General features: G+C 37.8%; 1 long non-coding RNA gene across 1 annotated transcript; it reads left to right on the top strand.

Annotated features, from left to right (window-relative positions):
- The first annotated feature begins 61233 nt into the window (after window positions 1-61233).
- Window positions 61234-69693, top strand: LOC146992976 (uncharacterized). Its single transcript, XR_015039238.1, has 3 exons — window positions 61234-61287; window positions 66492-66581; window positions 69561-69693. It is a non-coding gene; the product is annotated as an uncharacterized LOC146992976 (long non-coding RNA).
- Window positions 69694-72089: the final 2396 nt, after the last annotated feature.

Here is a 72089-nt window from a genome sequence, read left to right as displayed (position 1 = left end):
TAGAGAAGTGAGTACGAGAAAGTTATGTGTATATAGTTCTTGAAGCAATGACGTCATTTTTAAACAAACCAATAGTAAGCCAGTTTTAAAAAACGATGATTGAGAAAAGGTCAGTTGAAAATCTGGCTGGAAAAAATATGTCAGGAAAATTTACAACCATTAAAAAAAAAAAAAAAAAAAAAAAAAAAAAAAAAAAAAAAAAAACTTTTTGTTAATTTTTATCATGTCTTCTAGACATGATAAAAATTAATGACCCCCCTTTTTTGTTTTCAATGATGTCTCAGCACCATGTTTCTAAAATACACCATGACTCACCATTTCTAAAAATAAAATTCCAAGAAAAGAATGAGTCATAGTTTATTTTTAGAAATGGTAAGACATCATTCAGAGACAAAAGGGTGGTAGTGTTAATTTTTATCATGTCTAAAGACATGATAAAAATTAACAAAAAGTTTTTTTTTTTTCTTTTTTACTTTCCAGATATTTTTCTTCCAGCTCTCACAAAAATTTTTTTTCCACTCGACTTCATCAACCAAACAAGACATTGCAAAATTCTTTCTAGAATGAATTCTCGCTTATCTATTTAAGTCATCCCATTTTCGCTTCAAATCAGTTTGTGCTGCTGAAGAGGTAACATCTCCTAAGGCCAGTAGTCTAATAACCAAGATACTACATTCTACTTTGTTCGAAAAGAAGAAATCTATTGAGTAAGAATGGATTATTCGTTGATTATCAAGAATATTCTTTCTTCTCCCATCCTTGAGAAAGCTATCGACGAATTAAAAGAACGTCAAGGTGCTCTCAACTTAATATGTCCCAACTGGGAAGATGTTTTAAATCACGATCCGCTGTACGAGACACATTGTCAACAAAAAGTTCAATTTTCCAAAGGAACTCGAAAAGATACTGTTCACATCCGAAACATTATTGGTTTACAAAATTGCTATAATGTTCTCGTGGCTGGTTATTGGTATTTGAAACCGGGGGAGAATAATAAAACAGGAACTTCGTTCATGACTCGACTGTGTGCTCCTTTAACTAAAATTGGCGAAAGCATGAAAGAGAATCCGCAACACAAATTTGCGGAGAATTGTCGTTTTTTCATGGACCGGTGTGATCCCGCGTTCTGCTCTGCTTGTAAAGGAGCCCAAGATAAATTTCAAATTCATAGAAATATGTGGTGTATACGAAAGAGTCGGATCTTTAATGGAGAGGGTTTAAAAAATACTTTTCAGTGTTCGATTGAAAATATGTTTGGTACGACGACTTCTTTTCTAGGTATTCTAAACCTTCAAATTTGTAACCGGTACACTTTCGGAGAAAATTCCTACAAGATAGGAGGTTTAGTTCGCGAATTTATCTTATTTAAAGAATCTGTTCTGTTCTCGACCGATCTGGATATTGAAACTCCTCTTTCCCTCCCTGTAGCCGAAGAGATGGAAGAAGGGGAAGAGAAGTGTCCCGAAATTATCGGCATTCCCAATTACTTCAAACCCGTCACTCATTTTTAAATAAGAAGAAAGCATTTAGAAATGGATTTATGGAAAATCCATCGTCGACATTTATTATCCAAAAGACGTTACCGATTTTTTGCCAAGATGGCTCAAAAAGAAATGGATCAACTTCCCTATCTCACCCCTCATAATATGTTTATTCATCGAGGTTTATCGGAATCGCTGTTGAGTAACAGTTTTGTGATTACCGATCATATGCTTTCCAGCATTATACACCGAAAAGATAATATTGATCCTCAGTACAGTCAATATTTGAACAAAATCGTTCCTTGCCGCAATTTTAATCAACCTCTCCTCCTTCAGTTAATAGCCACCTCGATCGCGGAAAAGGTGAAACCGGAACAGAAAGAATTACCGATGGACACAAGAGGACTTCCTAAAGACCCAATAGAGGATCCAAATGCTAGGAAAGTAAGTGTTATTAAGGGGGGTCCAGGAACCTCCACGGAGGATGCACTGAATCAAATGTTTGGCGTAAACAAGTAATTTAAAAAATAATGGACGACCCTGTCAAAATGGTGAAGGCTCAACGAAACGATATGGTCTACAGTGTTCGAAAGTATTTATTATCGATCCAGAATTTACAAACCAAATATAAACTTTTGCAATATTTTGAACAAATAGGGGCTCAACGAGATAATGCCGGTCTGGTGCATGAAGATCGAGGCGATAAAATAAAAGTTGTGAACCTCTATTGAAAAAAAGAAGATGACGCTTTGGATATTTCTTCTCGTCTTTTATCTTTACCTGATCATGATCTACCTGTTTCGAAACGAGTCCCAAACAACTACAACCCCTCCTTGGCAATCCATTTCCTACCACCCTCCTCAGCGGACGACGCTTTATTCGACTTGCATTCACGCAACCGATTGTGACGACGATCAAATATGTTTTCGGGGTGAATGTCTTCCCAAACTCCTTCCCCATGCTACTTGTTCTTCAGCTACGGGAGAGTGGGTTCTGGTGAATCAAAAAGGATTGAAATTCGCGACCTGTTTTTGTAAATACCCTCATCTCGTCACGCAAAAAGAACGCGGGGGGAATTGTGACGTAGACATTGCTTGCGGACCTCACGGCCGATTAGAAAGTTTAGACAAAGATCCTTTGAAAGAAGGTAAATGTGTTTGCGATTTTGGATACAAGCCGCTTTTGCAAGGTTTCGGGTGTGAAGAAATGACCGCTCACGAACGATTAGCATTTTCGAAGGAAGAAGAAAAAAACAACGTATGGGATCCGACCGTATTTTCCGAAAAGTATCTCGCGTCTTTCCAAAAACCTGGTTACTTCCAGCAGCCCTGTTCCTTCGATGCTTTTACAGGTCAGCCTTTAAAACATACTTTTTATCATGCAGAATTTGGAAGTTGTGTGTGTGATCCGAGGTATGGGAATATTGGGGTACGACTCGATCATCCCTATTATTTGAAAAATAACGATAAGGGCTATAATGCTTGCGCGAATATTTTTAAAAGCGAACCCGATTCCCCGATCCATCATGTGAAACTGTTTGCCTATTTCTACATGTTTGATTATTCGCCGGTCGCGTTCATCGAATTTGAAAATTTAGACCCGACTCAATTATCCTATCCTTTCAATTATTACTTGGTCCAATCCAAGAAACACCATCTACAAATCGAAGAAACGTGGCCTTTTGACTACATGCAATATGTTTTTAAGTACCTTCCCTTTACGGTGCATACGCATCACTGCCACGAAGATCCTATTTTTCATGTCAAAACGTGCTACGAAACCATTATTCGACAAAACCAGCTCACGCGTTGCCAGTTGATCGAGCAAGAACTGGATGGAAAATTAAGTCAACACGCGAACGCCTACACGCTCCTGTATCGATATCCCGTATGTCTTTTTTCAGAGGAGGATCGACGCGTTCCCGAAATTTATCAAGGCCATGTCGTTCTCAATCCTTTCCATTTACTGTCGAAAACCCTCCCAAACCTTCTTCGATCGAACGGTATTCAGATGAAACCGAATGAGGAAGGCATGTGGCATGTCACGTTCGCTCGAGCTCCTTATGTAGAAACATATGCGGCGACGTTAGATCCAGCCGTCTTTCCCGATATTAAAGGAGAACCCACGAAAGCGTTGGAAAAAGGTCATTTCTTTTAAAGAGAAAGAGAGAGAAAATCAAAATAAAAGAAAGGGAGACATATAATCAAAATAAAAATGAAACGCGCTCATGAAGAATCCGAAAAGGAAATGGACCATGAAGAGGGGGAGAAGGAGGAAGAAGAACCTACCCATAAACGAATTAAACAGTCGGACGTGTCTCTATTATTAGAGCTTCAAAATAAACACACAGATCCCGGTCAGCAAATGAATCGAGAATTGGAAACGGCTCGCGAAAAATATCTCGTTTCTTATCTACGGAAAGTCATTGAAAAACTGCCCATGAGTAAACACGTTCTAGATTCAACGACCGAAATTCCAGAAGGCTACGAAGGATTTTTAAAAATGTACAGTATCGCTAAAACATGCGTCCATTCGGAAATTCAGTTAAAAAAATTGATGGCGTTTAATTCCATCTTTGACATGTTGAATGGCGTGATCGGGAAAGTCATTCACGATAAATATATCGCTCCATATTTAACGAAACTCGTCACCGATCACGATTTGAATCGGGCTTTTGCCGTATTCCAAGAAACTCTGTAAGCAGACGATACGAACGTATCCACGGAACTCCATTGAGTTTCGTTTTTGATTCAAGACGAATTGTCAAAGAAGGAACCTCTCAAAGTCCCCAATCCTTTGTATAATCGTTTCACGCAGCAAATGTATGTCGTCAGTAAATACGTGACAAGTATATTAATGGCGATCGCAGCGAATCATGCAACTGCATCTACGCCTGACTTTGAAATGATCGGAACACCTAGAAAAGGAGAAAAATAACCAATGAAAAAAAAAAGCTTAGGAATATGAAAAGTCCATTAGTAACAAAACATGACAATGTCAGTTGGAAAAATTTTCTAAGAGCTTAAAAAAAAAAAAAAAAAAAAAACTTTTTGTTAATTTTTATCATGTCTTTAGACATGATAAAAATTAACTCTACCCCCTTTTTCTTTTTTGTTGTGAATGATGTCTCACACTTTCTAAAACTAGATTTCTAAACAAAAGAATGAGTCATATCGTTCTTGGAAATTTATTTTAGAAACATGTTGACACCTGATTCAAACCAAAATAGGGGTGAGGAGTGGTAAAGTTAATTTTTATCATGTCTAAAGACATGATAAAAATTAACAAAACGTTTTTTTTTTTTTTTTTTTTTTTTTAATAGTCAATTCGATGTGGACAAGAAGTTACCCTTTTTTAACCAGAATAAACTTTCACTTAACTATTTAAATCGTCAGTCAGTGCTGTGGCCTGGATCCAAGCTTATACTCCATCATAGGAAAAAACCTTCTTATTTGGGTCCATATTCTTAAAAGAATTTCTTTTTTTGAATGTCTATTCTCCATTCGATAAACCACGCAACCAACACCAGAAACACGATCCATCGAAACTGAAATATATAGAAGAGTTTAGGAAAGAAATGAAATCCATGGAATATAGTTTCGGCCGCTTCATGGTACCGTAAACGCCGATCAAGGTTGACGAGCTGTTTAACCGGTTCAGGAGCGATTAATAATTGTCTGTCTTGATTCACCAGAATCACGGAATGAGCCCAATCCACCTCATTTAAAGAATCCACGTTGAATTTTTCTGCCGAGGGGTAATTGGGATAAACATGTTCCGTTACATATCGTAAATGCGCGTCTAAGAGTTGAGCTGTAAAAATAATATTTTTGGGATACGTCAATAACAATTGACTTCTTAGAAATTCTTCCTGATAAGGAATCCAAGCTGATGAACGAACAAGAATCGTTTCCATCATGATATTATTTCATCTACTCTGTTTTTTTCTTCTTTACCTATTCCAATGTTTCATGTACCGAAATTTACTCGTCTATTATTCGGGACAATCGATCCCTTTTCATTTCAATCTTCTTCAATGGTATCGACAAGTCCATCAAGAAATCACATAATAAAGGAATCATTAGTGGATAAAACAATGTTTGGTTTTAATCTTCGTTCGACTCTCGCCATAACCATTTTAATATGTCTGGTGACAACACTGGTCATCATGGCCCTCATCGTATATCGTCTCTCCTACGGCAGTGTGGCTTTCGTTTACGATGTTGCCGATCCGAATAAAGTCACGACCAAAGGAACGACAGTGAGCGATTTTTGGACCAACAATAAAATGTTGCTCATTGCTCCAACGGTTGTCAATGTGATCAATATACTAATGGTCGGTTTATTACTTTACGTGTAACCGAAAAGAGAATAAAGACTAGATCCAAAAATACATCACGATGGATACAAAGGCTATCACGGTAATTATCTTATTAGGAATTGTATTTGTCTCGTTACTCAATTTCGGCTACCTGGCAACAGCTATTTACAGTGATGCGACACCCAAAACAGGAGCCGAACATTTTAATCAACGCAACTGGATGTTTTACGGAAATATAATGCTACATATTATTGCTCTGATGCTAGGTGGAGGCATTTTTATGAAAAAGTAATGATTTAATTAAAAAAAATATGACAAGACCTACCCAAGATGAATCCAAAATCTTTCAGAGAAATACTTTCATACATAACGATGAGTCACTCGTATTCATAAACACGTTCAAGGTGATGGACGGGCGTAACTTCAATCCAAGAAGAAATATACCAACAACTGCTTTTATTGACATCTTGCCCACTCAAGAAGGAAGAACAAGAATGATCAGAGTCAGCTAGAAAAATTTCCCGAGAGCTGGAAAAAAAAAAAAAAAAAAAAAAAAAACTTTTTGTTAATTTTTATCATGTCTTCTAGACATGATAAAAATTCACTCTACCCTCCTTTTCGTTTTGAATGATGTCAACATGTTTCTAAAAATAGATCTCTAAGAATGAATCATACTTTTCTTGGAAATCTATTTTTAGACACATGTTGACATCATTCAAAACGAAAAGGAGGGTAGAGTTAATTTTTATCATGTCTAGAAGACATGATAAAAATTATTTAATTAATTTAATTAATTAATTTAATTAGTTAATTTTTATCATGTCTAGAAGACATGATAAAAATTAACAAATTTTTTTTTTTTTTTTTTTTTTTTTTTACTAGAAAATATTTTTCTCAGCTCTCAGAAATTTTCCCAGCCAACTCGATTGACCAGACATCACCATTTTCTTACAATAATGAACTTTCACTTATTTGTTTAAACCATCCCAGTTTCACTTCAAATCAGTTTGTGCTTGAATACAAGCTTCTGTTCAGGTATGTTAATAATATATTTTTTGTTTCTTTGGCTTTTCGCGTTTAGTTTATGTGATTCGTCTTTCGCTATAGAGATCCAATATTTTATAATGGCAATTTTGATTTAAGATGGTCACCATTTTCGCCATTTTCCGTAGCGCTTGATCTGCTCGAGTATCCATGTTGCGTCTATCTTCATAAGACATATCTAAATACAGCTCATTGGCGTTCGGTTCAATATTTAGGTGATACACTTCATGATTGCGTTCTTTGTCCATGAGAAACTTGAACACATCAAATTCATTTGGTCGGCGATCGGATTTGAACGGTTTCAGGACTCTCGGACTGTAAAGTCGTTTCCCCTTCGGATCAAAGACGAAACCCGGACAAGGTCCACCTTTTTGAGAACGAACTTCCACCTCGTCCGGTTCGACATCTTCTTCGACCTGTCGGCCATTGTCGGAACGATACTGTAATTTAAACCGTCGCCAATTGTCAATAAACGCGTCGAGAGTATCCTCCGATTCTGGAAAATATTGTCGGTAAAGCGTTTCGGCTTGAGTTTGTTCTTCGGGTAATAAATTGGCATACTCCACATATTCAGTGAACAATTTCCGGAAAATAGGATCTTTCTCACTTAAATAAGTGGCCATTTCATCCAACGTCATTTCGTATAACTGTTCGACAAAATTCATGATGGAAGTGCTTTTTTCTTCTTCTTATTATTATTATTGAATTTTCAAAGCGGACATTCTATCTTCCATTCTCTCACATTGATAGCGGTATTTTAAATATTTGAAAGATGTGATGGCCATGAGCGCTAGAAAAATGACGAGCGTTAAGACCGTGAAATGAAATTTAAAGTGAGTTTCTTCCTCATGCACAATCAACACGCAAATGGAATAGAGTAATCCGCCCGCTAAAGCAAAGATACCGAACGGTTCTAGCTTCGAAATATTCAGGGGGATCCTAAAAGCGAGTGGGCAACTCTCAAGTTAGTAAATACTTTATTCCAAAATTCTTCGTGAATAGCGAGCGAATTTTCTAAAGAGGCCTGGAACGTTTCGTACTGAGGCAGAGTTTGAGCAAACGATAAAATACAGTCTTTGGGATTCTGCATCGGCGTATGAACTAACCATTCGCGTAACCGGTTCCACGTCTCGGGCCAACATTGAATTTCTTGGTTGAACCGATCGGCAATTGAGGGACCGAACGTTTCATTCAAAAACCAAGAAATGCAAGCTACAGTTTGTTTCATAATCGTTTCTGAATTCATGGTTCCTTATTTTTAAATTTTTTTTTTCATTTATTTCAGAAAATGAAAAAGAAGAGCAAAGAATGAATCATTTAGACGAATTGTTTCAGTACCTTCTCCAACACAAGAAAACAATTGTGTTTGGGAACCTGAGTCGATTACCCTATGTGATCAACGATTACATTTCCAAACATTTATCCCACCTCACCATTTTTGTCATTTGTCCCTTTTATACGTACCCGTCTTCCCCTCATGTGCGTGTAATTAAACCGGAAGAATTGAGCACGAACACGTGCGATTTATTATTCTACATTGAACCTTTTCCGCATGCCGTTTTACACCACGACATTAAAACGGCTCAACGCCTCGTCATTTTAACGAGCCACATGATTTTTATCGATCGATACCATACGTGTTCCTATTTATCCTATTTTCATTTCCCGGGAAGTTTAGAAAGGTATATGGAAAAAACCAAACAGCTGATGGATTTGGAACAGACGTTCCTTTACAAAACGGATCTACCCGAAGTTAAAGAATCCAAGAAAGCTCTTTCGATCGATCCTAGTCCTACCCTGGATCGATGGATCAGTCCCGAGAATCCCGATCCAACTCCCTTAGAAAACATGTCATGGATTTTAATCGATCTCACGTCCTTCCGGAATATGTCGTCACTGTTATTTCATTTTTGGATAGCTTTTGATTACATGCTGAATCATATCGATCGCATTGAAGGCTGGCAATTGTGTTTTAAAACGTCCGCGGAAGCTCGTGCTTATAAGAAACTCGTTCAGAAATGGATCGATTATCTCTGTTGTAGGGAATTCCAGCACGGGAACGTGTTACAATTGAATGAAATTCTCTCCCTCACGCCTTTTTATCGAGCAGGGACGGTCGATCTTCCCATTATTTTAGAAAAGAAACGATTCGGACCTTTGGAATATATTCTTTGCACATCGGTTCAAGATGCGTATCGAGCTTCTATGCGATATAACTTAGATCCTGCCGTCGGATCCGTGTTTCGATTGAAATAAAGTCAGAATGAATGATCCTAACGAGGATGATGTTTCGAAGGAAATTCCACCTCTTGGAACACCCGAAGTTATTTATTATGACGATATTCTACCTTCACAAATTCAAAACCAAGTCGACCTTCCCGACGATTTCGAACTTCAATTTCCTCTCCACACGTATGCCAAATCCGATGTAACCACTAGCCCTTACATTATTCGACCGTCCGTTTCTCCTTCTTCTCGAAGTTCGAGTCCAAGTTCAAGAAGAAGTCCAAGAAAACGCAGTCCGAGTCCAAGAAGGAGCAGAAGTCCAAGTCTAAGCAGGAGCAGAAGTCCAAGTCCAAGAAGAAGAAAAAGTCAGAGAAATCGTAGTCGTAGTTTAGAAATACGTCATTCTAGAAGAAGAAGTCCTGTAAGAAGAAGTCGTTCGGCTTCCTTTTCATCGTCTGCATCTTCTTCTTCTTCTTCTCCTTCCAATATCAATCGTAGAGGAACACAAAGACCCATTCGTAGAAGACCTATGAGAAAACGTCGAGGATACGTTCTTGGATCTCGAACCGTTCGTGTGGGTCCTAATCGATTGCTTCATAAATATGGTAACCATTCCATTACGTTTGTGACCGAAGGTGGGGCCCACATACGAAATAAGAAAATTCCCAATAAAGCTTGTCGATATCTATTAAGTCATTGCTCACGACGGCATCCAACAGCTCGAGATCGATTGCCACGACAAGCTCGTATTGTTTTGAGAAAGAAAAGAGCTTAAACACAACGAGTTGAAAAAGAAACAATATCCAAGCAATTCACAAAAGCCAAAAAACAATTCAACAAAATAATAAAGTTCACTTACCAAAATGTGTATATAATAGACTTTAACTGAAGATCTTTCGAGGCTGGTATCCAAAGCACAAACTGATCTGAAACCGAAACTCGAGTAATTTAAATAGTTAAGTGGAAATCCTTTTTCTGGTTTTATCGATCGAACCAACTGGGAAAAATTTCCAGAGCCGTATTAAAAAAAAAAAAAAAAAAAAAAAAAAACTTTTTGTTAATTTTTATCATGTCTCTAGACATGATAAAAATTAACTCTCTCTTCTTTTTGTCTGGGAATGATGTCTCATCTTTTCGAACATATTTCTAAAAATAAATTTCCAAGATAGAAATGAGTCATGTTCTATTTTTAGAAACATATCGAGACAACAGATTAACATCATTTGAACAAAAGGGGGATAGTTAATTTTAATCATGTCTGAAGACATAATTAAAATTAACAAAAAGTTTTTTTTTTTTTTTTTTGAAGCTAAATTTTTTTCTACTACCCAACTTTTGCTTCTCCTTTCTACCTCCCCCCTTTTCGTTTCACAGTATATAAACAGCTGGAGCTGAGACGATTTTCTCATTTCATACTGAGGACAAGATGGATCAGGAAAACACTGTAACCCTGGAGCCTTTGACATTACCCTTGAAGGATCGTCTCAAGTACGTGTTGGATGAAGTCGTGCTGGAAGAATTTAATCAATCTAATTTGTTTACGACTAAAACCACCGTTCAGTTGAGAGTTTTAAAAAGAATAGCTAATATGATGATGTTTCCGTGGACCTTCATTCAAGATTTGAAACCTCTTGTACCCGTCCATCGATACTGTTTAAATACCATTTGGCGTGTATGGATGGATGTGCAACAGCAGTTGGTACAAAATAAAACCATCTCCAAGCCAGATGAATGGAATATGATCGAGAAAGTTTTATCTAAAGACTATTCTAGATCGACCGATCTAATAAGACTTTCCAACATCTTATTCAAACGACAGGAAATACCTAAGATAGAAGTGTATAAATTATTTGCCGTAGACGGATTGCTGGGCGAGGATCTGCAAAAGTATGTTTTTAATCTACAGTACGGAGGAGATGAAAAAACACCTTTAAACGAACAAGAAGCTCTAGATTTTAAAGCAGTTCATGCTCGAATCGTCCGTTGTTTATATCACGAAGTTTCCAAACGATCGGAATCTCTTCTCTACGTGGATGTGATTCGACGTACTATAGAAGAAATAATAAACACTACACCTTCTACCAGTGATGAAGTAAGCGAATGGGGTGCATTGTATTTAAAGTATCTTGGAGAGGATCTATTTTCAAATATATTTTACGAAATTAAAGTCTGGAAGACGAAAGAATTGGAACAATACCAGGCGAAAAAGAATCAACAAGAAAATAATTCTCAAAAGAGAAAGAATGTGAGAGAGGATCCTAGAATCAAGAAGAAAAACAGAAATAATATGTCGGACCTTACTTTAGCTTCGAGTGAGTATTTCGACCCTTCGATTGTCGATTTACAACCTGTTCGTTATCCTTCTCCCAAGAGTCCACCTCCATCGGAAAAGGGGGAAGAAGATCCTATTTCTCCCGAGAGTCCACCTCCATCGGAAAGGGGAGGAGAAGATCCTGTAGAAGCTTCCTTCGAAAGACTAGAGTGTGAAGACGAAAATGTAGAAACTACAAGTAGTGAACAAGGCAAAATGAACCCCTAGAGACTCGGAACATTTTTTCCATGGCTCTTTAATCGAATATAAAGAGTGGACAGTCCAATAATACATTGAAGGTATGTGGGAGACTATATATATATTTTTTGGAATAGATTTAAATACTTTAGATGCACAAATATTAGACGAAATGAACTTGTTTTTGTCCTTTACAAGAAGAACTACTAACCATGATAAAATGTTTTTCGAATAGCATCCTTTCCAAAATATGTTTTCATCAGGTTCCATCCTCAACTGTAAAAACTGATTTTGACAAGATTTTATAGATAAGATAGTTCATTAAAAAAATTTTTGAGAATTGGTTTTTATCGCTATTCCATACGCAACTGTAAAAACTAAAATTTATAGGATTTTATAGTTGAGACAATTTATTTTTTAATTAAAAAAAATTTTTTTTGGAACTGGTTTTTGTATATGTTCCATACGCAACTGTAAATACTGAATTGAATCTCATTTTATACTTGTTACTATATAAAAAATGAATCCTTTTATTTTTGTTGTTAAAAAAAAGCAACAACATCGAACTTTTTTTCGATATATAGGAACAAAGCCCTCCTCCAAGATGAAATGGGATTCGTTTCAAAATAGAAATGAATATACTGTCACTTCTTACGATCTCGATCACGCTATTCGGTATGCTCAAGAAGCGACTCAACTCTATATTTACGAACAAGCTCTTCAAAGTCGGTACGCTTTTATTTTTAAACATACCACCTTCCAAATAAGAAAAGCCGACTCCAAACGGGATTACTACATACCTAAAACCCTCGATCCGGAACAATGTCACGTCGTCGAAAAATTTGTTTTTACGCAAACGGGATGTGACATGATTGCCTGCTTCCCTTTTCAAGAAAATTTAGAATCGTGTTCCCCGGAAGATGAACCGCGATGGATTCGACTCGGAACGGGTTTCAGTTTAGCTTGCCAACCCGCCTGCGATCGTTTATATTCCAACACGCAGCAGAGTATGGACACGGAATATCGAAATGGAAAATGTGTAGCCGTAAATCTTGCCAAGAAATTATTAGCTCTCTTGCCCGAACAAGTTTTCTTTCAATCGAATCATCCTTCTCTTCCTCGTCATCATGCCGGCCTCAATCTCGTCGAGGGTCATTTACGACTCAACCAGCCTTATTGTGAAGCGTACGGTCTTGTTTTCAACGGGTCTGATTGTGTGACGACGACGGGGCAAGATATTGGCGAATTTTTCTTGGGAAGCAGTATCTATCGATCTATTTCCACTCTGCAAAAAAATTATACGTTACCACCATATCCTCCTCATCTTCCCGCCTTTGTACAAAACTGGCCCAAGAAACATGTGAAACGGTCCTTGGTTCATGAATTGGCGATTGATGTAGGGATCGATATCGGATTAGAAGCCGCGCAAAAAATCCTTGAAAAACGGATGCCTAAACTCTTAACCAAATTGAGTATGCAGTCTCTTCCCATTCAATCGGCCATCCTTCAAGCTGTCGTTCGGACCCAATTAAGTACGCTCGCAACACTTTCCAGAATCGCCGCGACAGGATTCTCGGTTACTTCCAATGTGCTAACGGGTATAAGTATTCTGTCCGCCGTACTCGATATATTGGATCCGTTTCATTTCAATAAAGTGCTGACCGCTCGAACTCTTTACGACATCGACTGGCGATTAGACGTTCAGTTTTATCAATCGGAAACGGACCATGTTCTAGAAATCACACCCGATCTTCTATGGGACGTGTTAGAAGAAGATGCGAGCGATCGATACCTCTTCTTTGCCGAGAAAGTGCAAGAATATTTAGATGCTATCCATAAAGTGCCCATGACCGATCGACCCCAAACGCGAATGTCATTTCTCCAAAAATCACGAACAGACGAAAGAGCCCCGAAAAATTGGATTTATTTCACGATAATTGTTTATTTGTTAACAGGATTCACCTTCCTATTTCAACCCTACATGCATTACTTATGCGTGACCATCTTTTTCCTTTTTGTGTTTTATTTTTATCGTCATTCTAAATAAAAGCTGAAGATTTTTGGAGGGGAAAAAAAACGAATGACTTGGAGGGGGAGTAACTAACCAGTGAATAAACTAAAAAATCAGTTAGTACTTACAAATTACAAGAAGATGTTTCTTCTTTCACAGCACAGAGTGATCTGAAGTGAAACTTGGAGTTTAAATAGATAAGCAAGAATCCATTCCAGAAACAATTTTGACATGTCTGGTTTTGTGGATCAAGTCGGCTGGGGAAAAACTGTAAGAGCTGGAAAAAAAAAAAAAAAAACTTTTGGTTAATTTTTATCATGTCTTTAGACATGATAAAAATTAACTACCTCCCCCTTTTGTCTGGGAATGTTGTCTCACACTTTCTAAAAATAGACCATCACTCCTTTCTAAAGAATAGAATTCCAAGAATGAGTCCTGGTTTGTTTTTTCGAATGGGTGAGACATCCTTCCCAGACAAACAGAGGGGACAGTTAATTTTTATCATGTCTAAAGACATGATAAAAATTAACAAAAAGTTTTTTTTTTTTTTTTTTTTTTTTTTTTTCAGCTGTGAGAAATTTTTCCCAGCCGGACAAGATACCATTTTTTAAGAATGGACTCTCGTTTACCTATTTAAGCTTTCCAAATTTCGTTTCAAATGAGTTCGTGCTGCGGATACTGTTTTCCTGAAGATCTTTCAATAATACCACTTTCTCGGATAAAATTCATCACCATTCGCTTTTTTAGCATAACTTAGATAGATATAGAGAAATTCCTCGTTTTTATGATCTTTCGGGTAATACTCATTTCCATTTTCGTCTCGTGCATATCGGATGTAATTCGTCTCTGGCTTTTCCCGAATTCTATCCTGTATATAATATTCTTTTCCAATGCTGGATTTAGGATAAATCTCTCCTCCCCTCGCATTGACAGCATACGTTTTCACATTTACATCCAATGAATTTAACGGGTATTCTCCTCCATTGTTTAATTTAGGATAAAATTCGTCTCCGGAATTGGATTTGGCGTACCGACGAGGAAGCGCTATATATTCATGACCCCGATATTCCACAGCGTAATATTCATTTCCATGCTCGTCTTTGGCAAAAATAGGTCGATTGTCATTATCGAAATAATATAGCTCCTGTTTAGGTTTTTTAGGATCTTTTGGATATCGTTCTTTTCCAAATTCATCTATGGTGTAAACCGAAACCATGTTTTTTTCCTTTACCAATCTTGATATTTACATGAGTCACCTCCGATTATCCAGTTATCTTTTGATACATCTTTCGAATCCAGTCTTCAATCGATTGGCCCGTCGTTTTGAGATGTTCGGAATTATGAACGGTCAAATAAGCCATGTAAGCGGCTAGACCAAACGTGAGGACTAATAAAAATAAAAAGATGAGCCGGTTCGTTAAGAGGGTGACTGCGACTAGGATGATGCTGATATAAACCGTAGAGTAAAACAATATGCCTTGACCTAAATAACGATCCATTTTTTTTTCTACTTTATTCCATTTGAATCAACGAGTCGGCCGAGACCGGATAGTCATCGGTCGTGACGGGCTTTTCGGTCATTTCACCCGTGTACAACAACGTCATGTCAGGATCGGGGAGGGCTTTTAATTTTCGGTCTTCCTAGTAAGCTGAACGAGGATGCGTGACGAGAATTCTAAAAAACAATTTCATGTCGCGCTCGGTCCAAATTTCATAGACTGAGGTAAAGAGGGGGATACCTTCGGGATGCTGCGTCGCATCAAAAACAGCTTCTCGTCCATCTATTTTATATCGCGCTCCATGTTCCGGTATAATACGACTCAGCTCTTGAACTTCAAGTCGAAGGGTTAATCCAGCCGGTAAAATCCCTTCATAGGCTTCTTCTTTGGGTACGCATACGTGATACCCGTACGGAGTGGCTCGAATTCCTTCTGTGGAGGAAGAAGGACAAAAGACAAAAGGTTGACGCCAATTACAAGTAGCATATAATACGGAATCGGGAATAAATCGTCCCGATCGTATACGATGGCCTTCACGACACGTTTCGGGAACGCTATAAGTCGAAGCCTGTTTCACAAATCGCTGCGACCAAAATTTCAAACCTTGCCGTCGAACGCGTTTCTTTCGAATTTTTCCCTTTTCGAAAAGACACATGTGAGGAGAAGTGGGTAAATAAATAGCTGTTTTCAATTGTTTGAGGAATGGGTACGGCGTGCAGTCGGGATGAGAACAAATATTATAACCGGGAATATAAACTTCTTCGTTGGTTTCGTCACAAGAGGCACGAGGTTCATGATCAAGAGTCGTCCAGGGCCGAATCCAATTCGCAACGATCGATAAATGATCGAATTTAAACACATCGAGATGCCGATACTGAAACGCGCCGGGGATGCGCGGGCGACATTCATTTCCGTCAAAAAATGCTTGAGGAGGACACGTTTGAATTTCCCTCCGAGCGCAATCAAAATATTGATCGCTCGTATCGCCTATCGCGAGTTTCGACGACGACGACTTATCCTCACAAGCCCATTCAACCGTATATTGATCCGACACTCGATAGCCTGGTTCTAGAACCGTACGTTTTCGGGTTGGATCACACGTGTAAGCTACAGCTCGATCCAAAGATGTTGAAAATTGATAAGACGGGAGATGTTTCGTATACTCGTGAGCGGGAACGACAATTTCTTTTGAGCTCGGTTGAACATTTTCACAGAAAAGAGGCGGTTGACATGTTTGGGACGTTTCGTCGTACACCATCGGTAAATGGAATAAGGCATCGCCGATCCATGTATCCCAGGAAAGAGGACAGGATATAGTGTCTCGAACCATTCCGTTTTCACAAATCGCGTAACCCGGAGAGTACAGAAAAGATCCTTTTTGGACGATGGGGAGAGGTCGTTGCGTATTATCCGGAAATCCGTCGCAGTGATCAGACACGCATCGCCGATAATGTGTCGAATATTTTTCTCCGGGCGAACATCGAATCATTTTCGGTCGATGGCCACAACACTCGATATACGTCACCTCGTCAATCGGAAAATGTTGACCGTCTTCACAGTAAGATACGAAATGTTTTCGCGAAGTGCAAGCGTCGTAGTAGAAAAATGTCTTGGGCGGACAGGCGATTCGAATCGGTTGTTCGTTCTGGCATTCGTAATAAAAACGTCGATTGGTTGGATCGGGTAAAACCGATCCGTCATGCTGATCGATGCAGGGATTGACAGGAATGCAGGTAGAAGGAGAATGTTCTTCATGACACATGAGCACGTCTAGAACACGACCGTGCCGACATCGATAATAATAATACATCATGGACTTTTCGCGGGGTACAAAACTCTGCGATCGTAATAAAAACAGGTAGAGGTTTTTCCCCGTTGCGGGGAGCTGAGTATCATCGGGCTGTCCAAAACATTCATCTTTTTCCCAAATCCGTCCTTCCGCGAAATAATATTCGAGTGGGAGAGGAAACGTCCATGTTTTTCCCGTGGAGGTGTGAAACGAAACCTCGTTGTCGTTTGAGGTCTCGATCTGATATTGGAAACGCGTCGTTGTCGTCGGAGGAGAAGAAGGAACTTTCGGGGACGGGACCGAAAAATTATAGAAATACAAGTAGCAGTAGTATAAACCCAAAACGAATAAAAGTATGGCGAGCATCCAGCCTTTATTCATAAACGAGATGTGCAATTATGGAAAGAGCAAAAAATTCCGAAAAAGGACGCAGCAGCGTGTTGTTCCCAACCGAATTATCGACATTTTTTAAAACAAGATCGCGCGTTGGATGAAATGTCGGCTCTGTATCGTGAATGTTTATCCTGTCAACAAAAAAGAAAAATCTTGGCGCGATAAAAAAGTAAGTCAGAATGGATTCGTATCGTCTAACCCGACGTTATTTTCGTCAATTGCAACGGCTTCACTTCCTCTCGCAAATGCGGCAACGCGATTGGTATCATCATATCGTCATCCAATACGTGATGGATCCCCAAAAAGGACGCCATTTCACACTTTTTCATCCGGCTATGGATACCCATACAGAAGAGTCGCTGGTTTTCTTTGGAAAACGTCGCTTGTTTCTTACGTTTATGTTGAAACGGATCGTTCACCAAGGTTTGAATGCCGAACAACGGTTACAACCGAACGCGTTATTACCTCTCAAATCGCTCGACGATCCCGTCTATGAAACACAACGCAAGGCTATTCAAAATATTTGGGAGGTCGATGCTCATTGGTATACTACGGAGAATAAAAACGATATTGCCGTGAAGAATACGGCTCCTTTCATCAAAACCGAACCTCAAGCTCTGTAATTTAAAATATCCATCGGATGGGTGAGATGATTCGGATACGACACGATTTCAATCGTATGAGGCCATTTTAGCATGTATTTATAATGTAAAAGATCGTGCCGCTTCAGCGTATCGAGCCGGATAGCTGAAATATAGGTTTTTTCTTCGTTGGTTTTCTCGTACAAATAACAAATACCTTGATCGACGAACACGTAAACGTCTTGAGGAAACAGTTGCAGAAGCGACTTGTCCTTGGAAAAGTGTCGAATCACAGTATAATGAGAACTCGTAGGGATTGGAACCGGTTCTAATTTATAAAGGAGGAAAGAAAGAAAAATGATACACCCGAGCGCGATCATTCTATGCATTGTATTTCTAGTGACTCTCTTGAATCTTTTTTATAAACCCGATCTCCGGATGCCTTCTATTTCTCCCTCATCATCATTAGCCTTACCAGAAATTTCAACCGAGACGTATTGCCCTTTCCAAATCTTTCAGTGTCCCGATAGCCATTGCGATTGTTCTCAGCTCTGTGAAACAAATCCCACGTTTTACGAAAAACTCACTCTTTCTGATAAAACATGGAATCATCTCGAACCGGGTACTTATTGTATTCCCCAAGGAATTCGGACTGCTTGTCTTTCTTCCTCGGAAATTCCTATTTTTTCGGCCTCGGGATGGCTCTGTGCTCCTCGTTCCTCTTTCACCCATCCCTGTCAACATCCAGAAGCCCGTGATCCTTCTCTCAATGTTTTAATAGATCGTCGAACCCAACAACCCGCTCAAGAAGTAGCCGATTATTACGAAACGTTAGAAGATGGATCGTTCCGATACCAATGTCAATGCCATTCTTTAGATCGACGAGGTAATCGAATGATTCAAACATCTCCGTGGGTCTGTTCTGTCGATTACTGCGTTCGAGATTTGTGGAACGTGCCCGGATTAGGATGGGATGCCGAACGACACGTCTGTGAATGTGGACCCTACGTGCATCGAGTTCTGGGCGATCTATCTTCCCCCTGTGTTTTGGAATATACACACACAGACGAAAAGCATAGGTTAACGGGAAAACGAGAATGTATGACCAACCAATCTGTTGAATTCCGACCGATTTATTGTCCAGAGAATCAGTCGGTTTTACGGTTCACAAAACGGGTCTTGCGAGGCAACACAGCGTACGATTATGTCATTGTACATGGAACAAGTGTTCCTAAAATTTCGAGAGGTCAAGAATGACATCTCATTTCAAACGAATCGAGAAAAATTTTCAAACGGACCAAGAATTGAGTCGGTTTGAAAAGGAAGACGAAAGCCCCAAAGAGGAAGGATGGTCAAAGAGACAAACGTTCGCCATTCATTTACTACTGGTAACGGCAGGTCCTACGATTCTTTTCGCTTTACTGGGCAACGTATTGAAGATTCATTATTATGTCGTCTGTTTAATTCTATTATTTTACTTTGGAGCTCTGGCCTACTTGATACGATACCGATTTCAGTGGCTATTGCAAGCTTTTAAAGAAAGCCAGAAATATATTCGTTGAATATGGGACTTGAAGAGTGGATTATATAAAAAAACTTTGAAAAAAAAATGAAGAGGGCGAAGAGGAATAAAAAAGGAAGAAGCAATAATTTAACCATGGCGATGGATCCTGTACTTATTCATCTATCTCCCAAAAATTCTGAAGGTAAAGAGTTAGATTTGGAAATATGGATAAACCCCGATGATACGGATGACAAGATTATAGAAATACATCGTCATAATCGCAAAGACAAAACGAAAGAATTTGAACCCTGTTGTCAAAATCCTTTTTTAACTCCCGCTATCCTCCAACGTAGAGAAAATGAAAAGAATAAGACGATAGATAAAACATTAGAATTGACCAAAGAAGCCATCCACATGTTGAAAGAAGTCTTTTCGGGAAATGGAGAATTCAGTACAATGGAATTTGATGCATCGTCCACTGAGGTAAGAGCTGATTTTAGACAGCCGACCAAAAAACCTGAAGTTGAGAAAGCAACAAGTTGTCAAGGTCGTAAACATAAGAAAAGAGTTAATAAAAAGAAATAATACATTTAAAAAGACCTCCCCATCTTTCCATAAATTTCTTGAACAATGAACTGTTTTCACGAGACTCAATCCACATCTTTGCTGGATCTAAAGAGAATCTTGAGAGAAGACATGGCTTAAACAGTTTCCAGGAGAGTTGAAGTGCAGGCTTTTTCAACAGCACAGAGGGATCTGAAGCAACAGTTGAAATGCTGAAATATATAGAACAGAAATTCCATTCTTAAAAAAAACTGGGATGTCTTGTCAATCGAATCGGGTAGAAAAAATTCTTGGCTGAAAAAAAAAAAAAAAAAAAAAAAAAAAAAAAAAAAACTTTTTGTTAATTTTTATCATGTCTTTAGACATGATAAAAATTAACTCTACCCTCCTTTTTGTTTTGAATGATGTCTCACCTTTCCTAAAAATAGATTTCTAAGAATGATCATGTTTTTCTTGGAAGTCTATTGTTTACAAACATGTCTAGACAACATGTTGACATCATTCAAAACGAAAAGGAGGGTAGAGTTAATTTTTATCATGTCTAAAAGACATGATAAAAATTAACAAAAAGTTTTTTTTTTTTTTTTTTTTTTTTTTTTAACTGAAGAATTTTTTCTCCTAGTTCTTAAAAATATTTTTCAACGATATCTCGATACCTCTACCTATTTTATTCCCCCTCTCTTAGTATATAAATGGTTGAAAAAGAAATCGGGGTTCATTCTGTTTCGTAAAAAGATAGCGAACACATGGCAACGGATAACTTAGTCATTTCATGTGAAGAAGATCCCTTTGAGGATATTCCAGATACGGAACCCACTTTTTATGGACCATTTTCACCCGTTTTTAGAGTACCGAAAAAGTCTTCTCCTTCTCCAACTCATTCTTTGGAAATACTGTCTTCTCCTCCCTCGTTATCCACTCATCAGTGCTCTAGAAAGAAGAAGTCCTCACAGACCAAGCTCCACCAAAAAATTGTTGGTGTGTTGGCTGTCACCTCTGATGGATATACTCTTGCGAACTGCGTCCGGTTTATAGCCAGAGACCTGAAAACACATACGAAGGAATTTATTCAGCAATTGAATGCGGATCTGGAACGACTTCATATTGAAAAACTCTACGTGGCGAATGAACCCACTCGAGAAAAAATTCATCAAAAGGTACATCTCAAGTTTTTATGGACTGTTATTTACAAACCTCAACATCGTCAGCCACAGCAATGTCCATCTTTTCGATCGAAATCTTGTCATCGATTTATGGCCATGCTAGCGCTCCAACAATTAGTGAAATTTGCTGTTCATAAATGTATTCATTGAGCGGATAGGTAATCAAGGAATTTTTCTCTCTTTTTCCTTTTTTCAGATGATCCAGAGAAACAAATACTCTACTTCATATGGTTTAGTGGTAAAGACCTCATCAGGACAGGTGGTAATGATTCATCAAAAAATGCCATACTGTTTTCAAAATTATTTAATTCAGCTTTTAAAAAATAAACGTATCGAACCACCCTTCGATTTGGAAAAAATATCGGTGCTTCAAGATGAATTTGAAAACCATATTTATCCGACTCTCCATCCCAATTTACAAGACGATTATGATCGGTACAAGGCTAAATTAGCTTATGAAGATGAATGGGATTTCCCGCATGGACAAATGGATAAAAGACGCTTCAAGAAAGACGACGACCCTCGATTCAAATGGTTCAGAGTCGCGTATCAGGAATTTGAAGAAGAGTCCGGCTACCGATTCGCCTACCAACCCTCGGACGTGGCTCAGTATCCCTTAATCAAACTAGAATTTACGGGATTAGATCAATGCATTTATACACAATATTTTTTATAGTCGAACATCCTAAACATTTACGCCGTAATACCTACTTTGATAATTATTCTCCTTTCCAATCTCAAGCTGCTTATAGAATGGCTCTCGAACGCAATATCGGGAGTATTGATGATCGGATGGTCTATCGGGGTTACTTAATTAAAATCGAAGAGGCTCTAAAGTATCTAACACGTCAACAGGAAATGAAAAAGGACGGGAAGGATCAAGTGTTGCTATATTTTCTAGAAGGAGATAAATGGAATCCACCCGATTCTATTTGTTATTTAGAAAAGTAAAAAAAATGGAATAAGATCCCTTAGCCACCCCGCATTTCCCATTTGAAGAATCCATCCTATCTATTCTTTTTTTAAATGTCTCGAGATGTCATCCGACGCATTCTCTCCACCAAAAAAAAAACGAGTTCCTCCCACCTACCCCAAAAAGAAGAAGAGGAAATTTCCCATGAGTCTTTTCGAGAACCCTCCTTCCCCTCTCTCTTCCTATATATAAAAGAAACCGAGAGAAAAGTTGTCTTTTCTTTTTTTTTCCATCTCGTCCTCAGGAGAAAGAGAGAGAGAGAGAGAAAACCAAATGCCATGGAGTGGTTACGGCGAGTCTTTTTCCCTCGCGATTCGTTTCCGTTTCGCCAAGACAATTCCCCTCACGTTTTACTTGGGATCGGGCACGCTCTATTTTCGAGGATCGGAACTCGTGACTTGCCTTTCCCAGCAAGGGACTTGGATGAGTCCGAAAAGTCAACGGACCCTTCAGTAATGGATCACTCGAGCCCCTTTTCGCCCTTACCGATCCTTAACGACGGATCTCTGGATTGATACGTCGGACCGCCCCAGCCGGATTCTCCGCTATACACCTTTTATCACCTTCGATTCCCTGGAAAGACTCCTCAACGATTTGGGTCCAGACGCTCTCCTCTTTTCGACTTGGCTTCAGAGTGTGATGAGAGAACCTCTTCAAATCCAAGAAGATTCTCAGACCGGGGAAAATTATTTTAGTCCCGTGGAGAACAAGGTGATGGATTTTCAGTTTCAAAATTTATCGGAACTGTTTCAATGTGCTTTATGTTTTTATTCTTCTTAAAGAGTGTGGGGGGGGGAAACTAAAAATTGTAGAATAATTATAAAAAATAATTTCGTTTTTCTTTTAAAAAGACTATTGAGATAGTCCAATCTTGGGGAGGAGGTGGAAAATTCAAAACTATTATCTAAAACAGATGTGACGGTCAGTCCATTTCGATCCACGGAGGAGGATATGTGTGAGATTCTCTGATCAATAGAGGGTTTCAGAAAAAAAACTGCGAAAGTTTTCCCCCCTATCTCCAAAAAATGGGTATCCAGGTTGAATGCACAGTACAGACTGATGGGAAGCCGAAACTCGAGTTCCTTAAATAGAAAAAAATGAGAGCTCCTTTTAGAAACAATTTTAGATGTCTTGTTTGGATGAGTGAGTCGACTGGGAAAAATTTCTCAGCGCTGTGGAAAAAATTTCGTGTTATAAAAAAAAAAAAAAAAAAAAAAAAAAAAAAAACTTTTGGTTAATTTTTATCATGTCTTATAGACATGATAAAAATTAACTCTCTCTTCTTTTTGTCTGGGAATGATGTCTCACCGTTTCGAAAAATAGAACATATCCCATTCTTGAAATTCTATTATTTTAGAAAGGATGATGAGTGATGGTCTATTTTTCGAAACGGTGAGACATCATTCTCAGACAAAAAGAAGAGAGAGTTAATTTTTATCATGTCTATAAGACATGATAAAAATTAACAAAAAGTTTTTTTTTTTTTCAATTTAGAAATTTTTCTCTGAGCTTTGCCAATTTTTTTTCCCAGCCAGCTCCATCCATAAAACAACACCTCTCAAAATCTTTTCTCACTTATCTATTTAAACCACTCGAATTTTTTTGCTTCCAATGAGTCCACGCATCTTGGCCTTTCTTCCACTCTGCTCTGAGAAAGATATGATAGATTGTTTTGGGTGGACCGTCCTGTTGACGCTTCCGATTTATATAGAGAGCTATATATAGATAGGGTCCCTCCTAACTTCCTCTATTATGACTATTAGTCTTTTTCTTTTTTTTTTCCAAGAAATATACAAAGAATGATCCACAGTTTTTTTTTTCCGTTAATGAAAAAACAAATATGCTTCTACCTTGCGACTTCTTTTTAGTACCTCTTTAGGTGTCTCCTCCTTCTGGATCTTTTCCTTCTCCTCTCTTCCTCGCGAGCAGGGAATTGGAAATGCTGTTCAGGATGCAACGCTCGTAAAGACTCCATTTTCTTCCTGGAGAGAGCGTCTACGGCAAACACCGTCTTGTCATGAAATTGGAGTTGGTAGTAAAGAGGTCCGTGAATAATGTACACGGAGCGAGCTCGCAGTCGACAGGGAATCATACGATACCCGTCGGCTTCTGATTCCATTTCCCATCCATAAAGACGGATAGAAGCTTCTCCGGTTTGAAGAATATGAACCCACTCGGGTGAAACGTAAAAAAGTTTTAAAAAGGTTCCAGCATCGACGGCGATCACATTTTCCCATCGCAGATAAGCGTGTAAGCGAAAGGTTCCTGCCTCCATCATCGATTGGAAAGCAAAATGCTTGAAAACTTCGATGGACGAAAAATAATACAGGATTTTTCCAACGTAACAGGATAAATAGCACATGGTTTCTTGGACGATTAGTTCCATACGCTCCGGGTCCCGAAACCATTCTTCGAAACGGGAGAGCGGTTCCCATTGATCAGCTACATCGAGATGACAGACGGGCGTGATTTTCACCAGGGTAGGTAGAACTGCAACGGCATCGGTCGACATTTTAGTTTTGCTCGGTTGAGAAGGAAGAACGAGAATGAACCCTGTAAGCAGAAAAACTCGGATCTATATAAATACTAGAGGAAAAAAGGCGGGGGGAAGGGAAGTTCTTCCTTCCTCCCAAAGAATAAGAAAAGTGGGTGGAAAGAAAAAAATCATTTCACTCTCAGGAAAAAAAAAAGAATTTTTTTTCTTGTCAACATGTTGTCTAGACATGTTTCTAAAAATAGATTTCCAACAAAGGTTCATTCTTTTCTTAGAAATCTATTTTTAGAAAAGAATTGACATATCCTTCAAAACAAATTTCTTTTTTTTTCCCTCCCTCCAGCAGCCAACTGGATGGGCAAGCGTTTCGGGTCAGATCAGTCCGTGCTGACATTATTTTTTTTAAATACAATGGAATTAGTCTAGGAATGTACTAGAAACTGACCCAAGGTTGAAAAGAAAATATCAAAATCAATACTCACTTCTTGACGATTTCTTTTTTCCAAAAACCTGTTGAAGAATTCTTGATGGGTTATCCAATCTCTAGACCTGTCTGAAGGGAATCCAATCTAAGGTGAGCGCGCATTTACCTGACGCGAAACTCGGAATATCTGCATAAATAACAAAACGTCCATTCTTAAAAACTCATCGTCTAGACCATTGAGTTGGTTGGAGGGGGAGAAAAAATTTTCTGAGTTAAAAAAAAAAAAACAACTTTTTGTTAATTTTTATCATGTCTTATAGACATGATAAAAATTAACTGTCCCCTCTTTTTATCAAGGAAGGATGTCTCACCGTTTCGAAAACGAAACCAAAACTCATCCTTCTCATGGCAATTATTCCAAGAATGAGTCACGGTTTGTTTTTCGAAACGGTGAGACATCCTTCCCAGACAAAAAGAAGAGAGAGTTAATTTTTATCATGTCTAGAAGATGCGTCTACTCGATAAACAGACATGCTTAGTTCTCGTCGCCTGCTCCTTCCTTCCTCCCACTCGAGACCCGTTGAGATGAAGGTATGAGGTGATATCTATAAAATGGGTTGACTCTTTCAAACTATTCTATTGTTTAAAGACGGTGGGTTAGGAAAAAAAATATTAATAAAAGCAAATATCTGAACGGTTCAACACAATGGGTGAATGGAAAAAAGGAATAGTTCTCTCTATCCACTCACAGGATGGTTTCTTCTTCTAGAACGGCTCACACTCAACTGAAGCGAAACTCGGAACTCGAAATGTTTAAATAGATCATTAAATAGATCCAGAAAGAATCCGGAGATGTCTTGTCCAGCCAAGTCGGCTAGAAAAAAAATTCTCAAAGCTTAAAAAAAAAAAAAAACCTTTTGGTTAATTTTTATCATGTCTTATAGACATGATAAAAATTAACTGTCCCCTCTTTTTGTCTGGGAAGGATGTCTCACCCATTCGAAAAAAACAAACCATGACTCATTCTTGGAATTGTTGCTATTAGAAAGGGTGAGTGATGGTCTATTTTTAGAAAGAGTGAGACATCCTTCCCAGACAAAAAGGGGGTTCATTAATTTTTATCATGTCTAGAAGACATGATAAAAATTAACAAAAAGTTTTTTTTTTTTTCTCAGAGTTACAGAAATTTTTTCCAGCTGACTCTATCGACAAGACGTCCCCATTTTTTATTTAAAAATGGATTCTTGTTTATTTGTGTAAGCATTCCGAGTTTCGTTTTAGATGAGTCTATGTTGTTGAAGAGGAAACATGGGTACCCTCATTTTTTTTTTCCTATCTGATTTCTAAGATGAATTCAGTGAGTTCACCTTGACCTTTTCAAATTTTGTTTGTTTACTTTTAGCCCAGAGGTTGACGGATAAATCATTCTGATTTTTTATATATTTTTTGTGTCCCTCTCTCTCTCTAAGAAACCTATCTCGTTCCAAGTCTTCACGAAGTGCTATTGGTTCGTTTCGAGACGAGGTCATTTCACATCCCCCCTCCTCAAAAAGTATATGTATATAAATTAAAGGAAGTGATTTTCTATACACACACTTCACCTTTTTGAGTGGTGTCACGATGAGCCTATCCAGTAGAGAACGTCTTAGGGAAAGAATGCGTGAACAGAAACGACGCTGGCGAAGCAATTCAGCTAATCGAGAGCGAGAACGAATACTTCAAAGGGAACGTTATGCTGTTCTTAAAAAGAACTCCCGACCGCGAAAGAAACATCTTCCTCCCAAGCAGTGGGAAAGCTATACGAATTTGCAGTATAAGGATATGTGGTCCGAAGAAGCCTATCAAAAATGTATTCGACAATGTAATAAAGAGCAATACAATTTCCTGATCTACGTTCTCGTCCGTTTGTACACCTATTACGCGTTACCTGAATCGAAACGTCCCCCTCCTCTGGATATTATTGTGCAAGGATCTGCCGGAACGGGTAAATCTTTCCTGATCCAAGCTTTATACCAAACTCTGATTCGAACGCCTCTTTTTAGCGAAGCGTGCTCGGTTCTCAAACTCGCACTCAGTGCTCAAGGAGCGGTTTACATTACGGGAGATACTTTGCATCATGCCCTGCGTCTTCAAATGAACGGGACTTTTGTTCGACCTCTGACCCAAGAGACTTTAGACTATTACAGACCCCTGTATGCTCCTTTACGGATGGTGATTTTGGATGACGTTGTAAGGATCTTAAGTTTTACTAACGTTTATTTTATTTTAAATCTTTACTATCACTTCTTATTTTCTACTTCCGGCCAGAATTATAAGCGTGAAGGAGTTTATGCAAAGTTGTCTGGCGAACGCCAAGTATTTAAGTGTGGCCTTTTTGCCAAGCAGAAGAGAGGAAGCCGTGAGTTCGAAGCAGGCCGCTTACCTTAGAAGTTACGCAGTTGCTACTTTGCCTTCCAGGCCAGAGGTTTTAATCCTCTTGATAAATTAAACGTATTGTAGTGTTCACAGTCTCTGTGCTACATACGCTTCCTGTTATTATAAGGCCAATCTTATTCTAAAGTTAAATTAGAGTTTAGTTTTATTTTGATATCTTTTAAGTTAGACCCCGAGTGGAGGGTCATTGTATTCCGAAGTACGGAAGTCATTGTACATAAAGAAAAAATAAAGGGTTTTGTATACCCTTCGTCTGTATCCTGTCTACTTACTACAATTAGTGAACATAGCTTTAGTAAGCTCTCTGTTCTAGTCAGGTCATTGTATGTTTCCGAAGAAGGTTAGAAGAAACATTGAACCTGATAACGTTTCCACGATCGGATCCAATTTATTTTCGCGCCTCGACCAGCAACTTCGACAATTGTGTCATGTGCCGGATAAACCGTTTGGGAATGTGCATATGATTAAATTCGGAGATTTGCAGCAGCTCCAACCGATTCGCGACACGCCCATTTTTTATTCTGAAGGGTGGTGGACGCCTCAATCCACGCTCTACTATGAACTAGTCGAATGTATGCGATTTTCTCTGGAATACGAGGAGAGACTCGATCGTTTAACGAGAAATCACTTTTTAGAACCGGACGATGTGGCATTTTTCCAGTCCCGCGTTCGCAGTTTCGACGAAATTCCTCGCGAAGCTATTATTCTCTGTTTTTCGAGCAAGGATGCAGAGAAATATAATATGAAACGTCTCCAATCCCGAGGGACGTACCGTTCGTGTCTGGCTCGAGACGTGATTTATTCCGAGAGCGAAAAATTGCGGAAGAGGATGATGAAACGGAGTCAACATTTACATCGATCTCAGATGGCGAATCTCGAATCCGTCCTCCATTTACAAAGAGGAGCGCGATATCAATTGACTAAAACGCTCGACAGATCCAAAGGATGGATGAATGGAGCGATTGGAACACTACACCAAATAGACCAGGACGAAGACGGAGTTGTGACGCGTGTCTGGCTGCAATTTTCGAATAGTCTAGCTCCTATCGATCGCGTCTCCATTCGTATTGACACCTGTTCGACAAAAACACTCGCATTTTATCGCGAACAGTTTCCTTTGATGTTAGCCGAAGCGATTACGGCTCATAAAGCCCAAGGAGCCACCTTTCCGTCGATCGCAATTTACATGCACGGACCTTTTAATCGATTTCAGCAATATGTCGCTTTTTCTCGAGTGACTCAACCCCAGGGATTGTATATTCTGGACCAGTTTCGTCCCCGCATGAAATTGGCGAGCAAGCAAAAATACGAGGAGGAACTGGAGCGATTGCAAAACATGTCCCGGATTCCGTATGATATATCGGCTCGAGAAGAGAACCAAGATCCGTACGAGTTTCTCATGAACCTTCTTCAATGTGGGAATCGTCTTTCCGTCCATCTTTCCAATAGAAACATCTCCCAAGAAAAAGAAGTCGTCAAACTAGAAGAAAAACCTTCTTTCCATGTAAAACCTGTTATAAAATGTCAATCTTAAATCTTTTTTTTAAAAAATTCAATAAAAAGAAATATTCTCCATCAAAACCCCTCCATTCTTTCAAAGCTTCACAAAACGCTCAACAATGTCCACACAATGGGAAGAGAAAAATCGATCTCAACGGTCCACACAACATGTTGACTCCTCAAAATATGTCTCTCCCAAGTGACAGGATGCTTCTTCTTCAACGGCTGACACTCATCTAAAGCCAAACTGGGAATGCTTAAATAGATAAGCGAGAGTTTATTCTTAAAAAAAATGGCGTTGTCTTGTCAATGGAGAATCGAGTCGGCTGGGAAAAAATTTTGAGAGCCGGGAAAAAAAAATTCTTTAACTCTAAAAAAAAAAAAAAAAAAAAAAAAATTTTGGTTAATATTTATCATGTCTTATAGACATGATAAAAATTAACTCTACCCTCCTTTTGTCTGGGAATGTTGTCTCTCCGTTTCTAAAAATAGACCAGAACCCATTCTTGGAATTTTATTCTTTTTAGAAAGGATGAGTGATGGTCTATATTTAGAAACGGTGAGACAACATTCCCAGACAAAAGGGGAAGGTAGTTAATTTTTATCATGTCTAAAGACATGATAAAAATTAACAAAAAGTTTTTTTTTTTTTTATAGAGTTAGAAAATTTTTTTTCCTGGCTCTCAAAAATATTTTCCGAGCCGACTCGATTCTCCAATTGACGACACAGCGTCATTTTTTTAAGAATGGATTCTCGTTTATCTATTTAAGCATTTCGAGTGTCACTTCAGATGAATGTCAGCCGTTGAGGAAGAAAAACGCAGATTCCCATTTTCTCATTTCCTTCAGAGAGAGAGAGGCCTAGATTTTCGAGACTCGATGACTTTTCAAGCATTTTTTGTTTAAGCTATTCGACTTCATATTTGTCTGACGTTCAAGAGTATGATCTCTCGTGGATGGATCTCTTCCACCTCATTCTCTTTCCAATCGATTTAGAAGGGGAAGGGGAGATTTTTTTTCCTCATGGAGGATGTCTCCTGAATACCGTTCAAAGAGTCTATGGAGAAATTATATGGTCAGAGTCACGGATTTCCAGGGCAATCTGCTTCTCAGCTAAGAAAAAGGATCTCTCTTTCCCAGTCTGTCTTCGATTGCCTCGTTAACTGTGAAACCCATCGCTTTTCCGATTTTATGGTTCTCCCAGTATAATCAGACAGTCGGTCACAAAAGTATTCGAACACCGGTACCCTATCAGAAAATGACAAGATGGCGTTTTTTTCTCTTTTCCTCTGTGTGTCGTGTTATTCCATCCTAGGTTTTCTTCTGCCCCCCATCTTGGAAAAAACTGGAAAAATTGGTTACGATCTCTTTTTGAATGGGGAGATGCCATTTTGAGAAAAAGCTGACGACCCTATATTGGAGAATAAACATGACCGCTCTACACACCCTTTTACTCTCTCTCTCTCTCTCTCTGAATTGGGAAGCCATTTTGGGAAAAACAGACGACCCTATCTTGGAGAATGGAAATGAACGCCTCTCCCTCTCTCTTTGAAATGGGAAGCCATTTTGGGACCCTCTATTCTTGGGGAGGGAGAAAACTGAAGTCTGCACTTCGCTGTCTCTGAATGCGGAAAGCCCTTTTGGGAAAAGCGGACCCTCTTCTTCTGATCTTGGAGAGCTGGAAATGAACGCTCTACACGATCTCTCTTTGAATTCAGAAGGTATTTTGGGACCTTCTAATGTTGGAAAACTGAAATGGACGCTCTACGCTTTCTCTCTCTCTCTCTCTCTTTGACATGAGTAACCATTTTGGAGGATTCTTCACCACCATCCTAACCTTGGAAAACTGAAATGAACGCTCTACGCATTTTCTCTCTCTTTCTCTGAAATGGGTAGCCATTTGAAAACTCCCTAACTTTGGAAAAAAACAGAAATGAACGCTCTACACCATCTCTCTTTGAAAATGGGGGGGTGTCATTTTGAGACCTCCCTCCCCTAAACTTGAAAAAAAACTGAAATGAATGCTCTACACTTTCTCTCTTTGGACATGGGTAACCCTTTGGGGGCCCTCTCCTCTTGGTATATATAAAAAAAGAACTGAAGTGAAGGCTCTACACAATCTCTCTTGGAATGGGATCCATATTTCGGGAAACGTGGATCACCTCATGCTGGAAAACTGAAGTGAACCACCAAGATTGGACTCTATATAATATTTTTTTTTAATTGACATCATGACCCTCTTCCAATTTGTTATTAAAAAAAAGTTTTTTTTTGTTTTGGTTTTTATCCCATTTCCGATGTGATTTCAGAAATGCAATTCCATAACAGTTCAATTTCATTCGAGGTTAAATGATCTAAACAGTTTTTGACCCACCCATCCGTATGATTATTTTCTTCTCCTTCCTGTTGCACTAAATTTTGTAAGTCCATATAATCATTCCATACGGGAAGGGCTGGATCCTCACAAGGCTGTCTTGAAACACTTGGAGTCTCTTTGGGATGAGTGGAGGGATCTAGGATGTCTGGACCCGGCTGCGATTCTACCTCCATGATTTCTGGACCCGTTGGAACTTGTTTACCCGGCTGTGATTCTGCCTCCATGATTTCTGGACCCGTTGGAACTTGTGAACCCGGCTGTGATTCTGCCTCCATGATTTCTGGACCCGTTGGAACTTGTGGACCCGGCTGACATTCTACCTCTACGATGTCGGGACTTTTTGAAGCTTGTGGACCCGTCTGACATTCTACCTCTACGATGTCGGGACAGGTTGGAGGAGAAGAAGAAGAAGAAGAGGATACTGGAAGAGGTTCTGTCTGTGAGGAGTCCGAAAGAGGTTGCCTGTTTGAACAAGTCGGGGAAGAAGAAGAAGAAGCTTCTGGATTCTGAAGCGGATTTTGCACGCCAGGTAGGTTCCGGTAAGTCGACCGTTTTTTAAGAGGTAATTTTTTTCTTCCTCCTCATCTTCAATTGTGATGACTTCAATTTCATTCCGTTGCCGGGTCGATTTTGTTTCGGGCCATGACGACGGTTTGGTCCAGCTCCTCTTATCATCTAAGGAAGGGATGGGTAAAGGTGGCGGAGGGTTTTCTTCTTCTTTTTCTTGAAACATCATCGGCGATTGGAAAGAAATCTCCTCTTTCAATTGTTTCCAAAGCGAGTACGAGCACCGATCGACGAGAAAGAGACTCTTCTGGGTTGTGACGATGAGATATTGCGTTTTCGGGGGAACGACATAGTTTAGAAAAGGTCTTAGAATATATTTCTTATATTTCATCCTGTCGCTGACTTTAAAACTTCTTTCCTTCAGATTGGGAGACGATGATTCGTAACAGGCGAGAGGAGCGGCTATAGTTTGAACAATATGAACTTCGTCCTCAGCCGTCGTTCTCACTCCAAACGTAAAATATCGTTTCGTGAGAAAAATATTCTTCCACCGAAAACTCGTGCGCGGATCTGTATACCGCCGGTCTGTTTGAATGGGCCGTCTCAAAGCTCGATCCATCCGATTCCAAGAGAAGGGAGATTCCTCTTTCGTTTGTTGCGATTCGAATAAATTTCTGTATATATTCTGAACGAGCAGGTTGGAGGATTCGACATCTTGGTTGAAAGAAACGATCGCTTGATGAGGTGATAAATGCGGAATAAATGTCGCACAATGACACGCCAAAAAAATTTTCAAGTTGGAGATTTGCTTTAGCGTCTTCAAATCCTCCCCGTTCGAAATCCGTTGAGTTGGAAAAACGTCTAATAGCGACATGGCTCCCAATGGAAAAGAAATGATCTCGCCCAGTACTCTCGTCTTTTTATATATCTATATAGACACACACAGACACACATAGAGGCTCTATGACGTCCGTTTTATTTGTTTTTTTTTTTGTTTCTCTCTCTCTTCTTTTCAAGAAATCTTATCTCCATGACCTCTTTTTCTTTTCTTAAAAAGATGAATGTGTGTGGGAATGAGGAAGTGAAAGTAATAATTTAATAAACAAAAAATTATCCAACCATGACCTTCTTTTTTTTTTCAAAGTCAACCTTTCCAATCCAAGGACGTCCAGAGATAGAGGAAGCACGGAGAGAGGAGGAGGAGGGAAGGGAAGGTCACACTCTCTTTCTCTCTATAAATAAAAGGGGAGAGCCCCAAAGTCGTATTTTTGTCCAAGTGGATCATGAGGAGGCATCCCCAGCTCACTACGTGTATTCCTTTCAAATATAAATATGTTGATCTTTCCTTTTATATCATTCAAGGAGTCGTTTACCTGAAAGCCTCCGATTTTTCAAAATGTGCGGGTTATTACACCGTGGGGAGTTATCAAAAGATGCGGGACGAATTTTTGTCCGACGAAAACGTGTTGATGGCTCGTGACATTCCACCTTTGGATGCACAAATTTTGTTAATGAAACGAGCCAAATATTTTTACACGTCCCACTTTCTAACCGTCTCGCAAATGAATAGGATTATGGATCGTCTTGAGAAGACAAAAGGGATTCTCGTTCATTTTAGTGAATGGTTGCACAAATGTTTGCACGAACCTCTCTCGATCGAGAAGACTGGGAAGAATACCTATTATATTCTTCTCGAGGACTCTCCTCCTTCGTCTCATCATAGAGAGGCCACGACTTTTGAAAAAATCCTCGAGCAAGAAAAAATAGAATGGTGGAACAACTACCCCATCCCTCTCCCCGAGCATCAAGAGGAGCCTGTTCAGAAGAAAAAGAAAAAACCTTTCCAAAAGCCTATCCTCATCCTCCTCGATAATGATGGGGATGAGGAGAAGCCTGTTCAGATTCCTCTCAGTTTGTCAAAACCCGTCGAGGATGAAAAACCTCTCCCTTCCTCAAAACCCCTTGAGGAAGAGAGACCCCTCGAGAAGGAGAAATCTCTCCCATTGTCAAACCTCCTCGAAGACGAAAAACCTCTCCATTTCTCAAGACTACTCGAGAAGGAGGGACCTCTTCCTTTATCAAACCCCCTCGAAGATGAAAAACCTCTCCATTTATCAAGACCCCTCGAAAATGAGGGACCTCTCGATTTGTCAAAACCCCTCGAGGATAAGGGAACCAAAACTTCTCTCTCTTTCGAAGAGGAAGGACCTGTCGATTTGTCAAGACCCCTCGAGAATAAGGGAACCAAAACTTCTCTCTCTTTCGAAGAGGAGGGACCTCTCAATTTGTCAAGACCTCTCGAGAATAAGGGAACCGAAAATCCTCTCCCTTTCTCAAGACTTCTCGAGGAGGAGGAGAGACCGCTTCATGTCTCAAGACAGGACTCCCCTCTATCTCTTGAGGATCCGAGGGAAACGATTCCTATTGAAAAACCATCTATCGACAATTCCCAGAAAAGGTCTTCGGAGGAGATTAGACTTCCATGTAGAAAACGAATCTGCCACAATCATCATCATCATCATAATAATAATAATAATAATAATATACCCCCCCTCAACAACAGAATCCTACAACATTTGCAGATAAATGCATTCAAACCAATCCCTTTTCACAATAAAGGCTCCTTGAGAATCGTAGAAACCTTCAAAGTCGAGCACGAGTTCCATGTTTTTTATTTCTTTTTCTTTCCAAGGTGACCTTTATTATTATTATGATGATGGATATGTATTGAGATACGCACGATATTATTCAAAAAACAAATATATATACGAATGTGACCTTTCCCAGAATTCATACGACCTGTCACGTGCAACCTTCTCTCTCTCTCTATAAAAGAGGAGACGGCAAGAGAACGCTATCCATTTTTTCCTTCAGGACACACAGCGAGAGAGAGAGAGAGAATTTTGTTTTCTTTTTTTCCTCAATTGAAGAAGATGGACATTTTGAGTGCCAAACCTCTCAAAGATTCCTACATTCTTCTGGACATGGAATACTTTCACTGTTATTATCCAAAGACGGGAGATATATGTTTCATCTTAAAAGAACTGGGCTACATCACTTGCGATTTAACCTTATGCGGATCCATGATTTTTCTCCCTCCTGTCCATTACGATGACTTATCGTCCCGCAATCAAGCTGTAGTCAACCAGACTACAAATAACCGACACGGCCTGCAATGGACCGAGGGTCGTCTTTCCTACGAGCATCTTCCTACGATCCTGAAAATACTGACCGAAAATGTGGAGGTGATCTACGTCAATGGATACGATAAAGCCGAATTTTTCAGCAAGCTCTGCCAGCGATCCGTTTACGAGTTTTACATCCCAGGGAAAACCGAGTGGCGGAACAAGTCGAAATGCACGCGACACCAATATTTCCAAAAGATGATTCATTGTGCCGAGAATAAGGTGAGAAATTTTCGATACCATTTGATGGAGGGTAGTTACGTTTTCCGGAAATTACATTGTTACCCCTCCGAGAGCAAAGCTGTCGAAGAGGAGGCGGAAGAATCTCCCCAGGAGAACTCGTGCGACGATGAGGAGGAGGAGGAGGATGAACTTTCTAATAATAATAATAATAATAATAATAAATGTCTAAGTTGGGATGCTTTAGAGACCCAAGAATATTGGTCTCAACCCTTATCTCACCTAGACCTGAAAGAGGATCCTCAAGTGTACTCTTTGTGGTCCTCTTCTAAAATTTGGTCTTGGAGAGAACCCTTGAATGTTCATGAATGAAATGGTATGTAAATCCCTAGAGAAAAAAAAATAGAAAAAAAAAGTTCCTTTTTTTTGTAATATGTTGATTTCTTTCCAATCCCATTTCTTTTCCATAACTCCACCCCCAATCGACGAGAAGAAGACGAATTTTCCAAGTTACACAAGACGAATCTTCCAAGTTACACAAGACGTAGAAAGATTTCATAAGGATTTATAAATCACACGCTCCCACATGATATATGTATAGAGAGAAAAAGACCCTCTGTTCTCTAGCCAACACGTCAAGACTTCCCTAAACTAAGAGAGATCATGAGTACCGAGGAAACCTTAGCAGAGCAAGTGGAAAGACTTTCAAAGAGATTAGAAGAGTTAAGACGGGATAGATTTACAGTTCCGCCGACTAAAGAGGAAACTATCATCGATTTCAACAAACCGCTGTACTTTCATCCTCTACCCCAAAGAATGAGACGTATGGACTCGCCGTTGAACAGTTCCAATGAGAAACAAAATGTCACTTATTTGAATAGTCAATTTCAACACATGAATATTTCATAAGTATTTTTTTCCCTAAAGCGTAGGGAGATCGGATCAGTAGTTTTTCCTTTTTCATCGTCGAAAAAGATTGGGAGGAAAAATCTTTCTCAGCTCTCTCAAAAAAATTTTTCAGTCTTAAAAAAAAAAAAAAAAAAAAAAAACTTTTTGTTAATTTTTATCATGTCTTAGACGACATGATAAAAATTAACTCTACCCCCCTTTTGTCTGGGAATGTTGTCTCACACTTTCTAAAAATAGACCATTACTCCTCCTTTCCTAAAGAATAGAATTCCAAGAATGGGATCTGGTCTATTTTTAGAAACGGTGAGACCCTATTCCCAGACAAAAGGCGGGTAGAGTTAATTTTTATCATGTCTAAAGTTCAGGGTCCATCCATCTTCTTATGTGAAACGGTGACCCTGACAAGATCGAGATAAACAAATCCTGTGAGTTGTTTTGTAATCTTGACGCGATCCAAGAAAGACTTTTTACTATTTTTTTTTTGAAATAGGCGGGGGGTGGGGAGAGAAAATGTTCTCACGACCCTCAGATATCTTTTCATAAATATATTTTTTATCAAAGTGTTTCTTTCATCCCGATCCTTTTAAGAGGTTCGAATGACCCTGACATTTAGATGGGGTCGCGATCCCGACAGATGTCGCGCGAGTATAAAAGTGTGTATCCTCCGCGAGATTTCTTCATAGAACAGAAGAAGACGTGAACTGAGCTGGTAAGTCCCTTTGGTCCTATGAATATGGTTTAATCATAACTTCATTTAAAAAGACCTTTGAAACTTCTTAACCCTTTGAAAAGAAAAATGTCTCTTTCAAGACGACGACTCTAAAACGTTTTATTGTTTTCCCCCCCCTTTCTAGATCTTCCCTGTTATACATATATACCTTTTCGATTCTCTTTTTTGCTCCTGTTTGTGGAAGACATCACCGTATTCATCGCCATGGCGTGTTCAGAAAACTTTATCGTGCTCGATTTAGAGGGTTTCCAGTCCTACAACCACAAGAAGGGTGAATTTACCTACGTTTTAAAAGAATTGGACTATGCAACAAAAGATTTTTTGACCGTGGGATCGTTGACGTTTGCTCCTCCTCACCCCTTCCACCAACTGAATGAAAAAAACCAAAAGACGAATGCCTGGCTGACGAGAAACCGGCACGGACTTCGTTGGAACGAGGGTCATATTCCCTACAACCCTTTAGGACGCATTCTCCAATCGCTCACTCACAGCTTCTCCACGATTTATGTGGTGGGATGCCAGAAAGCTAAATTCTTTGCTAAAGCCTTGGATTATCAAAAACCCGTGACGGAAATTTATGTGCCAGATGGAATCATTTGGAAGTATCGGGAAAAATGTGCCCGACATCATCAAAGGATGAAATATTTCCATTGTGCCGAAAACAAAGTGCGCAACTATCGATGGCATATTACGGAAGGAGATTTTCATATCAATCACGTCTATCCAGACGGAACGGAGAAAGAGGAGAGGATTCAGGAGGAAGCAGACAATCCTCTGCAAGCTTTTGATAAGGCCTACGATCAGTTAGAGAAGGATCCGTCCCCAAAAGCGTACGATAACCTCATCCAGAAATGGGATAATCTGTCCTGTTTCCAAGTGATGGAACATCCGGATGAGCATACGCCTTTTCACTTGATGGGCTCTTCTACTTCGTCAACTTCCTCCAATAACTCGAGGAAGACGGAGGGTTGGGGAGACATACCTGAAAATATTCCCCATTACGATCCAGCAGCCTGTTGGGACGAACCTTCCAAAGAATCTCATGAGACCCCCAAAATATCTTCAGAGGATCCAAAGACAAAATCCACTGAGTGTTGGGACAATGCACGGACGACTCATGATCCAAAATCCACTAATACTATGTCCACTGAGTGTTGGGACAATGAACAGACGACTCATGCTCCAAAATCGACTGAGACTATGTCCACTGAGTGTTGCGACGATGAAACCGAAAAGACGACAGAGAATTGGGATGACCGTTCTCAAAAGTATTTGAATTGATATATACATAAACTCAGGAGAAAAAAAAATAAAGAAAAGATTTTTAGAAATAAGTAGGGAAAGGTTCTCCGCTTTCCCTATATTTATGGAAATGGACTGAGAAGAGAGAGAGACGAATCAGAGACCCAAAAAAAATGGGTCTTGGAAGGAATGAGTGCAAATGCATTCGATTCCTTCCGAGACCCATTTTTTTGGGTCCCTCTCTCATCCAATCTTGGAAAAGAACTTTGTCCTATTTTTCTAGGTCCATTCAAAAAGAAATGAATCTATCCATAAATTTTCTTAAAAGAAAAAAAAACAAAAAGATCCATTACCTCTTGACGGTCCAAAGTCGAGAATCTTGGAAAAAGTTATCCACTCTCTCCATCCAGTCAAGCTTCTCTGTAGAAAATCTAGTAGGTGCATCTGCATTCTTGAACATCCGGCAGTTATTATTGGACGCGAAACGTCGAATGCTGAAATAGTTAACAGTGAGCCCATTCTTAAAGAAACGGGGATGTTTTATTCATCCAGTCGAGTGCCGAAAAATTTCTGAGAGCCGGAGAAAAATTTCTCTAGCTGGAAAAAAAAAAAATACCCCCCCTTTTACTCTGAAAATCTGAAAATTGATTTCTTCAATTTTTCAAAAATTGAAGACATCAATTTTCAGATTTTCAGAGTAAAAGGGGGGTAATTTATTTTTCAGAAACTTTTCCCAGCCGACTCGATGTGAATAAAACTTTACTGTTTGTTAAGAATGTTATTTAATGGATCGATTTCAACCTATTGAGTTTCGCTTGAGTTCCGGCCGTGCTGTGGGCCCACCTGGATACAAGTTTTGACCTTTTGGAATAGAATAAAACTTTACTGTTTTTTAAGAATGTTATTTAATGGATCGATTTCAACCTATCGAGTTTCGCTTGAGTTTTAGATGTGCTGTGGGCAAACCTGGATACAAGTTTTCCCCTTTTGGAATAGAATTTCCGTCAAGGTAGGCAGGCTACTTTTCCTCTTTTTGCATTTTTCATGTCATTTCATTTGTATTACAATATACTCAAAACGGGCGTTCGAACTGATGTCTAGGCTATTTCTATACAAATGGAGCTCGATCCAAGAAAGAAATGATGTCTTTTTTTTATTTTGTGGACTGCCAATTTGTATTGGAATATACTGAAAACGGGTGTTTGAGTCTATTTTCAGTATATTTCAATACAAATAGAGCTCGGTCCAAGAAAGAAAAGATGACTTTTTTTTTATTTTGTGAACTGCCAATTTGTATTGGAATATACTGAAAACGGGTGTTTGAGTCGGTTTTCAGTATATTTCAATACAAATAGAGCTCGGTCCAAGAAAGAAATGATGTCTTTTTTTATTTTGTGAACTGCCAATTTGTATTGGAATATACTGAAAACGGGTGTTTGAGTCGGTTTTCAGTATATTTCAATACAAGTGGAGCTCGATCCAAGAAAAAAATGATGTCTTTTTTTTATTTTGTGGACTGCCAATTTTGTATTGGAATATACTGAAAACGGGCGTTCACGTCGGTTTTCAGTATATTTCAATACAAATGGAGCTCGATCCAAGAATAAAATGATGTCTTTTTTTTATTTTGTGGACAAACAATTTTGTATTGGAATATACTGAAAACGGGCATTCACGTCGGTTTTCAGTATATTTCAATACAAATGGAGCTGGATCCAAGAAAAAAATGATGTCTTTTTTTATGTTGTGGACAGCCAATTTTGTATTGGAATATACTGAAAACGGGCATTCACGTTGGTTTTCAGTTTATTTCAATACAAATGGAGCTGGATCCAAGAAAAAAATGATGTCTTTTTTTTATGTTGTGGACAGCCAATTTTGTATTGGAATATACTGAAAACGGGCATTCACGTTGGTTTTCAGTATATTACAATACAAGTGGAGCTGGATCCAAGAAAAAAATGATGTCTTTTTTTTATTTTGTGGACAGCCAATTTTGTATTCGAATATACTGAAAACGGGCGTTCACGTTGGTTTTCAGTATATTACAATACAAATGGAGCTGGATCCAAGAAAAAAATGATGTCTTTTTTTTATTTTGTGGACAGCCAATTTTGTATTGGAATATACTGAAAACGGGCGTTCACGTTGGTTTTCAGTATATTACAATACAAGTGGAGCTGGATCCAAGAAAAAATGATGTCTTTTTTTTATTTTGTGGACAGCCAATTTTGTATTGGAATATACTGAAAACGGGCGTTCACGTCGGTTTTCAGTATATTTCAATACAAATGGTGCTCCATCCAAGAAAAAAATGATGTCTTTTTTTTATGTTGTGGACTGCCCTATTTTGTATTGGAATATACTGAAAACGGGCGTTCGAGTCCTTTTTCCGACTATTTCTACACACATTCCACTATATTAAAATGACGTCAGGGTTGAGTCCACACAGAGTCGTCCCCGGACAGAGTCGTCTCCGGACAAAGTCGTCCCCGGACAATTTTATACAGAATTTGTATAGAGATATACTTAAAATGGGCTTGGAAAGTATAGAAAAGAGAAGAATTGAAAGTGAAAGTCAACAAGCAAAATGGGATCGGCTGGGAAAAATTTCTGAGAGCCGAGAAAAAATTCTGAGTCAGAAAAAAAAGAAAAAATATATAATATATATATTATATAATATATATTATATAATATATATTATAAATACTTTTATTTAATTTTTATCATGTCTTCTAGACATGATAAAAATTAACTAATCCCTTTTGTCTAGGAATGTTGTCTCACCGTTTCTAAAAAATAGACCATGACTCATTCTTTCTAAAGAATAGAATTCCAAGAAAAGAATGGGTTCTGGTCTATTTTTAGAAACGGTGAGACAACATTCCCAGACAAAAGGGGGTACATTGAGTCTGTGCTGTAGACCCTGAACAGCCTATCGGTCACCGGTAATATATCTGGAAGGACCCCAAAAAGCTATCCACTTTCGTTGTCTAAAAATAGACCAGAACCCAGTCTTTTCTTGGAATTCTATTCTTTAAAAGGATGAGTCATGGTCTATTTTTAGAAAGTGGGAGACAACATTCCCAGACAAAAGGGGGGGGTGAGTTAATTTTTATCATGTCTAGAAGACATGATAAAAATTAACAAAAAGGTGTTTTTTTTTTTTTTTTTTTTTTTTTTTTTTACATCTCAGAATATTTTTCTGAGCTCTGAAAAATTTTTCCTAGCCGATCCCATTTCGTTCTTCGACTTTCACTTTCAACTCTTCACTTTTCCTATCCACTGTCGTTGGAATTGTATTCACTGGAGGCTATTTCTTTTTCTGCAATCTCGCTTTTAGTTTTCTCTGAGATTCTTTAGAAATGGCTATACAAATTTCACCATCTATATAGAAATGATGTCCAAACAAAGTCGTCCCCGGACCATCTTGATGACCGAATATGTATAGAAATAGTCTGAAAATGGGCTTGAGGGCCGGTTTCTGGACGATTCCTCTACAAATTCGGCCGCATCCACAAAAACAAAAATACATAGTTTCTTTTTTGGGTGGACAGGAGATGATAAATTTCTTTTCTCTCTCTCTCTCCCAATATTGGAGGAGAGAGTGGCCCAAAAAAATGGGTCTCGGAAGGAATCGAATGCATTTTGAAATGCACTCATTCCTTCCAAGACCCATTTTTTTGGTCTCCTGATTCAACTCTCCAGTCTATGGTATAGGGAAAGCGGAGAACGTTTCCCCTTCTTTAAGCGACTGGAGACCATATCGCATCATCATCATCATCATCACCACCATCATCCTCTTTCTGATACTTTTCAACGAAGGCTTGATGTCTCTGGATGATTTCGGGGAGATGATGGATCCCGAATTGAGTGATGAAAAAGAGAGGACTCTTTTTCCTTTCTTGTTCGTCTTGCACAGTCTCTCGGAGGGTGATATACGTTTCCCCGTCCTCCTCAATTTTCGTCAGAGGTCTCATGAATATTTTACACATCCAAGGGAAGAGCGACTTGTTATGCAGGGATTTCGAAGCGACAAAAGCCGCTTCATTCGAAGTGAGGACAATCTGGTTCGGTTGACCCCATTCTTTGGAGTAGTTGTCCAAATCGCCTAGTCGAAGAAAATGGTGTCGATTAGGAAAAAAGACTTAGAGAACACTCGTCGTATGCGAGACGTTCGTAGGCAAGAGAGTCAAGATATCTTTGGCATTCCAGTACAGGAATCCTAGATCCACATACGCGTGCACGTAATAGTCATCGTTATATTCCAGTTTGAGCAGCATGGCTTTTGTAATTTTTTTTTCCATTCTCAAGGCGAAACACTCGTCTGATATGAACAAGAGCTCGCTGGCGATCCGTTTATATAGAGTCCTCAGAGAGAGAGAGAGAGGGAGAGGGGAGGAGGAACAAGGTTGATGAATTCTAAAATTAAAAAAAATGATAACGAAATGAGATCGGCTGGCAAAATATTTTCAGAGCTCAGAAAAAAATTCTGAGATGTAAAAAAAAAAAAAAAACTTTTTGTTATTTTTTATCATGTCTTCTAGACATGTAAAAATTAACTCATCCCCCTTTTGTCTGGGTATGTTGTCTCACCGTTTCTAAAAATAGACCATAACCCAGTCTTTTCTTGGATTCTATTCTTTAAAAGGATGAGTCATGGTCTATTTTTAGAAAGTGGGAGACAACATTCCCAGACAAAAGGGGGGTGAGTTAATTTTTATCATGTCTAGAAGACATGATAAAAATTAACAAAAAGTTTTTTTTTTTTTTTACATTTCAGAATTTTTTTCTGAGCTCTGAGAAATTTTTCCTAGCCGATCTCATTTCGTTTTCGACTTTGACTTTCAACTCTTCACTTTTCTATAAAAGCATTCCACGTTTCTGTTCAGAACAGTGTCTCTCTCTACCCAAATCTGAAACCCTAGTCACGAGAGAATATGTGACTAGAAAAATAGTTTAGCTTATTGATCTAAAAAATGTCCCATGCTAGAACTCAGAATTATAATCAGAGCGGGGCTTTCCCGTATCCACTTCCAAGATTTTAGATTTGTCATGGGTGACATGTTCCCAAATTTATAAATTCTTCAATTATAGTCCCCTTCTTTGACAAATGGCTAAGAAATTCTTAAAGAATATCATGATAAAGATTTAGCTATCTATATATAACATTATGTTTTCTTTTCAAAAAAAATCCAGTCTTGATCGAAATGGACTTTACGCACAATTTATTGTATCCCCACTTTTCCAAGATTGGTTTGAAGAAGTGATAAAAAAAATGGGTCTGGAAGGAAAAGAGTGCATTTCGAGAAAAGAAAAGAGGACCCTCTTTTTCTCGCAATGCACCCGTTTCCTTCCAGACCCATTTCTTTTGCCTCCTCAGAACTCTCTTTCTTTTCTCCTCCCTCTCTCTCTTAAGAGGGATTGAAAGAAAGAGGCTAGATGGAAAAGTTTCTTTTTTTTTTTCTTTCGAGAAGATAAAAAAAAATTTGGAGGAGGAGCAAATTTATTTTGGGTGGTGGTGGTTGTTTTTTTTTAGAAGGTGATAACTTTAGTGACATTTAAAGAGACCACCAGAGGATCCGTTTGAGTCTCGACGACCTTTTCTTGACGGGGGTCTGTCTGGCAATAAGCGCTGGCATATTGTTTAGGGTAAGTAGAAGAATCCGTCATGCCTGGATGAGGCGGTATGTAGCGCACTCCCAGATTAAAGAGGGTGATGAAGGGAAATTTCTCCCCCGGATAGAGCAGTCGGTAAACGGGTTGATTGGGTACAACTCGAACCAGCGGCTGAGTTAAAATGCTATACACCCAGGCCAGAAGCTGATTATTTTTAGGATTATTTTCGGCCAGATGTAACATTTCTTCGCTGGAGAGGACATATCCCTCTTGAGAACTGCCGAGACTCTCAAGATCTTTTATTTTCCTGAAGACGTGGTGTTCGTCGAAAAACACGGAGAGAATGTCCCAGGTTCTTTTACTGGAAGTATGAATCAGAGGCAAAATGTCCGTAGCGTTCCAAAACAATCTTCCGTCATCCACATACCAGCGAATGCTCACAAACTCATTATATAAGACGCGGATCATCATCTTGAGTAGAAATATGGATACGCACAGCAGTCTCTCTCTGGGAAATAGCGTATGTCTTCCACTCGCCTCTCTATATATACGAGAAGACCACGTGATGGGCGACGTGACGGTTGACTTCTAGAAAAAAAAATCAACTTTGTCTATCTCTCTCTCTCTCTCTCTCTATGACATTCTATTTTTTTCCTAAAGAACACCCCGTCACCTTTTCAAAGGTCATGGGATTGAGAGGAACGAAAGAAAAAAAAACAACCATTCTTTGTATACTACCTATGACCTTCTCCTAGAGACGCCTGTCATTTTCTTCTCGAGAGCTACGTGATGAAAGCTTTTTTTTTATTCTAGAGTTTATCAACTTTGTAGACACATGACCCCGTCACCTTCTCAAAGGCCATGTCGTATGGAATGGGACCCTTTTGGTTTTTTCTTTTGAGAAAATAAAAAATAAAACAACTCTATAATCATCTCTCTATGACCTTCACAAACACTCATTTTTATCATTTTTTTTTTATTTTAGAATTCATCAACCTTGTTCCTCCCCTCTCTCCCTCTCTCTCTGACGAGTCTATATAAACGGATCGCCAGCGAGCTCTTGTTCATATCAGACGAGTGTTTCGCCTTGAGAACGGGAAAAAAAAATACAAAAGCCATGCTGCTCAAAATGGAATATAACGATGACTATTACGTGCACGCGTATGTGGATCTAGGATTCCTGTACTGGAATGCCAAAGATATCTTGACTCTCTTGCCTACGAACGTCTCGCATACGACGAGTGTTCTCCAAGTCTTTTTTCCTAATCGACACCATTTTCTTCGAATAGGCGATTTGGACAACTACTCCAAAGAATGGGGTCAACCGAACCAGATTGTCCTCACTTCGAATGAAGCGGCCTTCGTCGCTTCGAAATCCCTGCATAACAAGTCGCTCTCCCCTTGGATGTGTAAAATATTCATGAGACCTCTGACGAAAATTGAGGAGGACGGGGAAACGTTTATCACCCTCCGAGAGACTGTGCAAGACGAACAAGAAAGGAAAAAGAGTCCTCTCTTTTTCATCACTCAATTCGGGATCCATCATCTCCCCGAAATCATCCAGAGACATCAAGCCTTCGTTGAAAAGTATCAGAAAGAGGATGATGGTGGTGATGATGATGATGATGATGCGATATGGTCTCCAGTCGCTTAAAGAAGGGGAAACGTTCTCCGCTTTCCCTATTCCATAGACTGGAGAGTTGAATCAGGAGACCAAAAAAATGGGTCTTGGAAGGAATGAGTGCATTTCAAAATGCATTCGATTCCTTCCGAGACCCATTTTTTTTGGGCCACTCTCTCCTCCAATATTGGGAGAGAGAGAGAGAGAGAAAAGAAATTTATCATCTCCTGTCCACCCAAAAAAGAAATTATGTATTTTTGTTTTTCTGGATGCGGCCGAATTTGTAGAGGAATCGTCCAGAAACCGGCCCTCAAGCCCATTTTCAGACTATTTCTATACATATTCGGTCATCAAGATGGTCCGGGGACGACTTTGTTTGGACATCATTTCTATATAGATGGTGAAATTTGTATAGCCATTTCTAAAGAATCTCAGAGAAAACTAAAAGCGAGATTGCAAAAAAAGAAATAGCCTCCAGTGAACACAATTCCAACGACAGTGGATAGGAAAAGTGAAGAGTTGAAAGTGAAAGTCGAAAAACGATATGGGATCGGCTAGGAAAAATTTTTCAGAGCTCAGAAAATCATGTCTTCTAGACATGATAAAAATTAACTCACCCCCCCTTTTGTCTGGGAATGTTGTCTCCCACTTTCTAAAAATAGACCATGACTCATCCTTTTAAAGAATAGAATTCCAAGAAAAGACTGGGTTCTGGTCTATTTTTAGAAACGGTGAGACAACATACCCAGACAAAAGGGGGTGAGTTAATTTCACTTTCAACTCATCTCTTTTCTATAAAAGCATTCCACGTTTCTGTTCAGAACACTGTGGGCTGTTGAAAAGGCAACACGCCTCCCTCTCTTCCCTAATCGGGAATCCTGATCCAGGTGTCCCCTCTTCACGCTACCCATCTTCACCCATTTCTAAAGAATCTCAGAGAAAACTAAAAGCGAGATTGCGAAAAAAAGAAATAGCCTCCAGTTAACACAATTCCAACGACAGTGGATAGCTTTTTGGGGTCCTTCCAGATATATTACCGGTTACCGTTAGGTTGTTCAGGGTCTACAGCACAGACTCAATGTACACCCCTTTGTCTGGGAATGTTGTCTCACCGTTTCTAAAAATAGACCAGAACCCATTCTTTTTTTGGAATTCTATTCTTTAGAAAGAATGAGTCATGGTCTATTTTTTAGAAACGGTGAGACAACATTCCTAGACAAAAGGGATTAGTTAATTTTTATCATGTCTAGAAGACATGATAAAAATTAACAAAAAGTATTTATAATATATATTATATAATATATATTATATAATATATATATTATATATTTTTTCTTTTTTTTTCTGACTCAGAATTTTTTCTCGGCTCTCAGAAATTTTTCCCAGCCGATCCCATTTTGCTTTTTGACTTTCACTTTCAATTCTTCTCTTTTCTATACTTTCCAAGCCCATTTTAAGTATATCTCTATACAAATTCTGTATAAAATTGTCCGGGGACGACTTTGTCCGGAGACGACTCTGTCCGGGGACGACTCTGTGTGGACTCAACCATGACGTCATTTTAATATAGTGGAATGTGTGTAGAAATAGTCGGAAAAAGGACTCGAACGCCCGTTTTCAGTATATTCCAATACAAAATAGGGCAGTCCACAACATAAAAAAAAGACATCATTTTTTTCTTGGATGGTGCTCCATTTGTATTGAAATATACTGAAAACCAACGTGCACGCCCGTTTTCAGTATATTCCAATACAAAATAGGGCAGTCCACAACATAAAAAAAGACATCATTTTTTTCTTGGATGGAGCTCCATTTGTATTGAAATATACTGAAAACCGACGTGAACGCCCGTTTTCAGTATATTCCAATACAAAATAGGGCAGTCCACAACATAAAAAAAAGACATCATTTTTTTCTTGGATGGAGCCCCATTTGTATTGTAATATACTGAAAACCGACGTGAACGCCCGTTTTCAGTATATTCCAATACAAAATAGGGCAGTCCACAACATAAAAAAAAGACATCATTTTTTTCTTGGATCCAGCTCCATTTGTATTGTAATATACTGAAAACCAACGTGTACGCCCGTTTTCAGTATATTCCAATACAAAATTGGCTGTCCACAAAATAAAAAAAAGACATCATTTTTTTCTTGGATCCAGCTCCACTTGTATTGTAATATACTGAAAACCAACGTGAACGCCCGTTTTCAGTATATTCCAATACAAAATTGGCTGTCCACAAAATAAAAAAAAGACATCATTTTTTTCTTGGATCCAGCTCCACTTGTATTGTAATATACTGAAAACCAACGTGAATGCCCGTTTTCAGTATATTCCAATACAAAATTGGCTGTCCACAACATAAAAAAAAGACATCATTTTTTTCTTGGATCCAGCTCCATTTGTATTGTAATATACTGAAAACAAACGTGAACGCCCGTTTTCAGTATATTCCAATACAAAATTGGCTGTCCACAAAATAAAAAAAGACATCATTTTTTTCTTGGATCCAGCTCCACTTGTATTGTAATATACTGAAAACCAACGTGAATGGCCGTTTTCAGTATATTCCAATACAAAATTGGCTGTCCACAAAATAAAAAAAAGACATCATTTTTTTTCTTGGATCCAGCTCCACTTGTATTGTAATATACTGAAAACTACCGTGAATGCCCGTTTTCAGTATATTCCAATACAAAATTGGCTGTCCACAACATAAAAAAAAGACATCATTTTTTTCTTGGATCCAGCTCCATTTGTATTGAAATATACTGAAAACCAACGTGAATGCCCGTTTTCAGTATATTCCAATACAAAATTGGCTGTCCACAACATAAAAAAAAGACATCATTTTTTTCTTGGATCCAGCTCCATTTGTATTGAAATATACTGAAAACCAACGTGAATGCCCGTTTTCAGTATATTCCAATACAAAATTGGCTGTCCACAACATAAAAAAAAGACATCATTTTTTTTCTTGGATCCAGCTCCATTTGTATTGAAATATACTGAAATCCGACGTGAATGCCCGTTTTCAGTATATTCCAATACAAAATTGGTTGTCCACAACATAAAAAAAGACATCATTTCATTCTTGGATCCAGCTCCATTTGTATTGAAATATACTGAAAACCGACGTGAATGCCCGTTTTCAGTATATTCCAATACAAAATTGGTTGTCCACAAAATAAAAAAAAGACATCATTTCATTCTTGGATCGAGCTCCATTTGTATTGAAATATACTGAAAACCGACGTGAACCCCCGTTTTCAGTATATTCCAATACAAAATTGGCAGTCCACAAAATAAAAAAAAGACATCATTTTTTTCTTGGATCGAGCTCCACTTGTATTGAAATATACTGAAAACCGACTCAAACACCCGTTTCCAGTATATTCCAATACAAATTGGCAGTTCACAAAATAAAAAAAGACATCATTTCTTTCTTGGACCGAGCTCTATTTGTATTGAAATATACTGAAAACCGACTCAAACACCCGTTTTCAGTATATTCCAATACAAATTGGCAGTTCACAAAATAAAAAAAAAGACATCATTTCTTTCTTGGACCGAGCTCTATTTGTATTGAAATATACTGAAAATAGACTCAAACACCCGTTTTCAGTATATTCCAATACAAATTGGCAGTCCACAAAATAAAAAAAAGACATTATTTCTTTCTTGGATCGAGCCCCATTTGTATAGAAATAGCCTAGAAATCAGTTCGAACGCCCGTTTTCAGTATATTGTAATACAAATGAAATGACATGAAAAATGCAAAAAGAGGAAAAGTAGCCTGCCTACCTTGACGGAAATTCTATTCCAAAAGGGGAAAACTTGTATCCAGGTTTGCCCACAGCACATCTAAAACTCAAGCGAAACTCGATAGGTTGAAATCGATCCATTAAATAACATTCTTAAAAAACAGTAAAGTTTTATTCTATTCCAAAAGGGCAAAACTTGTATCCAGGTGGGCCCACAGCACGGCCGGAACTCAAGCGAAACTCAATAGGTTGAAATCGATCCATTAAATAACATTCTTAACAAACAGTAAAGTTTTATTCACATCGAGTCGGCTGGGAAAAGTTTCTGAAAAATAAATTACCCCCCTTTTACTCTGAAAATCTGAAAATTGATGTCTTCAATTTTTGAAAAATTGAAGAAATCAATTTTCAGATTTTCAGAGTAAAAGGGGGGGTATTTTTTTTTTTTTTTTTTTCAGCTAGAGAAATTTTTCTCCGGCTCTTAGAAATTTTTCGGCACTCGACTGGATGAATAAAACATCCCCGTTTCTTTAAGAATGGGCTCACTGTTAATTATTTCAGCATTCGACGTTTCGCGTCCAATAATAACTGCCGGGTGTTCAAGAATGCAGATGCACCTACTAGATTTTCTACAGAGAAGCTTGACTGGATGGAGAGAGTGGATAACTTTTTCCAAGATTCTCGACTTTGGACCGTCAAGAGGTAATGGATCTTTTTGTTTTTTTTTCTTTTAAGAAAATTTATGGATAGATTCATTTCTTTTTGAATGGACCTAGAAAAATAGGACAAAGTTCTTTTCCAAGATTGGATGAGAGAGGGACCCAAAAAAAATGGGTCTCGGAAGGAATCGAATGCATTTGCACTCAGTCCTTCCAAGACCCATTTTTTTTGGTCTCCTGATTTGTCTCTTCTCAGTCCATTTCCATAAATATAGGGAAAGCGGAGAACCTTTCCCTACTTATTTCTAAAAATCTTTTCTTTATTTTTTTTTCTCCTGAGTTTATGTATATATCAATTCAAATACTTTTGAGAACGGTCATCCCAATTCTCTGTCGTCTTTTCGGTTTCATCGTCGCAACACTCAGTGGACATAGTCTCAGTCGATTTTGGAGCATGAGTCGTCTATTCATTGTCCCAACACTCAGTGGACATAGTCTTAGTGGATTTTGGATCATGAGTCGTCCGTTCATTGTCCCAACACTCAGTGGATTTTGTCTTTGGATCCTCTGAAGATATTTTGGGGGTCTCATGAGATTCTTTGGAAGGTTCGTCCCAACAGGCTGCTGGATCGTAATGGGGAATATTTTCAGGTATGTCTCCCCAACCCTCCGTCTTCCTCGAGTTATTGGAGGAAGTTGACGAAGTAGAAGAGCCCATCAAGTGGAAAGGCGTATGCTCATCCGGATGTTCCGTCACTTGGAAACAGGACAGATTATCCCATTTCTGGATGAGGTTATCGTACGCTTTTGGGGACGGATCCTTCTCTAACTGATCGTAGGCCTTATCAAAAGCTTGCAGAGGATTGTCTGCTTCCTCCTGAATCCTCTCCTCTTTCTCCGTTCCGTCTGGATAGACGTGATTGATATGAAAATCTCCTTCCGTAATATGCCATCGATAGTTGCGCACTTTGTTTTCGGCACAATGGAAATATTTCATCCTTTGATGATGTCGGGCACATTTTTCCCGATACTTCCAAATGATTCCATCTGGCACATAAATTTCCGTCACGGGTTTTTGATAATCCAAGGCTTTAGCAAAGAATTTAGCTTTCTGGCATCCCACCACATAAATCGTGGAGAAGCTGTGAGTGAGCGATTGGAGAATGCGTCCTAAATGGTTGTAGGGAATATGACCCTCGTTCCAACGAAGTCCGTGCCGGTTTCTCGTCAGCCAGGCATTCGTCTTTTGGTTATTTTCATTCAGTTGGTGGAAGGGGTGAGGAGGAGCAAACGTCAACGATCCCACGGTCAAAAAATCTTTTGTCGCATAGCCCAATTCTTTTAAAACGTAGGTAAATTCACCCTTCTTGTGGTTGTAGGACTGGAAACCCTCTAGATCGAGCACGATAAAGTTTTCTGAACACGCCATGGCGATGAATACGGTGATGTCTTCCACAAACAGGAGCAAAAAAGAGAATCGAAAAGGTATATATGTATAACAGGGAAGATCTAGAAAGGGGGGGGGAAAAACAATAAAACGTTTTAGAGTCGTCGTCTTGAAAGAGACATTTTTCTTTTCAAAGGGTTAAGAAGTTTCAAAGGTCTTTTTAAATGAAGTTATGATTAAACCATATTCATAGGACCAAAGGGACTTACCAGCTCAGTTCACGTCTTCTTCTGTTCTATGAAGAAATCTCGCGGAGGATACACATTTTTATACTCGCGCGACATCTGTCGGGATCGCGACTCCATCTAAATGTCAGTGTCATTCCAACCTCTTAAAAGGATCGGGATGAAAGAAACACTTTGATAAAAAATATATTTATGAAAAGATATCTGAGGGTCGTGAGAACATTTTCTCTCCCCACCCCCCCGCCTATTTCAAAAAAAAAAGTCTTTCTTGGATCGCGTCAAGATTACAAAACAACTCACAGGACTTGTTTATCTCGATCTTGTCAGGGTCACCGTTTCACATAAGAAGATGGATGGACCCTGAACTTTAGACATGATAAAAATTAACTCTACCCGCCTTTTGTCTGGGAATAGGGTCTCACCGTTTCTAAAAATAGACCAGATCCCATTCTTGGAATTCTATTCTTTAGGAAAGGAGGAGTGATGGTCTATTTTTAGAAAGTGTGAGACAACATTCCCAGACAAAAGGGGGGTAGAGTTAATTTTTATCATGTCGTCTAAGACATGATAAAAATTAACAAAAAGTTTTTTTTTTTTTTTTTTTTTTTTTTTTTTTTTTTTAAGACTGAAAAATTTTTCTGAGAGAGCTGAGAAAGATTTTTCCTCCCAATCTTTTTCGACGATGAAAAAGGAAAAACTACTGATCCGATCTCCCTACGCTTTAGGGAAAAAATACTTATGAAATATTCATGTGTTGAAATTGACTATTCAAATAAGTGACATTTTGTTTCTCATTGGAACTGTTCAACGGCGAGTCCATACGTCTCATTCTTTGGGGTAGAGGATGAAAGTACAGCGGTTTGTTGAAATCGATGATAGTTTCCTCTTTAGTGGGCGGAACTGTAAATCTATCCCGTCTTAACTCTTCTAATCTCTTTGAAAGTCTTTCCACTTGCTCTGCTAAGGTTTCCTCGGTACTCATGATCTCTCTTAGTTTAGGGAAGTCTTGACGTATTGGCTAGAGAACAGAGGGTCTTTTTCTCTCTATACATATATCATGTGGGAGCGTGTGATTTATAAATCCTTATGAAATCTTTCTACGTCTTGTGTAACTTGGAAGATTCGTCTTGTGTAACTTGGAAAATTCGTCTTCTTCTCGTCGATTGGGGGTGGAGTTATGGAAAAGAAATGGGATTGGAAAGAAATCAACATATTACAAAAAAAAGGAACTTTTTTTTCTATTTTTTTTTCTCTAGGGATTTACATACCATTTCATTCATGAACATTCAAGGGTTCTCTCCAAGAACAAATTTTAGAAGAGGACCACAAAGAGTACACTTGAGGATCCTCTTTCAGGTCTAGGTGAGATAAGGGTTGAGACCAATATTCTTGGGTCTCTAAAGCATCCCAACTTAGACATTTATTATTATTATTATTATTATTATTAGAAAGTTCATCCTCCTCCTCCTCCTCATCGTCGCACGAGTTCTCCTGGGGAGATTCTTCCGCCTCCTCTTCGACAGCTTTGCTCTCGGAGGGGTAACAATGTAATTTCCGGAAAACGTAACTACCCTCCATCAAATGGTATCGAAAATTTCTCACCTTATTCTCGGCACAATGAATCATCTTTTGGAAATATTGGTGTCGCGTGCATTTCGACTTGTTCCGCCACTCGGTTTTCCCTGGGATGTAAAACTCGTAAACGGATCGCTGGCAGAGCTTGCTGAAAAATTCGGCTTTATCGTATACATTGACGTAGATCACCTCCACATTTTCGGTCAGTATTTTCAGGATCGTAGGAAGATGCTCGTAGGAAAGACGACCCTCGGTCCATTGCAGGCCGTGTCGGTTATTTGTAGTCTGGTTGACCACAGCTTGATTGCGGGACGATAAGTCATCGTAATGGACAGGAGGGAGAAAAATCATGGATCCGCATAAGGTTAAATCGCAAGTGATGTAGCCCAGTTCTTTCGAGATGAAACATATATCTCCCGTCTTTGGATCATAACAGTGAAAGTATTCCATGTCCAGAAGAATGTAGGAATCTTTGAGAGGTTTGGCACTCAAAATGTCCATCTTCTTCAATTGAGGAAAAAAAGAAAACAAAATTCTCTCTCTCTCTCTCGCTGTGTGTCCTGAAGGAAAAAATGGATAGCGTTCTCTCGCCGTCTCCTCTTTTATAGAGAGAGAGAGAAGGTTGCACGTGACAGGTCGTATGAATTCTGGGAAAGGTCACATTCGTATATATATTTGTTTTTTGAAAAATATCGTGCGTATCTCAATACACATCCATCATCATAATAATAATAAAGGTCACCTTGGAAAGAAAAAGAAATAAAAAACATGGAACTCGTGCTCGACTTTGAAGGTTTCTACGATTCTCAAGGAGCCTTTATTGTGAATGAATTGGCTTACGTCACATTGGACGGTACTTCTCGAGGGGTATTTGTTTTTAAACCCCCGTTTCCATGGCAAATGCTCACCGAGAAAGGAAAACGAACCGCTGTGTGGGCGAGTGGTTATTATCACGGCTTGTCGTGGTACGAAGGAGAAATTCCGTACAGTTATTTTCCATGGGTGTTAACGATGTTGACGGAACCTTTTTCCATGATTTGGGTGCGAGGAGAAATGAAACGGCGGTTTTTAGAGAAATGGTTGCAAAGATCCATTTATTGCATTTCGGGATCGACGCAAGAGATTCTCAAATACAATGGGATCGAACACATGAATTGTCCTAATCATACAAAAGGTTTTTTCCATTGCGCTCTACAAAAAGCGGTTCGGTATCATTATTATTTAAAGACACAGAGAAGAAATTCGCAAGGTCGATCCTGCACAATTCAATCTTGACAGAACTCATTAAAAAAATACATATATCATGTTACTTCTTCAACAGCACAGATGGTTCTGAAGCGAAACTTGGAATTTTGAAATAATAGATCAGGGAGAAATCATTCTTAAAAACAAATGGGTAAAGTCTCGAATCGGCTGGGAGAAAAAAAATTTCTCAGAGGTGAGATAAAAATTCTCTAATGAAAAAAAAAAAAAAAAGAAAAAAACTTTTGTTTAATTTTTATCATGTCTTAGACATGATAAAAATTAATGACCCTCCCTTTTTGTCTGGGAAGTATGTCTCACCCTTTCTAAAAATAGAGCATGACTCATCCTTTCGCTAATGGCAATCATTCCATGAATGAATCACGATTTGTTTTTCAAAAGAGTGAGACAACATTCCCAGACGAAAAGGGAAGGGGGGTCGTTAATTTTTATCATGTCTAAGACATGATAAAAATTAACAAAAAGTTTTTTTTTTTTTTTTTTTGAGTTGTAGAATTTTTCTCAGCTCTGAAAATTTTTCTCCAGCCGACTCGAGACTTTACCATTTATATTTACGAATAGTCTTTGGGTTATTTATTTATTTATTTTCTTTTAAAAAGAAAAATTCTGAGCTAGACCTATCTATTGGCTTAACATTCTGGTCATAGAAACAGTCTAGAATCTCATTTTTTTTCGAGGCTAATGCACGGGTTCTCCAATCAAAAGGGTTACTATAAAGGGATTGGTTTGAATGCATTTATCTGCAAATGTTGTAGGATTCTGTTGTTGAGAGGTGGGTATATTATTATTATTATTATTATTATTATTATGATTGTGGCAGATTCGTTTTCTACATGGAAGTCTAATCTCCTCCGAAGACCTTTTCTGGGGATTGTCGATAGATGGTTTTTCAATAGGAATCGTTTCCCTCGGATCCTCAAGAGATAGAGGGGGGTCCTGTCTTGAGACATGAAGCGGTCTCTCCTCCTCCTCGAGAAGTCTTGAGAAAGGGAGAGGATTTTCGGTTCCCTTATTCTCGAGGGGTCTTGACAAATTGAGAGGTCCCTCCTCTTCGAAAGAGAGAGAAGTTTTGGTTCCCTTATTCTCGAGGGGTCTTGACAAATCGACAGGTCCCTCCTCTTCGAAAGAGAGAGAAGTTTTGGTTCCCTTATCCTCGAGGGGTTTTGACAAATCGAGAGGTCCCTCATTTTCGAGGAGTCTTGATAAATAGAGAGGTTTTTCATCTTCGAGGGGGTTTGATAAAGGAAGAGGTCCCTCCTTCTCGAGGGGTCTTGAGAAATGGAGAGGTTTTTCATCTTCGAGGAGGTTTGACAATGGGAGAGATTTCTCCTTCTCGAGGGGTCTCTCTTCCTCAAGGGGTTTTGAGGAAGGGAGAGGTTTTTCATCCTCGACGGGTTTTGACAAACTGAGAGGAATCTGAACAGGCTTCTCCTCATCCCCATCATTATCGAGGAGGATGAGGATAGGCTTTTGGAAAGGTTTTTTCTTTTTCTTCTGAACAGGCTCCTCTTGATGCTCGGGGAGAGGGATGGGGTAGTTGTTCCACCATTCTATTTTTTCTTGCTCGAGGATTTTTTCAAAAGTCGTGGCCTCTCTATGATGAGACGAAGGAGGAGAGTCCTCGAGAAGAATATAATAGGTATTCTTCCCAGTCTTCTCGATCGAGAGAGGTTCGTGCAAACATTTGTGCAACCATTCACTAAAATGAACGAGAATCCCTTTTGTCTTCTCAAGACGATCCATAATCCTATTCATTTGCGAGACGGTTAGAAAGTGGGACGTGTAAAAATATTTGGCTCGTTTCATTAACAAAATTTGTGCATCCAAAGGTGGAATGTCACGAGCCATCAACACGTTTTCGTCGGACAAAAATTCGTCCCGCATCTTTTGATAATTCCCCACGGTATAATAACCCGCACATTTTGAAAAATCGGAGGCTTTCAGGTAAACGACTCCTTGGATGATATAAAAGGAAAGATCAACATATTTATATTTGAAAGGAATACACGTAGTGAGCTGGGGATGCCTCCTCATGATCCACTTGGACAAAAATACGACTTTGGGGCTCTCCCCTTTTATTTATAGAGAGAAAGAGAGTGTGACCTTCCCTTCCCTCCTCCTCCTCTCTCCGTGCTTCCTCTATCTCTGGACATCCTTGGATTGGAAAGGTTGACTTTGAAAAAAAAAAGAAGGTCATGGTTGGATAATTTTTTGTTTATTAAATTATTACTTTCACTTCCTCATTCCCACACACATTCATCTTTTTAAGAAAAGAAAAAGAGGTCATGGAGATAAGATTTCTTGGAAAGAAGAGAGAGAGAAACAAAAAAAAACAAATAAAACGGACGTCATAGAGCCTCTATGTGTGTCTGTGTGTGTCTATATAGATATATAAAAAGACGAGAGTACTGGGCGAGATCATTTCTTTTCCATTGGGAGCCATGTCGCTATTAGACGTTTTTCCAACTCAACGGATTTCGAACGGGGAGGATTTGAAGACGCTAAAGCAAATCTCCAACTTGAAAATTTTTTTGGCGTGTCATTGTGCGACATTTATTCCGCATTTACCACCTCATCAAGCGATCGTTTCTTTCAACCAAGATGTCGAATCCTCCAACCTGCTCGTTCAGAATATATACAGAAATTTATTCGAATCGCAACAAACGAAAGAGGAATCTCCCTTCTCTTGGAATCGGATGGATCGAGCTTTGAGACGGCCCATTCAAACAGACCGGCGATATACAGATCCGCGCACGAATTTTCGGTGGAAGAATATTTTTCTCACGAAACGATATTTTACGTTTGGAGTGAGAACGACGGCTGAGGACGAAGTTCATATTGTTCAAACTACAGCCGCTCCTCTCGCCTATTACGAATCATCGTCCCCCAATCTGAAGGAAAGAAGTTTTAAAGTCAGCGACAGGATGAAATATAAGAAATATATTCTAAGACCTTTTCTAAACTATGTCGTTCCCCCGAAAACGCAATATCTCATCGTCACAACCCAGAAGAGTCTCTTTCTCGTCGATCGGTGCTCGTACTCGCTTTGGAAACAATTGAAAGAGATTTCTTTCCAATCGCCGATGATGTTTCAAGAAAAAGAAGAAGAAAACCCTCCGCCACCTTTACCCATCCCTTCCTTAGATGATAAGAGGAGCTGGACCAAACCGTCGTCATGGCCCGAAACAAAATCGACCCGGCAAGGGAATGAAATTGAAGTCATCTCAATTGAAAATGAGGAGGAAGAAAAAAAATTACCTCTTAAAAAACGGTCGACTTACCGGAACCTACCTGGCGTGCAAAATCCGCTTCAGAATCCAGAAGCTTCTTCTTCTTCTTCCCCGACTTGTTCAAACAGGCAACCTCTTTCGGACTCCTCACAGACAGAACCTCTTCCAGTATCCTCTTCTTCTTCTTCTTCTCCTCCAACCTGTCCCGACATCGTAGAGGTAGAATGTCAGACGGGTCCACAAGCTTCAAAAAGTCCCGACATCGTAGAGGTAGAATGTCAGCCGGGTCCACAAGTTCCAACGGGTCCAGAAATCATGGAGGCAGAATCACAGCCGGGTTCACAAGTTCCAACGGGTCCAGAAATCATGGAGGCAGAATCACAGCCGGGTAAACAAGTTCCAACGGGTCCAGAAATCATGGAGGTAGAATCGCAGCCGGGTCCAGACATCCTAGATCCCTCCACTCATCCCAAAGAGACTCCAAGTGTTTCAAGACAGCCTTGTGAGGATCCAGCCCTTCCCGTATGGAATGATTATATGGACTTACAAAATTTAGTGCAACAGGAAGGAGAAGAAAATAATCATACGGATGGGTGGGTCAAAAACTGTTTAGATCATTTAACCTCGAATGAAATTGAACTGTTATGGAATTGCATTTCTGAAATCACATCGGAAATGGGATAAAAACCAAAACAAAAAAAAAAAAACTTTTTTTTAATCACAAATTGGAGGAGGGTCATGATGTCAATTAAAAAAAAATATTATATAGAGTCCAATCTTGGTGGTTCACTTCAGTTTTCCAGCATGAGGTGATCCACGTATCCCGAAATATGGATCCCATTCCAAGAGAGATTGTGTAGAGCCTTCACTTCAGTTCTTTTTTTTAATATACCAAGACGAGAGGGCCCCCAAAGGGTTACCCATGTCCAAAGAGAGAAAGTGTAGAGCATTCATTTCAGTTTTTTTTCAAGTTTAGGCGAGGGAGGTCTCAAAATGACACCCCCCCCCATTTTCAAAGAGGGTGTAGAGCGTTCATTTCTGTTTTTTTCCAAAGTTAGGGAGTTTTCAAATGGCTACCCATTTCAGAGAAAGAGAGAGAAAATGCGTAGAGCGTTCATTTCAGTTTTCCAAGGTTAGGATGGTGGTGGAGAATCCTCCAAAATGGTTACTCATGTCAAAGAGAGAGAGGGAGAGAGAGAGAGAGAGAGAAAGCGTAGAGCGTCCATTTCAGTTTTCCAACATTAGAAGGTCCCAAAATACCTTCTGAATTCAAAGAGAGATCGTGTAGAGCGTTCATTTCCAGCTCTCCAAGATCAGAAAAAGAGGGTCCGCTTTTCCCAAAAGGGCTTTCCGCATTCAGAGACAGCGAAGTGCAGACTTCAGTTTTCTCCCTCCCCAAGAATAGAGGGTCCCAAAATGGCTTCCCATTTCAAAGAGAGAGGGAGAGGCGTTCATTTCCATTCTCCAAGATAGGGTCGTCTGTTTTTCCCAAAATGGCTTCCCAATTCAGAGAGAGAGAGAGAGAGAGTAAAAGGGTGTGTAGAGCGGTCATGTTCATTCTCCAATATAGGGTCGTCAGCTTTTTCTCAAAATGGCATCTCCCCATTCAAAAAGAGATCGTAACCAATTTTTTCCAGTTTTTTCCAAGATGGGGGGCAGAAGAAAACCTAGGATGGAATAACACGACACACAGAGGAAAAGAGAAAAAAACGCCATCTTGTCATTTTCTGATAGGGTACCGGTGTTCGAATACTTTTGTGACCGACTGTACCAGTGGCTGAAGAGAGCTGAAGGGACAGGTCTGAGACTGTGCTCCGCCTGTTTCTTTTGGCAGTAACTGACAAATACCGGTACTCATTCGGCGTTGTAACTCTGGGGCGACCTGTGCTGTAACGTCACTCACTACTTTATATTCAAACAAAATTAACTTTCCCCCATAGCACAAAACATCCTCAGGATGTCCTATTTAAGTCGCAATATCCCGGGACATACTTAGGATGTCCTAAGGATGTTGATTCTCAGATGTCCTGAGGAGATCGTAATTTAACATCCTGAGGATGTCTTATTTAAGTCGCTATGTCCCGGGATATGACAGGATGTCCTGAAGATGTTGATTCTCAGATGTCCTGAGGAGTTCACCAATTTCACATCCTGAGGACATTCATTTTGCATTGTCCGGAGGACTTTCGTTGTCAAACATTTTGAGGATATTTGTTCTCAAATTTACCAGTTTTAATTTTTTGACATTGCACATCTGAAACTTGCACATTATTTTATTTTTCATATGTATTTTACTAAGTTGTTTCTAAATGCTGTACATTAAAAATATTGATATGATTGATAATTTATTCTTATTTTGTTATTAATTTTAACTGCTATTTTTTCTGACGTTTTTAAAAATTTATTTAGTCATGGAAAAGATTTTTTTCAATGGATTAGCATTTTCTAGAATATTTGCAAAATACTAAATAACATATATTTTTTTATAAAAAATGTATAAATTACATGTATAATTACTTACAGATTACAAACCCTACTACAAATATAGGTAAAATTAGATATATATATATTTAATTACGGAAACGAATTTTTTTTTTAAATTTGGGTATAGAGACATTAGGTATTTTTTTTTGGAAGCAGGAAACATGAAAAATTAGCAACTGCCTTCGCCGGGAATCGAAGGACGGACCTCTGGAATACCGGCCCAGTGTGCAGAACCATTACACCACGAAGACACGCTAGGTGTGGTGGTGGTGTATTTAATTATGGCAAAGCACACTAGGGCTATCTGCCTAAGGAGAGGGATGTCTTCGTGGAGGACTTTCTAAGGGAAACTGGCTCGTATACACGTTACACGTGGGGAAAACCACGAAAACACCCATGCAGCCAGCCCGTTCGCGGGATTCGAACCTCGGATCGCATTACCAGGGTTCAGCGACTTTACCGCTCGGCCGCTGGTGGGCCGAAGACACGCTAGGAAAGCGGGAGAAATACCTTATATTACTTCTCCTTTTAAAGGCCGACTTTTTTTTAAAGGGGATCCAATCACTAAATCCTGGGTGTGGATATACCTCATCCAACACCTTTTTAATTCGGGCGCCACTGTAGAGACATTAGGATTTTTTTTTGGGAAGCCGTAGAGATGAAAAATTAGCAACCGCCTTCGCCGTGAATCGAACCAAGGACATCTGAAATACCGGCCCAGCGTGCAGAACTATTACACCACGAAGGCACGCTAGGAAAGCGGGAGAAATACCTCATAAGGAAAATTGTTTTCCTCTAATTACAGGACAGAAAACGTTTTTCAATCGCGCGATCTGTTATTGATATTGAATTACAGTCGTGCGATAATTTCGCAGTAAAGATACATATCCGATGACTATCCAAGATTCTAGAAACTTTGGTCTTATATAGAGATGGTCGTCTTATAGAAATAATGCTTAATATTTATTTATAATCTCAGAATTATTGGTCACTTTCAGAAGTGGTCGTTTGAGAGGCGATATTCTATATATTTATTTACTGATACTCTCAGATTCCAAAATTTGTTTATATTCTCAGAAGTATTGGACGGAAGGTGGTCGTCCCATACATGCAAAATTTTACATTTCATTAAAAATGAATTCGGAATTATTTAACTATTTCCCTATTAATTAATTAAATAGATAAAGAAAAAATTAGGAAATAGTACTGTTTATTACTGAATAATGTAGGAAGTTCTACAAAACTATATTCTTTCGCGTCATTGCACATTGTATCCGGCAAACTACTAGTTCCTCGTATTCTTCCGCAAACCGTAAACATCTGTCTTGATTTGAAACGAAATCCAAAATGGCTGCTCCATGAGGTTAACTTGTATGGATAATTTTTGTTGCATGAAAGGTAAGTTCAGTTGCAATACTTGTATGTTTACTTTTTTTGCTTTTCGAATTTATGTTATTTATGTCATTTTGACAGTTAAATGTTTCACAGCTTTATGAATTGTTACCATTCTGTCGTGAATTACGTGTATCTCAATGGCTGGCTGTCTTTTCAAATATCTAATTTGCCCTGCTATCCAAATGTTTATGACTGAATTTTTTTTAGTCTACTTTATGCATTCAGTTTCAAAATAATATGTGTGATCAGATTGCTTATTATTTTATTGCAGCAATAAATTTATGTTAAATAGTTTGAACAATTGTATAAAAATAAGAGTTTGCATTGTTTTGTCCAAAATATGTATGGTTGAAACATTATCTTAATCTAGTTTGTAATTCAAGTTTTTTTGGGGGTACTGTTCTGTTATTGGGACCAGAATCGGAAATGTATGAACCTGTGTTCGTAAGTATGTGCATAGATGTGTATATGTAGACATAACATACAAATATACAAGCATACATAAATACATATAAATATACATATAAATATACATATACAAGCATACATAAATACATATAAATATATATATAATAATACATATAAATATACATAAATACATAAATACATATAAATATACATAAATACATAAATACATATAACATACAAATATACAAGCATACATAAATACAATTCTGAACCCGGTCCTGATAACAGAACAGTACCTTTTTTTAATCTTTTTTGAATATTTTATAAAAGGATTAAGCATTTTTCAAACTGCATATCATTTTAAGATTCGACTTGCAGGAAGACGAAATATGGTCATTCAATCAAATGCTTATGATTGTTTTTAACATTTTCTCTATACTATTAAAATCTGTGCGCGTCTGTTTGTTTGTTTGTAACCTCATCTCCGAAACGGCTGGGTGTAGAGCTTAGCGGAGCATACCGTTGGATTCAGGACGTCCATGGCTCGCCATTTTGGCCATTCGCATCTTCGTGCGACTTTAATTAGCAAAGATGGTAATTAGCCCGAAAAATGCACAAAAAATCGGAATCTCCGGAACTTACCGGCCGATTTCTTTGAAATTTTGAATTTTAAACCCGCGAGATGATGAAACGACGGATCGAATTGATTCTGCACTGATTTGCGAATTAGGAGCCTAATTAAAAGGGTAATTAAAAACGCCCTAATACCCCTTTTTCTTTCCTTCCAATATCTTTGTGGACAGGCTGAGATTCGAAGGCGACGGGTTTTGAGGGGTTGCAGCTGTATCCGTTTTCCAGTTAGAATCGTCAAGGCCATTAGCGGGGGACGAAATTAACGTAGTGGAGAATTTTTATTCATTATGCTAATTAATCTTCTAATTTGCCAATCTCTCTGGAATAAAGACCAAACCTCTTTTCAAAATTTGGCAATTATAAGATTGTAAATTCTGAGCCGATCGGACTGTCGGTTGCTGAGATACGTGTTTTTTGTGCGTTTTTCTTAATTAGAGAAATTCAGCCGGAAAAATGCACAAAAATATGTAACTCTTGAAAGAATTAACCGAATTCGTTCAAATTTTGAATTTTGCACTTCCCGGATGCTCAAATAAAGGTTAGTGTTCGTTGTAAACTGTTTTGCTAAATAGGAGCCTAATTAGAAGATTCATTAAAAAAGCGCTACTACCTTATCTCCCCTTCTTAACTCTTGGTTGACGGCCTTCGATTCGAAAGCGACGGGTGTCGGAGAGGGGGAGATGGTTTCCGCACGACTTTTGGAATCGTCAAGGCCATTCGCCAGGGATAAAATTAAAATAGTGGAGGATTTTTATTCATTATGGCTAATTAATCTTCTAATTTGCCAATCTGTCTGGAACAAAGACCAAACCTCTTTTCAAAATTTGGCAATTATAAGATTGTAAATTGCGAGCCGATCGGACTGTCGGTTGCCGAGATACGTATTTTTTGTGCATTTTTCGAATAATTCGTGATTTTTGGATCTGAATAAGAAAAGCAACTTTGAGTAATACAAATTAATATGTCTAATAGCTTAAATCAGCGTGCTCATTTGTGTTACTGAGCTACGTAATCATTCACTGCTTTTGTTATTATATATAAATGCATTAATATAATGTCTCTGTTCGCATAAAGCTAATATTAAATTAAATTTTAATTAAGAAATTTTAATTGCAAAAAAATAATAATTAAACTATTTATTTAAATTCTGATTAAATTTTTTTTCGTTCAGGGTTTTAAATTGAATTTCTGTTGCTCGGATATGGTATATGGAAAGTTTTCTTATTATAAATAATTATGATTGATTACTTACATTAATATATATATTGATGCACCTTTGTGTGCGATTATGTTAAAGTTTATCAAAAGGAATTTTAATAACGAATCTACTGTTTGAATATAATACCCGAAAATTTTTGCGATTACACTTGGCAAAAAGCCTGAGCTGTAAAATCGCTGAACACTGGTAGTTCAGTCCAATTTTCGAATCTCGGCGAACGGGCTGGCTCCATAGGTGCTTTCGTAATCTTCCGTATGTGTAACGTGTATGCAGTATATTGTGGATGCATACGTAAATAAAGCGGGCGCAGCCCGCGCAAACTGCTAAACATTGGTAGTTCGGTCCAGCTTTCGAATAAAGGCGATCGGGCTGGCTGCATGGGTGTTTTTGTGATTTATCATGTATGCAGTATTTTCTGGACGTATACGCGAATAATGGGTGTTTTCGTGATTTTACACATGTGTATCCTGTATGCAGAATCTTCTGGAAGCCTACGTGAATAAAGCGGGCGCAGCCCGAGCAAAAGCGCTGAACTCTGGTAGTTCGGTCTAACTTTCGAATACCCGCGAAAGGGCTGGCTGCATGGGTGTTTTGTGATTTTAGGCATGTGTATTGTGTATGCAGTATCTAATAGACGGATACGTAAATAAAGCGGGCGCAGCCCGCTCAAATCCGCTGAACACTGGTAGTTCGGTCCATGTTTCGGGCTGGCTGCATGGGTGTTTTCGTGATTTTCCGCATGTGTATCGTGTATGCAGTGTCTTCTGGATGCATATGTGAATAAAGCTGGCGCAGCCAGCACAAAACCGATGAACACTGGTAGTTCGGTCCAACTTTCGATCCTGGCGAACGGGCTGGCTCCATGGGTGTTTTCTTGCTTTTACGCATGTGTATCGTTTATGCAGTATCTTCTCCATACATAGGTGAACAAAGCGGACGCAGACTGCTCAAAATTGCTGAACACTGGTAGTTCGGTTCAACTTTCGAATAACGGCGAAATTACAATGGAAACTCATGAACATTGAACAATGAAAAGCGGGCTTCAGCCCGCTCAGCTGGCGGGCTTGCCCGCTAGTCTCATAAATATTGTTTGCATTTTTATTGTATTTTAGATACTTTAGTTATGTAAAGTGAACATGAGAATATTAGGAAAGCTGAAGAATATGAATAGCTACCATAATACATGTATTTTTTCATCGAGCCCATTGTTTTAGAAACCAATGCACCATTTTTATATGCTGGCTTATTTTATAGTTATATGCAGTTTAATTTTATGTTCATGTTACTGTAGTATTGTCATTATAATAAAAGTATTGATAATTTTTGTTGAATCTTGCAAGTTGCCTAACATTCAGAATTATTGCTATTGAATTTTACTGATAGGTTTTTTCGAGTTGACATAATCTGTCTGATAAATAAAATAAACTGGTGTTTAAATTATATGCATTTCTCTTAATGTTTCATTGAAAGTGAGATGGAAATATAAATGCTATCCAGAAAAGTGAATTCTTTTTGTCTGAAATAACAAACTGTGCTAAATGATTAATGTTTATATCATTTTAGAAATGTCAATATTAAAGTTTCTCCCCCTTCTCTTCCTTGATTTTGAAATAATTTATAATAAAATAATATATGCATAAGTGTAATTAATGTAAAGTGTCATTCAATAATATAATTTATTTTTACTGATATTTTTATATTTCTTATCTGGGTTTTCTTTTGGTGTTAGAAGGAGGAAAAGACTGTAATGTTTTAATTAAGGAAATAGTTAAAACATTACAGTCTTTTAAATAACACAGTTACAGTAATGTTTATTGAAGCAATCAGTACTATGTGATTGCCAGTGATTGAATAATGTTAAAATGCATTGTTCATAAGGAAATTTGCTTATCTTTGTGTTATAGATTTTATTTTGACACAAGCTGAAATTTGAATTATTGGAAGCACTTTGAAAACCCGAATTATTTCCTGAATCATTAATCAGGCCAATATATAACATACAAATTTTCATACAAAATTATTTCTTTGAGCATATTATAAAGAGCTCATTTAATTTTATTATTTGTACAAATTTTAGACAAAAGTAACATGTAACAGTTAAAGATTTATTGAAGCCTACTTGTTACTTGTGGTAACAAAGAAGTGTGAAAGATATTGCCACATTAGCGAACATGATGATCATTGATGCTTAGTTTAGTAATTTAATAATATATTGAGAAATGCTGGGAACTTTCAGAAGTAGACATTTCGGAAATGATGGGCTTGATAAGAAATTTACATGGTTTTATTATTTATTCTTTAGTTAAGAATGGATTTTAGATGTTCATGTGAAAGAATTCTGTTTAATTATATGTGAAAGAATTGTTAAAGTTTGGTATTTAAAAAAATGAATTAATAATATGCAATTATCTTTTTATTATACATGTATTACTATATATTTCTAATGCGCTATGTAAATGTCAGTGCTAAACAATTGAGATACTATTATCAGAGCAATCTTTTCTTATACATGAAAAATTCTGATACTTTCTTATCTGCCCTCACAGCTTCAACTTATGCTAAAACAGCAAGAGTATGCACACGATAATAGCAAACTATGAATATGCATACCACACACATGTATTTACATGCTTTATATTTAATCTTTATTTCTGAATAGTATTCCATTGGATGAAAAATATGTGAATATTGACTCAATGTATATATTTTTGTGTGTGTGCATCCTAAAATTTCTTGTTTCTTATAAAGTGCTTATTTGAATTACTACTTGTGAACAGAGCAGTAGATATGAACCATAAACTAACCATTTTGCCAATTTTCACAGCTTTGCAGATAGTCAGAAAGCACCAAAATTTGTAATAATGTTAAGTTTAAATGATGTTCTATACTTTTGTGTTAATTTTTCTATTCTATTAATTCTATTACTGTGTTATCAAACTTTCTGCAGGAATTTCAACTGGTTAAGATGTTATTACCATGTGGAGAAGAATTTGGTTTTCAAGCTAGAAAAAATTGCAGCTGAAGGATTTTGTAGAAGGTCAGTCAAACTGGTTTTAGTTAATTATAATTTAATTTTGGGTGAAGAATTCTCAAATTTATTTATCATAAGCGTCTAAAGGTCTAAATTAAATTCTGCTTGTTTTTGAAATTTTTCATGACATTCATTCTTTGATTATTATTATTATTTTTTAATTTACTAACTTATATCCAGGCACATAATGTTGCATTTAATGCCATACCTTAAATATTGTAAAATGTTAAAATAATACATTTCATTTAAAAATGTGGTTGTGACAGTAAAGTTTCTGTTACATTTAATCATATCTATAAACATTGGTATACATCATTTTTCAATAATCTGTATATTATTTTGTGCATTTCTTTTACATCCAAGATCTGGCATATGACTTGCTTTTCAAACTGATAACATGGTGTAATAATGTAATCTAATGGTTAAAGTTTACCATGGAACGGGCCAAATTTAATAAATTATTCTTTGATAGAAATTTATTCATGTGTTCAGTGTGTATCATCTCTTTAAATTGCTAAAGTAAATTTAATGTACTTGCATTTAGGAATTTTGACTATATCAGAGTAATTTTGTTTCAATTATTATAACATGCAAGGGAAAAAATTCATTCATAGCTCCGTATTTAAAATTAGTTAATTAAAGTCCTTAATAAAGAGGGATGTTGTTTTTAATGTCGATAGAGTTTAATTCAAAAATATGCCACATTAAGGGTTACTTTTTAACCTAATTTAAAATTTTCATTACTTTAACATGTCCAATAATTGTTATTTTAACTCCGATATTGTAATATCATCAAAATTCCTTACTTTATGATAGGTAATCCAAATGTAAAACAAGAAAAGAAAAAATTAAAATCTAGAAGTATATTTATTTCATACCTCTAACAAATAAAAACAACACAAGCACTTTTTACTGTCTATCTGCATAGTGTGGCATGTCCCGTAAGACTGAGATTTGTATGGTCAAATCCATGTTTCAGTTAAAGGAAAATGCATGCACAGTCTTCTGATTTTCCCTTCAATTAAGGATTCTGTATATACTAGCATAAGAAATATATTAGTTAATGCAGTGTTATACATCAATATTTATAGACAATTATTGTGGCTATGTTTATTATAATTTTGTTCACTGTAATGGCTGCAGTGCCTAAACCATCATGCTGTGTAAACAAAACTCAAATCTTCATCTCTGCATACTGCTCCACTAGTGTTTAAACCATTGAAATGGTGATTATGGTAGAACATCTTTGGTAAAAATTTACTCTACTGTAACCCTTGGCGAATCGTTTCTTTTTTTTACATCAAGATCGTCACCTGAGAGGATCGGCACCAATTTCAAGGTGGCCGCTACACAAAACCAAAATAAGAAGTCAAAGACATACACAAACTCTGTGTCCATGTACACATCGACCTATTAAAACAGAGAACTGCACAAACTGGGCATTGTGCACTGCCTTAACTTTGTCCATGTACACATTGATCCATTTTCACTTTAAGAAAATCAGAAAGTTAAAAATAGCATAGTTACCAGAAAAAATTCGCCACTGTCTTAACACACAGACAACCAAAAATACACAGAGAGAAATAAGTTACCAAAAATACATATTTCCTAACATAAAAACATTAAACAACAAATCTTCTAACAAAAATTAACACACAGAGACAAAAAAAATAAATGAAACGTCATTTTTTTAACATACCTTTTTTTTTCACATGCATATGTTTAAGCTTCCCACCACCATCCTCCAGGTAAGCAATTCAATTAAATTTTTCGTCTCTTAGTCACCTCAGACATACTCAAACGATGGTACCCACACCAAAATAATAAATAGCATGTTCATAATACAAGACCATACCACTTCCGTGCAACCAAACACAGCAATTGAAAAGAATGGTAAGAACCAAAAACCTGGGACCGTACAAAAGGTTTACTATTAAAAAAAGTAGCCCAAAACTAAATTTATCACAGCACGTTGGCAATATTTGCAGAAATAACTCCTTTTTATTGACAAAAAAAAAAGTTTTTTTTTTTCCCAAAGGCTACTTTCGCCAACATTATCAACATTAGGGTTACCGAAAAACTTATTTGACGCAATGGGCTTCCACATTTCACAAACAACCAATACCACTTTGCGATTTTTCAGACAGAAACCAAGGTGTACCATACAGTAAAGATTAGCCACATCTTCATTTACTACTGTTACAAGTACTTCTTTGGTAAATTTCTGCGGTTAAATTCAAAAGTTTAAAATTGCATTAACATGATCAGATTCAGAGCTAGGGTTTTCAGCGCTCAGGGACAACTGAAGATTTCGTGCCCCCTACTGCTTGCCAAGGATGGAAAACATTTAATTCTAAAATGTTCTAACATCAGTTTGGCGCCCCTTGGATTCTGCACCCGAGGACAGATGCCTCCCTTGCCCTTTTCTAGCTACGCCCCTGATCAGATTTTATTTTCTGCACGTAGCTAACAATTACTTATGTGTTGTCAGATAAATGTTACCAGATGCAGTTAATTATTTTTTACTTGCCAATCTCATGAGACAAGTTTTTTTTTTGCTCCTGCAAGACTTTACTTTGTGTTGCAAAATAAATTTATTCTCACTCTTTTTGGACTTGCCTACACATTAAATTTAAAATAGTTTTATGAATAGGTAAGATGTGATTATCATAATTTTGTTTCTCTCTTTATCTTGGCAACTTTATATGTTGATTCAGTATCCAGGTTACCTACCAGTGGCTGATTGATAAAACTGCTCATATGTTCAGCTGGTGGTTTGAGTTTATTTTCTGACATAAAAAATTTTAAAAGGCATCCCCCATGTTTATTTTACTATAATCGAAAAATCAAATAATTGCTACTCTGTTTATAGGTACTAAATGTTAAAATATTTTAAATGCTTCCTTTAATTTGCATTCTAATAGTCATTTGTTTAATTATGAATTATATTCACATATAGTAATTGTGAGTGTTTTTTTATTTTAGGTGCTGTGAAAGGCAATGACAGAGATCCAATTTATCAAGAGTTCTTATATACATAAGAATACATGGATATAAGATTGTTTTTCATGAATTCAAATAAAATGTGATAAATTGGATTAATAAAAACTATTTTGAATTTTGAAAAGTGTTTTTCCTCTGTTAATCATAATATAGTGCCATAAATTTCTGAATGTGTTTATTTTTCATCCAAATAAATAGCTTTACAAAAATTTGTCATATTAATAGATATTGCATAATTTAGCATTATTATAAATATTTATTATAGCAGATTTAGCTGAACTACTTTTTTAGTCTCTTTGCAGATGAAGTCACAAAGGTAAGTGGTTAGATATTTTTCTGTATTCCCCATTAAGTAATTTTATCTGGTAAATTACCATTACTTATATACTAAAGGTGAAAGAATAAGCTTTCCTTGAAGATACAAAAATTTGCAGATATTTCAAAAAATTGGTATACATAAAAAAGTTCTTAAATTGCCGCATATGCGAAACTGAAAATGTTATATATGAAATAGTTCAGAAATATAAATATTTTCACTATTTTTTAACTATAATTCACTGCATTTGTTATATATAATCACAGTTTAAGGTAGCAATGCTTTTCTCACTGTGATTTCTCATGTATTTTGATTCATAAATACACGTACATAAATCCACGTATTTTGATTTCTCTTTTGAGACCGAATAAAAAATGAACTAAACATTCTCATTGACATTGAGAGTTGAATAAAAGCTCACCTCAAAATAAAATGAATTAATAAATTTATGGAAAATTTTACACTGCATATATTGAGCAGAAAGAGTAAACTGAATAATGGAATTAATAATTGGTAGAGTTGATAGCAGAATAAAATGCCTTAATTGCATGGTAAACAGTAGATCTTTTAAAGTTTTTCTATGTTGCGTAAAACGCAGATTTAAATTTTTGATATTGATTGTCATATAAATGGCAATTACTGTTTTATTTTGCTCTGAAATGAATGGTTAGTAATAAAATTCTGGATGAGACAACCTTTAACATGCGCTAGAATTTACAAAGTTTAATTTGGTGCTGATTTCAACGGGTAAATTTCATTTTACTGAATTTTGCGTAAAATAATACCAATGAACCATTGCAAATTATTTTCAGAACTTTTTTTTTTAATCTAAAAGGGCTATTAGTTTTGAAATGTGACTTCATATCGTCAGTCGTAAACTTGTTTCGCTTTTCATTTAAGTCTTGCCATTTGGCAAAATTTAACATATTTACCTTTAAAATCTAATATATTATTGACTAACAAGCCAAGCTATTTAAAAGCATTACACACAGTTCTTAACAATGCTTTTTTTAATTTCTAATCTGATTGATTTAAAATGCATTTAATTCATGATATATATAATTGAAAACATTTTAATATTTCTACATAATTACATGATATATTTCTTCATTTTTCAAATATACAGAAGATATATAATAATAACATTAATTTCTTGTCAAAACTGCTGATGTTTTACAACACTATGTATATTATTTCCTAGCATTAAAACTTACTGCTACAATTAATGTTTTGTAGCTAACTTACGCTTGTTCACACAGAGCTATTGGGCTACATAGTCTAAATTTTCCTAGAAATCATCATGTTGATGACATCTGCAATTCTGTACTATCTCGCTTTTAATTTGAACTATTAATATTATTACTTTTATTCCGTAACAATATTTCTAAATTCCGCTAACTGAATATGGACAACAATGCAACAGTTTTATCAAATAATAGCATCTGGAGGCTAAATAAGGATGTTGAAAAACTAAATATATCATACATCAGTAAAAGGAGATTAATTTTTATTTTTATAATTTTGTATATTTTCCCTTTCGCATTTTTATATTTCGAGTTTGTTCTACTATGAATTAGTTCTTTAATTTTGATTTGTTTAGATATTGTGTTCTTCTTTTGCATGGTTGCAATTATTAATAAATGTTATGTAATGCCATCGATAAACTTCGGGAGATATCCACCAGACTTTGTTTTATGAATAACTCTGATGAATGTTAGGTTAGGTTATTTAACTACGGCAAAGCCTTGAGGGCTATCTGCCTAAGGGGAGGGATGCCTTCGTGGAGGACTTTTTAAGGGAAACTGGTTCGTATACACGTTACACATGGGGAAAACCACGAAAACACCCATGCAGCCAGCCCGTTCACGGGATTCAAACCTCGGACCGAACTACCAGTGTTCAGCGACTTTACCGCTCGGCCGCTGGTGGGCAACTCTGATGAATGAACACGAGACTTTGTTTTATGAATCCATTTTTGTGGATGGCATCAGCTTTCGGCGTTGCCACGTACGTTCTGATCAGTGTTTGCTTAGTGAGATAAGCGTTTTATGAATTTAATATATTAATTGAATTATGTAATTTTTTTAACTATTTATTGAATAATATCCTAGTAGAGAAATCCTGCTTGAATTCAAGGAAACTGTGAAGCTGCTGATGTCAAGTGTTAATAAAATTGTTATTCGTCAAGAAGCATG

Source organism: Stegodyphus dumicola, chromosome X2, assembly GCF_044657685.1.
Source record: "Stegodyphus dumicola isolate Sdum_Otavi_A_Nest chromosome X2, ASM4465768v1".
In the NCBI taxonomy this organism is placed as follows: domain Eukaryota; kingdom Metazoa; phylum Arthropoda; class Arachnida; order Araneae; family Eresidae; genus Stegodyphus; species Stegodyphus dumicola.
The sequence above is the reverse complement of the archived record's forward strand: the minus strand, read 5'-3'. Positions and strand labels throughout refer to the sequence as shown.